The following is a 72,089-nucleotide window of genomic DNA, read 5'->3' on the forward strand; positions in this document are numbered from 1 at the left end:
ATGATATTTCATTTTCATTATTTAAAAGCTGCTCATTTATTATTATTATTTACAGTTAAAAACAGAGTTCAAATAGTTAATTCATTTTACAGTATATTCATTACATTGACATTTAATTAAGACTTATTTCTATTTTGTATTTGCCGAGCAAAGGATTGACTCCAGAAACTACATGTACCATAATGCTTTCGAAATGACCGTTAGTCAGTGTGTATTGTTTTTAGCAGTGGTGCAAAGTAACTAATTACATTTACTCAAGTACTGTACTTATTACTTAAGTACACTTTTGAGGTATTTGTACTTTACATGAGTGTTTCCAATTTCCAATACTTTTACTTCTACTCCACTACATCTCGGATCCAAATATTGTACTTTTACTCCATACTGTACTTTTATTTGAAAACTTTAGTTACTAGTTACTTTGGAGATTTAAATTATAATATTATAAAACATACATAAACCACAGAATCACAAATCACGAATCACAAAAAGGTTTGTAAACGTCTCTCACGTGTTGTCTCAGACTTTGCTTGTCTGAGTTGCCTCTCTAAGTCGATTATCTTCTGAGTCAGGTCGTCTTTCATGGTCTGGAGCTCCTGCAGGGCCTTGGATTGGAACCGCTCTCTCTCCAGGGTCAGGTTGTTATTGGCTGAATTATCTGCAAAGGACCAGAAGGTGATGATAATAAACCAAGCCGTTATACTGTTCACGATGAGGTCAAGCATCAGTGTGGAAAAGGAGCTTTGACGGGAAAGAAAACTCGTTTTTTCATGTGAATGAAATGATTGGTTGGTAAAATACTAGTGCAGTGGTTCTCAAAGTGGATTCCTTTAGGGAGGTCTAAATTGACCCATACAGGTATGTAACTCTGACAGTGTACAAATGGAACCAAATTTGGTTCCATTTGTAAACTGCCAACGTTAAGGGGACACCTTGAAATTGAGAGTTTGAGAAACACTGTACTAGTGAACCCACAAACATGGTAGGGTTCAGGGACGTGCTGGCCATTGGGAAAAGCGGGACAACTCCCGAACGGCCGGTTCATTCCCGGCCGGTCTAGGCTGGCCATTAGGAAAGAATAAAAAATAAAATGTCGGCCTTTGTTCCATTTTGGGGGCTTACAAAGTAAATCGTCACTGTCGGGCAGAAACCTTGTATCTCCAAGTTTCTAATTTATAATTTTTTTTCGCAAAGCAAAGCCCTGCTTCATCATACAAGGCCGTCGCACAAAAGTAGTGAAAACAGCCGATCTACAAGCACACAACGCCTCGTCGGATGTTTTCACTAGTTTAAATCATTTTTAAAATGAATGAATACAAAACAAACGGTTTTGGACATACAAGGTTTCCACCCGACACCGACAATGACGAAATATAACTCAGGTAAGTAATTGGCCACTGGCTTGTCACTTGTCATGATCTGAAATGGCAAATCTTTGAGTAGCAGCAGCGCTACAGAGAGAGATCTCTCTCTATAGCACGCAATGAGGGCCTCTCCAACTCTTTTTCCCGGGCTTAATCAGGGGCTCAGCACGTCCCTGGTAGGGTTCCTGTGTGAGAAACAGGGCCCGGAGGACTCAGCCCGGGTGGGTCAGCCCCGGGATCACTGCCCTGTGAACTGCATTTTGTAATGTACTGTATCTGTATTATGTATACCGGTATGTGTTCATTTATAATGAAGTTTTAATGTTTGCTTTGTTGTTTTCTAATGTATTTTATTGTTCACTGTGTCCATGTTAAATCTGGCTAGGCCTTCGTCATTATGCTCTGTTCATTAACATGCTCTGTCACAGCTAAATAAACAATAAAAGTCATATTTTTATCATTGGCGCATGAATTTGACGTTTGACCTTTGGCCATCGGATACTCACAGTCCACAACCTTTTCTGTGGTTCTCACTGCAAATATAGCAAACAGCAGCGTAAGAATCACTACACATAGTCTGACGATGTTTATCTGGATGCTGAGCTGTCTCTGGATGATGAGTTCTCTCTGGGTGATTTCTCTTTGGATGAGCAGGTCTCTCTGGACAACTGGAGGATATTAGTACAATAGAGTTCATCTTTAAATATGATCAGCTTTAATATTTCATTTCAAAGAACAGAGTGAATAGTATATAGTTAAGTAGTTATTTGGTAACTAGGTGCACTGTACTGTATATTATACTGTATAAGTGGAGTATAACTGCTAGTTTAGACTGACTCACTTGATTGCTTTGCTATTGTTTCCTTTTTTTCCCCTTTTTGTTACTGTCCTTGTTTTGTCTCTTTGTTCTTGTATTCTCTTCCACTTTGTTATTTTTTTTTTAACTTGATCTTTTCTGTTCTTCACATTGGTCACATAGATGTATAGAATGTATTCATCTTTAGTCGTATAAAAAACCTTGGACTGTTAGTTGCGACTGAATGTATAAAACAAATGCGACAAAATGTTCAATCGCCCTAAATGCCCACAGAAAAAGCTAATCAAAATAATGTACTGAAAAAAGTAGTGATTTGGTGCACTGAACTTAGCTTCATCTTCAATATCTTTGGAAAAGAGTTACTAGGGCCCAAGGTGGAGGGGCCTTAATTATTTTATACTTTAGCTATTGAAAAAATAGCAGATATACAAGCTCACAGCGCGGCACTGAGTGCCATGCTGCGAGCTTGTAGATCTGCTATTTTTGCTTCTGGGGGTCCCTGGAACTAAATATTTTGAGATGGGGGTCCGTGGCCAAATACATATCATTTTGGGGGTCCTTCACATGAAAAAGTTTGTGCACCACTGACATAGAAACATGGGTTTTTCAAAAAACCTTAATCTTAGAAGGATTTGAAATATTCAAAGACTTGCAAAGTTTTTCAAGATTTTTCAAAAATAGCAGATCTACAAGCTCGCAGCGCGGCACTCGGTGCTTGTATATCTTGCTTGTATATGTTGTATATCTGCTATTTTTCAATAGTTAAAGTAACCAGGGCCCAGAATTTGGTGCGACACCCCTGGATGTGAGAAGAGAGAGAGACACGCTGTAAGTGTGTCCCTGTGTACCTGGACCTCCTGTAACCCCCTGTGAGCGGGAGCCTCTGTCTCTGAGGTGGTCTGCTCCTTCTTCGGTGCGCTCCACGCTCTCCTCCTCTATCTTCTCCCTCTCCTCCCTGGCTCCTCCACCATGCCTCACACGCCTCGATGTGCCTGGCTGGTCAGAGACATCTGTAGACATCTTGACCCATTTACACCTGGAACGCATTATTACGCATTATTACTTTAACCATTATTTTATCCTTCAAACATGACAAAATAGCAGATCTACAAGCTTACATACATCTGCTAAAGTAGCTTGTAGATCTTATATTCTTTTAAAATCATGACAATTTGTGCAAGTCTTTGAATATACTGACCCGATTCTATAAATGTCTTCAATCCTTTTTTGAAAAACGTATGTTTCTATCATCAGTGGTTTTCAAAGGTTTGTCAAGGACCCCCAAAATGATATGTATTTGGCCGCGGACCCCCATCTCAAAGTATTTAGTTCCAGAGACCCCCAGAAGCAAAACTTGAGTTAGGAAATGCTCGCTTTAAATATATATATATATTCAAAGATTTGCATACATTTTCACGACTTTTCAGCAGATCTACAAGCTCTACAAGCTCTCAGCACGGCACTCGGTGCCGTGCTGTGAGTTTGTATACTGTATCTGCTATTTTCCAAAAGCTAAAGTATAAAATAATTCCAGGTCTTATTAAGAAAGGACAGAGAAGTTAATAAGTGAAAGAATATGTTAATAATGTACATATGAATATCATGATTACAATATAATGCACTATATTTCTCAATGTGTTTAAATGTTATCTTACTCACTGTCAGTTATCTATGTTGTCCTACTGTACGTTGGGATTCGTTGTTGCAGAATTGACTCTGAAGTCTGAACCAAAGCATATCGTTTTAAGCACACGAATGTGCATGCATGCGTGTGCAGAGACTACACACACAAACACAGTGCAGAATAACCAGCAGACTCTTGACCACAGAATGTACGAGAAAACTTGCTGTTGACGTAACAAACAGCGCTCTGGCTTTCAGATGGTTGAATTCTGTGAAATCCGGGGCGGGTAAAGTGAATGAAACCTCACCACCTCCCCCAACCACTGCTGTAGATGTACTGTACCCTCGTTCAATTGGCCAGTAAAGCCATTCTTACAGATTATAAGAGTAAATAAAACTAAAGACGCCTTTCATGTTCATAATAGTGGTGACACTGTGGTATTAGATAATAATAATAACAACTAGCAAATATGATGTCACAAATATTGACTCTGAACAGCCTCTGTATTTTGTGGCCTTTTGTGGCCTCTCAATGCAGGAAGCAGAGTGCAGAGTACAACTCCCCCCTTCCTGTCTGCTATTATATTTCCTGCGTCAAAAGAGCAGTGCTTTTAATTCTTAAATATACAAGTCATTTCCATACAGTGCGTGCTTTATGCTTTACCTGGGGGAGATGGGGGGTAAAGCAGCATCCAATCCCTTCCCTGTGGAAGTCACACGTTTTGAAGAGGCAAGCTGTCCTTAAAGGACCACTTCACCTCTGGGACAACCAACCAGATCTTATTTTATTGTTGTTTGGGACACGATCAACACAATCTTATTATTTTTTGTGTTCAATCTGTGTTATAGATATTTTAGTATTTCAGCATGCTACAAAGCATCATATGATGCTTTGTAGCTTGATATTGCATCATGCGATGCGTCATATGATGCAAAATGCATCATATGATGCTTTGTAGCATGCTGAAATACTAAAATATCTAAAAACACAGATTGAACACAAAAAAATAACTCAGGATTGTGTTGATTGTGTCCCAAACAACAATAAAATAACATCTGGTTGTGTCAGAGGTGAAGTGGTCCTTTAAGCCACAGCGCAAGCTTGCCTCTTCAATACACGTGACTTCCATAGGGAATGAATTGGAACATTGCCAGGTAAAGCACCCCAGGTAAAGCATGAAGCACATGCTTTAAATGTGTTTCTGGGGCCTATGAAGTGGTTAAGATCACCTTCAGTTTCTGGCCTAGAATCACACCTACACACCTCATCCCGTTATGGTCAGTGTAATGCTTTGAAGAAGAGCCAAACCACGGTGGAGTGTTTTGAATGGTGCTCTTCATGTTTAAGTATATGATTGTGTTGTTGATTGATGAAGAGTGACCCAGATCTCACACTCACACACCCACAGGCATTCTGTGAATTTTAGATTCAGTACATTATTAAGACAGTGTCTGGGTTAATGCTGTCGTGACCTTTTGTAGTTGCTACAGTTAAAAAGTGGCAACATAGTCCATGAATGAGTGATAAGGTCGTTTTGTGACATGGAATCCTCACAGTGCACACAGTGAGCACACAGTGAGCACACAGTGCCCAAAGCGTCGCAAAGAGCCTGTAAAGTATTCTATATATCAAAAACAAACGAAATAGTTATTCAAGTTTTCAAATAATTGTAGTGGAGTAAAAGTGCAATATTTGCTTCTATGTATACAGGTGTAGTGGTCTAGTGGAGTACAGAACATTTGAAATACTTGTACTTAAGCACAGTAATTGATTAGATGTACTTACTTACAGTACACCACTGCATAAGACACAGCAACTGAGAGTGAAAACGTTTAGGCCTAAACATCAAAAGAAATGACAGGATGTTCACAGGGTTATAGCTGCAGAGGAAGGTCTGAGAACAAACATTGTTCATGTTAAACATGTGATCACACATTGACCGCAGTGCACAGTGACTTTCATGACAGCAGAATGCAAAATGGACTTCATGCGTGAATACAGGACATTTGACTGAATGTTAGGCTATTGTACACTGTAAATAGCCTACTTATTGAATAAATATTCAGTACATAATAATACATTTAGAAATTCTTGAAAGCTACTTTGTGTGCAGGATTTTATCTTTAAAGTAGCCTATATCTTTGGATATAGATTCAATCATGCAGTAGGCCTATATTGGGCTAAAAATAGAGCAGCTTTAAACAATGTTTTTGTGCTCAAAATATTGCGTATAAACATGGTGACTGCACACCAAGAAGATGTACCCGAATCTGCCTCAACCTTCTGTAGGCTTAACTATAAATGTAAATATTAAGAGAATCACACCAACCACTCAACTGTAAGGAGGGGGGCAGGGCTGTAGCCTATCTGGGCAGAAGAAAACATGAAAATGAACACACACACACACGCACGCACGCGCGCGCACGCACGCACGCGCGCGCGCGCACACACACACACACACACACACACACACACACACACACACACACACACACACACACACACACACACACACACACACACACACACACACACACACACACACAACCTTAACTACCTCTTGTCTTTGTTCATTATTTAGAAAAGAAAGTATAGAGAAAGGAAACTGAGGGCAGAGACGTGCAACACAGGTCTGTGAGTGGAATCAAACCGGGCACGCTCACTGTTATTATGTGGTAGATTCAGCATCCTGTCAACCAGCGGTGCAGCACTGTCTATCTTCATTATGTAGGCCTACAAGTCTGACCACAAGAAGAACAACAGTTGCTGTGTGTGAGTCGATTTTAGCAGACTAAAACTACAACTTTTCAGATGACTAAAACGTGACTCAAACTAAAGGAAATTGTATTCAAAAGACTATGGCTAACACTGATCAGAATTTGAGTGAGTTGACTAGCTAATTACCTCCTAATCCAGGGGTCTTCAACAGGCGGTCTGGGACCCCTGGGGGGTCCTCAGAGTTTTTTTAACCACTTGAACTATAGCATCCTTATTATGAGGAGACCTTTAATAGTCAACAGCTTGTAGATCAGCTATTTTCGGCAAAGAGGAGACAGGGGGGGAAGCAGGCTAAGTAAGTACAAAGTGAAAGGTCTAGTTTACTTAGTATTGATGGTTTAAGTGGTTAAATGAACAACATCAATCTAACACACACTGATGATATTGCTGTCAAACAAGTCTATAGTTTAATCTGCAACAGCCGATTAGCTCTCTTATTACACACTTCTAAACTCTTGTCTTCTAATTTTAGGAACCAGAAACATAACATATTGTGAATGCCAACCAAGAGTTTCATTATTATGAAGTCAAACCATCCACAAATGAAATTAGGCTACCCCAGGCCCAGACGCCAAATGAATGTTCACAGGCGCACTATCCACTATCACCACTAGATGGTAGCGTTAGCACACAAAATCCATGTTCATTTCATTATGTCCAAAATGGCTTTTAGTTTGTGTTTATTTTAGCCATGCAGACTAGTGGCAGATCCAAAACGGCGTTATATTCAATTGGCAATTTGCCATATTTTAAATATTTTTTCAACATTTTAAATTAGCCTATTTTCGCTATGTATTATATTTTTTTTTCCAAAAAGGGAAATATCTTGAAAGCCAATTTGTAACTAATTAGTTCCTGCTCTGCTCTGCAGATTTCTGGTTAGTCCTGATTAATTGATTGAAGACTTAATTATTAGAAGTTTGCATAGGAAAAGGTACAGTTTCATGACGTACAGTTCACTGGTACAAGGTCTACTAGAAAAGACTAAGCTTATTTCCATAGGAAACCATTGAATGAAGTATATCATATAACATTGGATGACAGACGGATATAACACAATACTATGCAGTAGATATAGTCAGGAAAAAAACATACAGTTGTAGGCTATCACCACTGGCTGATAGGTCAGTCAGGCAGACCCAAAAGACTTAGATAAATGGGACTCTTCGCCTGGGACTCGTTGTGAACTTTTCACTTTTCACTACTTCTGAAGCAATTTTATGGAATTTCTTTGATGTTTCTGTGATTTCTTCATGAAATTACTGGGGGGAAAATAAGATCGAAATTTGTTTTTAATTCATGAAAAAAATATGCTTTTTTTGGGAATATTTTTTGAAAATACTTTTTGAAATAATAATTTTAAAAAAATGTAGGAAACAAAAAAATGAAGGGACTCACAAAAATGTGTCCGCGACACACAAATCCCTCTTGTCTACTCTAGAAATCGGTGAACAAGTTTTGCAGGCTTGAACAGTTGTCATGGGCGTGCTGCTGCTGAAGAATGGGCGTCCCCGCCTCGATCACTTCCAAGTTCCAACACAACAACAACAACCAGGCTCTTCTGTCTTCAGTCTCTGCTTCCAGAGTGCGCTCTTGACGCGCAGGACGCGCACCATGGGAACCCCGGCTGGCGCTGCGCTCAGGCCGCTGCTCACCGCAGCGCTCCTCCGCAGGACATCTCCGGAGCTACTGGAGGCTTCCGATCACCTTCTGCTGTCTCCATGCAGACACCTGAATGGACAGGCAGCGACTACCACCACCACCGCCGCCGCTGCTACTGCTGCGGCTGCAGCCACCACTACGAGCAGCAGCACCGCCCCGGGGAAATATAAAACCATCAACGACCTGCCAGGACCTAGTGTGGCCACCACTTTGTATGGGTTATTTGTGAAAGGATACGCCAGTAGGACCCACGACATGCAAGTGCGTTTTCTTATAGACTTCTTACTTAGGCTATAGCTTAGGGTGACCAGACGTCCCGTTTTACCCGGGACAGTCCCGTTTTCAAGCTGCGTGTCCCGGTGTCCCGACACATATCTCTAAAACACTAATATGTCCCGGTTTTCAACATTCACTGCAAAATTGTCCCGGTTTTCACCAGAATTAAAATAATAGTAGCTGTTTTCAGTGGTTGCAACCGTTGCATAGACATTTATCATGTTCTTTTCATGAAAACATGCTCACCTAACCAATCAGAAAAAGGAACAAATTCATTGCGTGTCTGAATTCAACGCTGAGGCTGTTTGTCAATCACTCACTGCCTGTTTGCAACCCTGCGGTGCGTGTGTGCGCGTGCACGAACGTTAGAGAATGGGCACGCGCGTGCGCGGTAACATGCGCATTGCTTTTAGGGTCCCAGTTTTAGGCAACAGTGTTTTGCGTCCCAGTTTGAGTGGCTGAAAATATGGTCACCCTACTATAGCTGTTGTTGTCCCCTTTGCATTGTTGGAAAAAGTAGTCTACTGAATTTTTGACTTAGGCCTAGCCATAAATCCTAACTCCTCTTGTAGAGGTAGTTTATATTGGAACGAGAGTAAACGTCCCAATGTAAACTACCTCTACAAGAGTTATGATATATGGCTAACTTAGGCCTAAATAAAAGTAGGCATATCAATAATGCAATATAGAAAAATGCTCTACAAGTAAAAGTCTGGAATTCCAAATGTACTACCCAAGTAAAAGTACAAAAGTATTGGCATCAAAATGTACTTAAAGTACCAAAAGTAAAAGTACTCACTATGCAGAATGTCCCATTTAAAAAATTCCTTTGATAATGTTCCAAAATGTATAATAATCCTTTGAAAATAGCAGATCTACAAGCTCACAATGCAGTTTTCTAATACATTAGATGTAGTGGAGTAGAAGTAAAAGTATTGAAAATTGGAAATAGCCTACTCAAGTACAAATACCTCAACATTGTACTTTATAAGTACATTACTTAATTATAAGTAGGCCTTGGTTACTTTACACCACTGCAATCTCTGTATCTCTTTCCAACTTAGCTCTTTCCAAGTCAACTAGGCCCTTGTTCATTGTTCCCATGAAAGCAGTATCTCAAAGATTTACATTGTTGTGTTAGATTTGCTTTGTTCTCCAATGTTTACTTTGTTCTCCTTACTTCCAACTACAGTGTTGTATCATAGAACCTAAATAAGTTAGGCTATAGCCTAAATTAGTCGTTTAGGGTTTCCAGTTTATTGGCTAATATGTGCAGCCATATTTAATTTGTTTAATTTGTACATATCTGAGGTATGATTGATTATTGTGAAACAGCCACTTGTTTGTTTAGAACAGCTCTAAAAGACAACACATAAACCTTTGGCCCAATTGTTTAGTGTTTACAAAATGACTATAATATCCAAATGCTCTAAACTTTATCATAGTGATTATCTCTGATGGCATTTCATTTAAAATGTCTCATACCATATCTAGCATCATACTATATGCTGTTGGATAGATACATTTGTTTAGTTTTTAAGGATTGTCCAAACCAATGCAATTCCTTGCAACATGCAACTACTTGCAACTATTATCCCCAATGGCAGTTGCACGGAGTTAAATTGGGGTGGATTCAGCTGGACTGACCATAAAACAGTTTTGTTGCAAGTTGCTGCATTGGTGTGGTTTGGCCTTTACATAAAGAAAACTGCAGGGCTACAATACTCCAAAAAGATGTCAAAATAGAAAAAGATGCAATGCAAGGCACCCTCTGACCTTATCTATAGGTCAGATTGACAGCTTCCGCACATAAAAGTCCTGTTATTTTTTGTTACTTAAGCAAGGGCGGACCAATTTACATTGTTATCATACTTTTGGACTCATAGGTTTTAGTCAGAGCAAAGAGAGTGGCAACTACATACTGTACATGCACTCAAATGGACCAATTGTTTTTACAGCAATTTCAAACACTAGCAGCACTGTAGAGCTGTAGTAGCAGAACAGCGCTGTAAGCAAAAACAAATTCGCTTGTTGGATTTATACCAATAAATGTTAGTTAACACTTTAAAGGTAAAACTCCAAAACTTGTTTCACTCCTCACGTTCCTTTGACAATTTTCCATGTGTTCTTCTCAGTTTACATTTATCTACTTTTCATTTATTGCAGGTCGAACACAAGCGCATATACGGGCCGATTTGGCGATCCAAGTTCGGACCACTGGTGGTGATCAACGTGGCCTCTCCGGAGCTCATAGCCCAGGTGATCAGACAGGAGGGCCGCTACCCCGTCCGCACTGACCTCCCTCACTGGAGGGAGTACCGAGACCTGAGAGGACAGGCCTATGGTCTCCATGTGGAGTGAGTGAGTGGGTTGGCCATTAAGGCCTAGAATTATTGAATACTTTAACTATTGAAATATACAGATATACAGGCTCACAGCATGGCACCAAGCTTGTAGATCTGCTATTTTTTTTAATCTTGAAAATGTTTGCAAATCTTTGAATATATATATTTTTCAAAGCAAACTTTTGTAACTCAAATCTATGCTTCTGGGGGGTCCCTGGAACAACCTATTTTGAGATGGGGGTCCGTGGCCAAATACAGTAATTTTGGGGATCCTTGACATGAAAAAGTTTGACAACCACCGATTGAGAAGATCCTATAGAACCGGTTCAAAATATTCAAAGACTTGCACAAATCTATAATAAATGGCAGATCGACAAGCTCGCAGTGAGCTTGTAAATCTGCTATTTTGTGATAGCTAAAGCGACACAGGTGCGTTCCAGGTCTTAAAGTGTAATTTCTTATTTAACCGTTCTGTTCCTCTTCTTTCCCCGACGTCCTAAATCCAACTGTACACCACCCCACCATCCCTCCATCCAGCACCGGTCCAGAGTGGTATCGTATCCGCAGCGCCCTCAACCCCAAGATGCTGAAACTGCGCGAGGTGTCGGGCTACGCGCCCGTCATCCACCAGGTGGTCACTGACCTGCTCCAGCGCATCGAGGTGCTCCGCCTGCGCAGCCCGGACCAGGCCACCATCTCGGATCTGCCTGCCGAGCTCTACAGGTTTGGCTTCGAAGGTGGGAATCAGGCCTAAAGGTCTTTGCACACTGCTGCGGTTTTTTTCGGCCGAATGTCGGAGCGATTTAGATTTTCTTTTCTCCATATTTTAGTCATCTGAAAGTTTAGTTTAGTTGACTAAATCTACAGTTGATTTTGTCGATTTTGTCGAAAAAATATTTAGGCAGGCCTTGATGGCATTTTAATGGATAATTCCGGACTAGTGTTTTTATTACTCTGATGTTATCATATCCCAGGAGGATTATTATTAATCCTAACAGTTTTCTCTTTTCACCTCCCCCAAAAAAAGATCTCTACCCCTCGTCCTGGGATATGATAACATCAGATAAATGATTTTACCCGTGGTTGTATACTGAAAATGGACAATCTACAAGCTTGTAGATCTGCTATTTTCAGAGTGCAACCAAACATAAAATATCTTGTCTTTTAGTGGATTTTACTGGATCTCCTCTCCGATTTTTTTTATTTTTTTGTCAAAACTGTCAACATATTTAGTCTTAATTTTAGTCACCATAGCCTAACTTTTATTTAAGTTTCATCAGTGAAGAAAGGTAGTGGACGAAGATTTTCTCGTCACAGTTTAGTCGACCAAGATTTTCTTGTCACAGTTTTAGTCTACGAGATTAACGCTGCTGCTTTGGAACCCATCACGGGTTTGCTCTCTGCGTCCTCCCCGCTCGCAGGGATCTCGTCCATCCTGTTCGAGACGCGGTTGGGCTGTCTCCTGGAGGAGATCCCAGAGGACACGCTGCGCTTCATCTCCGCCGTCAACTCCATGATGACGCTGTCCGAGACGGTCCTCTTCATGCCCCGCTGGACACGCGCCTTCCTGCCGTACTGGGACCGCTTCGTGCAGGCCTGGGACGACCTCTACGACGTAGGTAGGTGAGAGCATAGACCGGGGGTCTTCAACAGGGGGTCCGCCAAATCTTTGTGTGATGATAGGATCATGCAGGGTTCCCACGGTCAAAATATTTTGAAATTAGAAAAATGTTTTTCCAGTACTGGAAAAGTTTTGGAATTGATCAAGGGTCCTGGATGGTCCTGGATTTTGTTAATATACCTCTAAAATGACAAATTAAAATTGGCCAAATTGTCAAATATTAGAGGCAGAAATTGTGAAAATAGCAGATCTACATGCTCACAACGCCTCGCGTTGCGAGGCGTTGTGAGCATGTAATCGGCTATTTTCACAATAAAACCATGTTATACAAAATTCCTCGACTCTCTTCCAATATGATTATTTCGGGGAGGTCACAGCCTGGAAAGGTTGAGAACCACAGGTAGTGTATGCCCTACCTGTCTTTGGGCATTGCACATTGGAGTAAGTGACTTGTTATTGAGCTGAATTATTGTTATATAGTCCTGGAAATCGGGTTAAATATTCTGTAAAGGTTTTGGAATAGTTTGGGAAATTAATTGGTAAAGATGTGTGGGAACCCTGATCATGTTTTTTTTTACATTAACCATGGGAACCCTGGCATCCCTAGTGGAACATTAGCCAAAAATAGCAGATCTACACATTTACAACGCCTCGCGCTGCGATAAACTGTGAAGGCAGAAGTTTCTAAACATCGCACATCCTGCAAACTATTGGCTTTGGAGTGCGACAAAAACTAAATAAGATCCATTCAATAGATAATAAGTAATTTTTGGGGGGCGCCCGCTGGCCTAGTGGTCAAGGCGCATACCACATACTAGGCTATGATGCCTGCTGGCGTCGCCGGTTCGATTCTTGATCCGGACGACCTTTGCCACATGTCATTCCCCATCTCTTTCCTCATTTCCGGTCAGTCTACTATCCTATCAAATAAAGGCATAAAAAGCACAAAAACAAATCTTAAAAAAAAGAAGTAATTTTTGGGGTAGACTACTCCTTTTAAGTTATTTTGGTCAGAAATTAACTAGTGTAAGAAAGTTTTGATGGGAGATTTAAATGATGGTACTGAGTTAGAGATTCCTCGGGTAGTCTGTGCTGTGCTGGGATTTGATTACAGGCCAGCTGAGGACACTCTGTACTGCTCCAGAGTCAGACATGGTGGCCCGATTCCAGTGTACACAATCATGGACTTTGAGACGCAATTTGTGCTAAATACACGATGGCTTAGTTAGGGCTGTCCCAATGTCAAATCATCAAGTGCATGCTGGCTCTCTTGGCAGACTTTGAGACCTTACTTTCCGTTCAGTCTGCATTTCTGCAGACTTTGCCTAATGGAAATGCCGTTCATGGCATGATGACAATCTATTCCTATAGATTCGATCCAACGTTACGATTTTGCTTATTTTGCAACATTGTGGATGGTCTGTAGGGCCCTATTTTCGTCCATCCTTATCCTTAAACTTATGCAATTTTTGACTATTTTTAAAAAGATTTTTTGAATAGTTCAAATAGCTGATCTACAAGCTCACAACCTGTTGGTGTAGATCGCCTATTTGAAGTATTTTTAAATCTTTTTCAAAATAGAGACGTTTAGGGATAAGGGGAAAGGCATGGGCGACAATAGGGCCCTATATTGTTGATAGACTCATATATTCATTCATATAATTATGTTTTGGCGATAGATGGATATTAATTCATGAATTCACTGTACATTATATGTATTGATATACTGTACGTCTGCAGCGTAGATATCTAGGGTTTTTAGTTTGGTTACTCTTAGCTTTTACTGTAGCCCTTCTTTGTTTCATTCTCACTGCTGTTGCTGCTATGACACACCTGGATTTCCCTCTGGGGACCAGTAAAAGTTTTATCTTATCTCATAAACAAGCTGACACTACCAAGTACCAATTAATTAAATTACTTATGGAAACTGTCCCTCGCCTTTATCTCTTTGATAGCAATAACAACTCCCATTGTCAGGAAAAAACATGATGTCATAAAGTGCTGTCTCATTGTTCATGTTTAAGATGTGTAATAGAGCTACAGTGTCATTTGACATAAGATACAACATCTAGAGGGGAAAGGTTGAGAAAGGGTCATATTCAATCCCCTTATCTTGTTTCCTAAACCACTAAATAGAGACATTCACTAGATTGTATTGTTCCATCATAGGTTTACAGGTGTGAAGAAGAGGGTGAAATATGTCTTTCTGCGAGTTCCTCAGGTCTTAATGGGTTGAAAGAGCAAGTTTTGACGTGTGTGTGTGTGTGTGTGTGTGTGTGTGTGTGTGTGTGTGTGTGTGTGTGTGTGTGTGTGTGTGTGTGTGTGTGTGTGTGTGTGTGTGTGTGTGTGTGTGTGTGTGTGTGTGTGTGTGTGTGTGTGTGTGACTACAATGTTATGCTATTTCGGGGTGGGCTGCGTTGCAACGTGTTTTGGAATGGGAGGGTATAACGAGACGGATGCACTCCCATCTGGTCTCAATCAGTATTGTCCCCGTGTCGCGCTCGTGATAGTGGACTGTCGCACAATTGAGGCCAGGAAGTCCAGGAAAAGACACACTGTGATTGGCCAGAGGCACTTTGAGTGACGTTTGACCCCCAAACATTTACTGTTCTATCGGGACGTAACTCGAACGGCGCTGAGTCGGCTTAAGCGGACCTTGCAACACTCCACACGGCGACTTGCTCGCTTTAGCTCACTCTGCGGTGTCTTACGTGGATCAAGTCCGCTTCAGTCGGCGCGTCTCCGTTGTGGTTTGGTCAATAACTATCCTTGTTGTCTCCAAAAAGTAATGGCGGTGTCCATGTTTGCTCTCCGTGACCCCCACCGCCACTGCTGACCAGCGGGCTGGACACAATTGCTCAACCGTCCCTGGAATTTCCACCCGATGCACTCTCGGTTTAAAGGGCATGGGGTTGACATTGAGGCTAGGGCACAGTGACCTCAACCGCCACAATGTCATGTTTTTAACCAATTCCTTGGTCAAAGTTGCTCATGTTTTGTAGTTTAGTTTTTTGTAGCAATTTTGAAAGGTAACTTTAGGAATGTGGTTTGCTAAAGCAATAAGCCACAAGAGGCGAGTGGTTACTGGGGGAGTATACACCGGCTGAGAGGCGTTGGGAAACACGAGGCGCAGCCGAGTGTTTCCGACCCTCTCAGCCGGTGTATACTCCCCCGGTAACCACAAGCCTCGCGTGGCTTATTGCTTTTCTAAAACGGTCACAATATTGCAACATGAATATCATAGCATTGCATTATTTAAAGAAAAAAGTACACTTCTCCGCCACCAGGAAGAGACATGTCCTTGCGTTTACCAGCAGGAACGGGACTTACGGAAGCCAGTGTGTGTTTACAAAGTCACGTCATTCTTTTTGCAAAAAAAAAAATAGGGAAACAACACTTGTGTTAGATCAGTCTCATGTTAAGAAGGTAAGAACCATATTCGATCCATACACATGTTTATTTTCATCCAGATTTAGCTGCTATGTATCACATCAAAAACGCTAGCATAGCAACCTAAGCTAAACAGCCGAGTGGTGCCTGGAGAATAGAGGGCGCTTGTTGCCTTTACAAGCCCCGCCCGGAGCCATTCAGTCACTGTCCTATGCATGCGGGCGGTGCTTAGAAGCACCCGCACGGCAGGATTTGAGAGGAAATCAAACGCTCGCTTCTCTAGTTCAGCCTCACGGCACAGTGGAAAGAAATAACGCACCTGGCTTTGATACAAACTGATTCAAGGTATGGGTTACAGTCTCAGGTATACCATGGCACCCAGCCAATCAGAATCAAGGAATGGAACTAGCCGTTTTAGAAAGTGTGTTAAGTGTTTGCGCCAGGGATTATGTTATTCCCTCTGACTATGGGATTGTGGGTGGCATGTGATTGGGCATGAGAACATGTATATGTATGTACCGTCATTTCCTGCCCATTCATTCAGTAAACATGGTTGCACCGCTCATCCTCTCCTGTGTGTGATTTACAGTTCCTCCTATCTAAACTGGCGTGGTGGCAGCGGCGATTGGACTTACGTCTCAGGCCGAAAAAGGAGTTATTTAACAGTCTTATGATAGACGATCGCACGGTGGATTTCAGTCTGCCGTCAGAACGCGAGAGGATTTAGAGCGCAACATAGCCTAATATGGCAACGTCACTCAGAGTGCCAAAGCAATGGTGCTTAACCAAGATAGAGAACGTGAACTCTTTTGAGAACTGGCGACAGAATCTACTGTATACGCTGTTACTGGACAATGAATTCGCTCCTTTCCTTGTGGACGGCGCAGCGTGGGAAAAGAAGACGAGAGCCTCTCCGCACCGAGGCTTCACTGACGACGGGGACGGGGTGCCCCGCCCCCAGCGGCGGACAAAGGAACAGAAAGTAAGCATGCTGGAATTGATGCTGGGGCAAATAGCCAATTATTGCCTTGTGATCTCACGTCAAAGTATAGTTAAAAACTCTACTTCCATTGACAGTATATGGCAAGCTATACGCCAGCATTATGGATTTCAGTGCACAGGAGCACATTTCATTGACTTTGCTGCTATTAAATTGGAACCTAATGAAAGACCAGAAGACTTATTTCAGCGCTTAATGGCTTTTGTGGAGGATAATATGCTGCACAAAGACTCTGGAATCAGTCACATGGGAGAAGTTGTGACAGAAGATGAGGAGCTCTCGCCATCACTGGAGAACTTTATTGTGCTTACATGGCTCCGCTTGCTGCATGAGGAGCTGCCCAGACTTGTGAAGCAACGGTATGGCACAGAGCTACGTTCACGCACACTTGCATCCATTAAGCCAGAGATTTCGCAGGCTCTTGATTCCCTGTTAAATGAACTACAGGCGTCAGAGGACGCAAGGGCTATGCGCACAGCTGTCTCTGAATTTTCTAGGTCTGGTTCTAGATTTTCTAGCTCTAGATTTTCCAAGCCAAGACAGATGAGTCAGGGTCCGAGGAGGAGGGTGTGCCCTCTCTGTAAGGAGGCCAGAAGAGCTGATGAACACTTCTTGAGCACGTGCCCTTTTCTGCCCCCGGAGGACAAAAAGTTCATGGCAAGGACACGGCAGGTTACGGGGGAGCTGAGTGAGTCTGAGGGCGAGTCAGACAACTTTGCTGGTGAAGAGATGACTGCAGCCAGTGTTGTCCAGCGTGTGGTCATCAAGGCATCCCCGTATCTGGACACCTTTCACGGTCATCTAGCTGTAAGGCTCACTATTGACAGTGGCGCTACAGGGAATATGATGAAGGCATCATGCGCTACGAGACTGGGCGTCACCGTTACAAAGACCACACAGTTGGCCCATCAGGCTGATGGCTCCTCTCCACTGAAAGTAGTGGGGGAGGTAAGAACATGCTTTCAAAGAGGCGGGCAGAACTTGTACTTTGAAGGCCTCGTCGTGGAGAACCTTGATTCTGACATCTTGGCTGGGATCCCGTTTATGGTGAAGAATGACGTTTCGATCAGGCCAGCCAAATATCAGGTGTGTGTGGGTGAAAACACCTACTATTATGGCAACCAGCACAAAGGCGACAGACATGCGGTGCGGCGTGCACACGTACTCAGTGCACCTGACAAGTCTACAGTATGGCCGGGGGAGTACATCGAGCTTGACCTGCCGGCCGACCTATGTGACGTGGAGGGCGAGTTGGCAGTCGAGCCGCATGTAGACGAAAGACACACACACCAGTGGCTTGCCCCAGCGCTGCTTCAAGGCGTGGCAGGGAAGATCCGAGTCCCTAACCTCACCAGGGAGCCACAGTTTATCCAGAGACATGACCACATATGCCGCGTCAGAGCTACATTCGCACCAGCATGTGAGGATGTTTCACTACCAGCCGAAACTCCTAAGAATAGCCTTAAGCCTAAATCTGCACCCTTTGCTGAGCTTGTAGCTTTGGACCCAGACAACATTATGTCCCCTGCAATCAGAGACAAGTTTCTGGCATTGCACAGGGAGTTTGACTCTGTGTTTGACCCACAGTTCAAAGGGTACAATGGTGCTGTGGGCCCCTTTCAAGCCAATGTGAATATGGGGCCTGTGCAACCCCCGCAGCGTAAAGGCAGGGTCCCGCAGTATTCCAGGGGTCAGTTGCAGGAGCTTCAGGCCCAGTTTGACAATCTGGAGCAGATGGGCGTCTTCAGAAAGCCTGAGGATGTCGGCGCTGCAGTGGAGTATGTCAACCCATCCTTTCTGGTTAAGAAGGCAGGAGGCGGCTCTCGCCTTGTCACAGCATTCGCAGATGTTGGCCGGTACAGTAAACCTCAACCATCACTTATGCCTGACGTTGACTCCACCTTACGGTTGATTGCGCAGTGGAAGTACATTATTGCTACGGATCTCACAAAGGCCTTCTATCAAATTCCATTATCCAGAGACTCTTGGAAGTACTGTGGAGTGGTTACACCGTTTAAGGGTGTTCGTGTGTATGTGCGCTGTGCCATGGGCATGCCGGGGTCGGAGACAGCGTTGGAGGAGCTGACATGCAGGGTGTTCGGGGATCTTCTGGAGCAAGGCCACATAGCCAAAGTTGCAGATGACATGTACTGTGGCGCAAACTCTCTTGATGACCTGTTGGCCGTCTGGAGGAGGGTGCTGTCAGCCCTGCAGCATTGTGGGCTGAAACTTGCCACCACCAAGACCACCGTAGCACCCGTACAGACTTCCATCTTAGGCTGGGTGTGGCGTCAGGGTACCATCCGTGCCACCCCTCACCGTGTGTCTGCCCTGGCCGCGTGCCCGCCCCCAAAGACTGTGACTGAGATGCGTTCATTCATTGGGGCGTACAAGGTGTTGGCTCGTGTACTCAAAAACTGTGCTACCACACTGGCACCACTTGATGATGTGGTTGCTGGCAGAGACTCAAAAGATGTGATCCAGTGGTCTGACGAGCTGCTATGTGCTTTTAGTAACTCCCAGAAGGCCTTGTCCTCAGCTCATGCCGTTACATTGCCGCGACCTGCTGACCAGCTATGGATTGTTACTGATGGTGCTGTCAGGGACCCAGGTTTGGCAGCTACGCTGTATATCACCTGTAAGGACACTGTGAAAGTCGCTGGATACTTTAGTGCTAAGCTGCGTAAAAATCAGGCCTCCTGGCTGCCCTGTGAGGTTGAGGCCTTGTCAATAGCAGCAGCAGTGAAGCACTTTGCTCCCTACATTATTCAGTCATCTCAGAGGACATGTGTTCTGACAGACAGCAAGCCATGTGTCCAGGCCTTTGAGAAACTGTGTAGGGGTGAGTTCTCAGCAAGCCCTCGTGTCACATCGTTTCTGTCAACAGCCAGCCGGTACCAGGTGCACATGCGGCATGTGGCGGGGGCATCGATTTTACCGTCTGACTTTGCCAGCCGCAATGCAGCAGAGTGTGACAATCCAACGTGCCAGATTTGTACATTTGTGCAGGTGGCTGCAGAGTCTGTTGTGCGCCAGGTGAGCACTGAGGACATTATGCGAGGAGCGCAGAAGCTGCCGTTCACCTCTAGGTCAGCGTGGCTGGCTATACAGTCTGAGTGCTCAGATCTCAGACGCACGGGCGCTCATCTCCGTCAGGGCACACGACCGTCAAAGAAGCTGACGAACGTGCGGGATGTGAAGCGTTACTTGAATGTGGCCACGTTGTCCAGGGACGGCCTCTTGGTTGTCCGCCGCCACACTCCTCTTGCAGCATCAACAGAATGCATTGTAGTGCCGAGGGCTGCTCTAGATGGTTTACTCACTTCTCTCCATATTAAGCTTGACCATCCGTCCACCCACCAGTTGAAAACCATCGTGCAGCGTTACTTCTATGCCTTGGACATGGATGCTTCTGTTCAACGTGTCGCTGATGGGTGCCATCGATGTGCATCCCTGAAAAAGGCCCCGGCGTTCATGCTTGACCAGTCTACGTGTCACCCACCCGAGGTCGTTGGGGCCGCCTTCGCAGCAGATGTGTTTAGACGTGAACGCCAATTCATTCTTGTCGTTCGAGAATGCGTGACATCCTTCACACTAACCTCCATTATTGAGAATGAACGCTCAGAGACACTCAGAGATGCTCTACTTCGCCTGTGTGTAGGCGTGTGTCCACTTGATGGGCCCTTTGCAGTAATCAGAACTGACCCAGCTCCAGGGTTTGCTGCGTTGGAAGGAGATGAGGTTCTCGCCACGCACAGGCTGGTCGTGGAAGTGGGCAGGGTTAAGAACATCAACAAGAATCCGGTGGCTGAGAGAGCTATTCAAGAACTGCAGGGTGAGATCTTACGCATTGAGCCTAATTGTAAAGCTGTCACACCCCTGCTGCTCTCCGTCTCCACGGCCCGCTTGAACAGCCGGGTCAGGTCACGTGGGCTGGCTGCCCGTGAGATGATGTTCCAGCGGGATCAGTTCTCTCATCAGCAGTTACCAGTGGATGACCAGGCTCTCATCAGAGAACAGCAGTCGCAGCGTGTGGCCAACCACCCTTACAGCATGAGAGCGAAAGCACCATCCGGCCGTGCAGGTGCGCCAGTATCCCTCCAACCAGGAGACCTGGTGTACCTATATGGGGATCGGAACAAGTCAAGAGCCCGTGACAGATACCTGGTCGTCAGTGTTGATGGAGCATGGTGTAACATCCAGAAGTTTACGGGTAATCAACTGCGCCGTACCTCCTACAGAGTCAGAGTGAGTGATTGCTACAAGGTGAGGGACCAGTCTCCTGTCACGGAACCAGTGGACGCTGGCCTGTCGTCCGATGAGGATCCTGTGGAGTCTCTACGTGGCCCTGATATTCCACCGGCCATAGCAGAGCCGCCCCTGTCACCCCAGTATCATGGTGGCACGTCAGCAGACGTGCCTGAGACATGTGAAATGGACCAGTCAGTGGAGAGTGTGCCTCCTCCTGAGGCTGAGAGAGAGGTGACAGTGCCTCGCAGGTCGGGGCGTCAGACCAGAGAGCCAGATAGGCTGAGATATTATTGGTGAATGGACAATGCACAAGTTGGGGTGTTATTTAAAAAAAAAAAAAAAAGAGAAAAAGGGTGGCGCCAGGGATTATGTTATTCCCTCTGACTATGGGATTGTGGGTGGCATGTGATTGGGCATGAGAACATGTATATGTATGTACCGTCATTTCCTGCCCATTCATTCAGTAAACATGGTTGCACCGCTCATCCTCTCCTGTGTGTGATTTACAGTTCCTCCTATCTAAACTGGCGTTGTGCCAGTGAACTATCCATTCATATCTGACTGTGCACACATGGATATGTGTGTGTAAATGTTTGTGTACACGTGCGTATTATCTCTGTTGGGTGGAAACCTCATACTGTATGTCCAACACCAACCTTTCAGGATTCAAATTCAAAAGTATCAAAAATGGCAGATTTACAAGCTCAGTTTCGAGTTCGCAGATGTGCTACTTTTGCTACTTTTGTGTGACACTGTAATATGATCAAGTAGGGCATTCATTCATGAAAAAAAACACAAACTTAATATGGAGATAAGTTTCTGCCCGACTGCGACGATCTACGTGTGTGCGTGTGTGTGCTCGAGCATGTCTACAAATGTTTACATGCACCAGGCTGTGCATGAATCTATACTCATGCACATTTGTGTGTGTGTGTGTGTGTGTGTGTGTGTGTGTGTGTGTGTGTGGCAGCCAACCGCCTCATCAACAGGAAGATGGCAGAGATGGAGGCCCAGGTGCGGCAGGGCCAGCCGGCAGAGGGCATGTACCTCACCTACCTGCTGTCCTCCGACAAGATCTCCCTGCCCGAGATCTACATCAGCATCACTGAACTCCTGCTGGGAGGAGTCGACACGGTGAGAGAGGCTTAGACTTAGTTTAGTCATTTATAGTCTTTTGAATGAAATCGCATTTAGTTTTAGTCATATTTTAGTCATCTGAAAAGTTTTAGTTTTAGTCTAGTTTTAGTCGACTATACACTTAATTTTGTCGACACAAATGTATTTTGGCGGGCCTTGATGGCGTTGTAAAGACTGATTTTACACTTGGTTGCATGCTGAAAATAGCCATGCAACCAGCTCACAGCGTGCTGCAACGCATTGTGAGCTTGTTGATCGGCAACCAAACATGATCTGCTGTAGATCTGCTATTTTCAGAGCTTACCAAACATGAAATGCATTGTCTTTTAGTTCTTCTGGATCTCTTCTCCATTAGTTTCTCCCTAACATTTTAGTCTGTTTTTCATTTGTTGACGTCTTTATGAAATTGACAGTGTATTTAATCTTAGCTTTAGTCATCATAGCTTAGTTTTTATTTAGTTTTAGTCAGTGAAAAAAGGTAGTCAACGAATGCTTTCCCCCATAGTTTTAGTCGACAAAATGAACACTGCTTGAACAGTGGCGGCTCCAGAGAATTGTGACTGGGGGGGCTATGGGGGAGCTGTTTTTTTTTTTAGAGCGGAGGCAAATTCATTTTGGCAACAAACAATAATGAATAGTTGGGGAGAGCGGGGTAAACTGAGACACCGGGTAAACTGAAACACCCCCTGGATCTAGGCATTGAAACACATTTGTGGTCATGTGACCATTATATTTTCAAGACCCTTGAATTTTCCCCTTGCCATGAAGGAGAGGACCTGATCAGTGCTGTTGAAAACATGCTTTTTTCACAAATTAAATTTTCTTGCTGTCAACATAATCAGCTGTTGTGTCACAGCAAATTGAATCGGGGAGAACATTTTATATCATACATGATAAGCGATGTCCTTTTTCCCAAAATGTGGCTATAGGGTAAAGTGAGACAATTGCTTCAGGGTAAAGTGAGACACTATCTCACATCATTCCCCCAACAGACCAGGAGAAAGCTGTACAAACTTGTTTAAGGGTTTAGCAAACTTCTCTCAATTGATTCCTATGTATTTTTCCCTGTAGAATCTGCAAAGTATATTGTTGTATTGTGCATAATTAATGAGATAATTAGCATATTTGACTAATTCAGAGCCTCTGTTCACCTCTTCATCCAGGACTTTGTGTCAGGTGAGTGGGTTTTACTGTAAACCCCTCAGGTGGAGGCTGGTAGCATTCTAGACACTGAAGTGGCTTCTGAGACTTCCCAGCACAACACACATGCACGCACACACAAATGCACACAGGCAGGCGCACACACACACACACACACACACACACACACACACACACACACACACACACACACACACACACACACACGCACATGCACAACTGTTCCAGAAATGGAACTGGGAGTACCGATAGGGGAGGTCTTTGCCTGGGTGACACCAGACTTTTTTTTAATTGTATTTATTTATTTATATTTTAATGGCAAGTACACCATTTGTCTCTATAGATGGGTTTCTGGTCCACGTTACACTGATAAAACTAGATGCGTGCAGCGTGCGCAGGGTCCGTACCAAAATTAGCCAATGAAACCCAAAACAACAGGTTTGGGGATTGGACGGAATTGATTACATGATACAGTCAGCTGTGCATTTAGTCTCAATGTTTGTAAACAAGAAACCCGTCTATACTGCTGACAGCTGTAACTTTGAAAATGAAAAATAAAATCTATATCAAATAAAGAAGGAAGCTGCTTATTCTCCCTTCAAAGAACCACCACACACAATCAATGTTTTTTTTTCTAGCGTTGTGTTGTGTTATTTGAAATAAGAAAAACACAGCCTTTGGTGTTATAGTGACATTTAGCCCAATTCTTTTCAGAGTGACAGTATAGACTAGAGAGTGCTGGCTTTGAAGAGAGTGTTACTTGAGGACAGGAGGAGATCAGATTCTACCAGTACAGCTAAACTAGTTTTCTTTTTGGCAAGGAAGCTAATAGTTGTGGTTTTCATTAAGGACAGGTATTCTGTTGATGAGAAAGGCTTGGAACATTATTGTGATTCCATATAGTTAAGTAATGGAACATCAGAGGAAGAAACTTAACTCTTCTCAATTGATTCCTATGTATTTTTCCCTGCTTATTCTCCCTTCAAAGACCCACCACACACAATCTTTTTTTTTTTCTAGCGTTGTGTTGTGTTATTTGAAATAAGATGAATAAAACACAATAACCTTTAGCGTTAGTGACATTTAGCACAATTCTTTTCAGAGTGACAGTATAGACTAGAGCTGGGGTGGGCAACTTTGATGATGGAGAGGGCCACTATATTTCCAACTTCACTCCAGAGGGCCACATCGCAGATCGCTACGTCCTACTTTGTCAATCTAGTATCTCATACAAAAGAAGCAAAAATAGCAGATCTACAAGCTCAAAACGCACCGCGCTGTGATGCGTTTTGAATTGGAGTCCTGAATTATTGTGGGCTCGCCTATAAGGCGAGCACACTTTAGATGTTGTCATTGTGGGCTCGCCAGTAACTGGCGAGCACACTTTAGATATTGTCATTATTTATTTATTTATCTAGTATACTGTAGACGGGATCTTCGGTTCCGTTCTACTCCTACATACTTAGTGAGAAAATGAAAATAAAAACATCAATGTGTTCAGTTTACAGTGGCGAAGTGTGCTATTATTTTCTATAGCAATCGGCCAAATGGTGGCGCTGTAGGAAGCCTTCGAAAGTGCGATCTTTGAACAGGTATAGCTCATGCTGTGTTATACATACAGCCATGAAACCTGTATACACTTATGCGTCTCCTCATGCCGAACAACTTTTACCCTCTAACTTTTGACCTCTGACCTTTAGGTCTCCCACAATTCGGAATTATATGAAAAACAGTAAAAATCTATCTCCTCCTGGGATTTTCGCGTCAAGTGCACACAACTTTTTTCACATGAACTTTGGACCAATACGGTCAAACTGTCTGGTCGGATTTCTTTTAAAGTGAAATATAATTTTTTAATAATTCAATCAATATTGCGGTTTTATGCAAATTATTCTTCGGCCTCTAAATCATACATGCAAAGTTACACGTTCATGGCATTTGGCAAAGATGTGGAGGGTTAGTCAAAGTATCACTGAAACCAATTTTATTCCAATCGGCCAAAGGGGGGTGCTATACGAAGCGTTTGAAAATTCAAACTTCAAACGGGCATAAGTCATGACTCGTTTTGTTTGAAGACATGCAACTTGTTACACGCGTGCTTTGACTCGAGCGGAAGACATCTGTGTCGTTGTTAAGTAAGCTCCGCCCTTCGATTTTCCGCCATATTGAGCAGTTTGTAAAACGCGTAAACCCGCTTTTATTCTGGAATTTTCGCTCCACGTGCACAAAACTTTTTTTACGTGAACTTTGGACCGATATCTAAAGATCTGTCAGATCGGATTTCTTTAAAATTGAAACATGCTTTTTTAAATAAATTCAATGAATATTGCAGTTTTATGCAAATTATTCTTCTGCCTCTAAATCATACATGCAAAGTAACATGTTCATGGCATTTCTCAAAGATGTAGAGTGTTAGTCCAAATATCACTAAAACCAATCTTACCCCAATTGGCCAAAGGGGGGCGTTATATCATTTTGAGCAGTTTGTGAAACGCTTAAACCCGTTAGGATTTTTTTTTTGCAATTTGCATGAAACATTCTACACACAATCTAAGGACCTTTATCTAATATGCCTATGAAGTGCACACACACAAAAAAATTATAATAATGAATATAGCTGCAAGCAGCGATAAAGTGTCCAAAGCCAAAAACACCTCAAATCATGAACACAGCCTGCAATGTGCGTGAAATCTTGCAAGCACATTCCCAATAGGTCAAGGAACAGATACCACCCTTCTTACATTGGCCTGTTATAGCGCCACCAGCGGGTCAACTTTTGCACAACACATTTTTGGAACAAAATGGACCAATCGTTGACGTCAGTAACGTCAAAGAGAGCACTGCCTGCGATCTTGACATTTTGTGCTTTTATAGCCATTGTTTTCTGGCTTGAAGCGAGCCCACAATTGTTTCGAAGGAACAATATTTTTCTAGTTATTTATCTATCAGTCATATCATACTGTAGACGGGAACTTCGGTTCCTTTCTACTCCTACATACTTAGTGAGAAAATGAAAATAAAAACATCAATGTGTTCAGTTTACAGTGGCGAAGTGTGCTATTATTTATTATAGCAATCGGCCAAATGGTGGCGCTGTAGGAAGCCTTCGAAAGTGCGATCTTTGAACAGGTATAGCTCATGCTGTGTTATACGTACAGCCATGAAACCTGTATACACTTATGCGTCTCCTCATGCCGAACAACTTTTACCCTCTAACTTTTGACCTCTGACCTTTAGGTCTCCCACAATTCGGAATTATATGAAAAACAGTAAAAATCTATCTCCTCCTGGGATTTTCGCGTCAAGTGCACAAAACTTTTTTCACATGAACTTTGGACCAATACGGTTAAACTAATCTCGGCGGATTTCTTTTAAAGTGAAATATAATTTTTTAATGATTCAATCAATATTGCGGTTTTATGCAAATTATTCTTCGGCCTCTAAATCATACATGCAAAGTTACACGTTCATGGCATTTGGCAAAGATGTGGAGGGTTAGTCAAAGTATCACTGAAACCAATTTTATTCCAATCGGCCAAAGGGGGGCGCTATACGAAGCGTCTGAAAATTCAAACTTCAAACGGGCATAAGTCATGACTCGTTTCGTTTGAAGACATGCAACTTGTTACACGCGTGCTTTGACTCAAGCGGAAGACATCTGTGTCGTTGTTAAGTAAGCTCCGCCCTTTGATTTTCCGCCATTTTGAGCAGTTTGTAAAACGCGTAAACCCGCTTTTATTCTGGAATTTTCGCGTCACGTGCACAAAACTTGTTTTACGTGAACTTTGGACCGATATCTAAAGATCTGTCAGATCGGATTTCTTTAACATTGAAACATGCTTTTTTAAATAATTCAAACAATATTGCATTTTTATGCAAATTATTCTTCTGCCTCTAAAACATACATGCAAAGTCACATTTTCATGACAAAATAGTGTAGAGGGTTAGTTCAAATATCACTGAAACCAATCTTACCCCAAATGGCCAAAGGGGGGCGCTATATAAATTTGAGCAGTTTGTAAAACGCTTAAACCCGTTTTTATTCTAGGATTTTTTTTGCAATTTGCATGAAACATTCTACACGCAATCTAAGGACCTTTATCTAACATGCCTATGAAGTGCACACAAAAAATATAAAATAATAATAATAAATATAGCTGCAAGCAGCGATAAAGTGTCCAAAGCCAAAAACACCTCAAATCATGAACACAGCCTGCAATGTGCGTGAAATCTTGCAAGCACATTCCCAATAGGTCAAGGAACAGATACCACCCTTCTTACATTGGCCTGTTATAGCGCCACCAGCGGGTCAACTTTTGCACAACACATTTTTGGAACAAAATGGACCAATCGTTGACGTCAGTAACGTCAAAGAGAGCACTGCCTGCGATCTTGACATTTTGTGCTTTTATAGCCATTGTTTTCTGGCTTGAAGCGAGCCCACAATTGTTTCGAAGGAACAATATTTTTCTAGTTGTGGGCTCGCCTATAAGGCGAGCACACTTTAGATATTGTCATTATTTCTATACTAGGCAGGCAATCAGTGCAAGTATCAAAAAACTTCGGTTCCTTTCTACTCTTACATACTTAGTGAGAAAATGAAAATAAAAACATCAATGTGTTCAGTTTACAGTGGCGAAGTGTGCTATTATTTTCTATAGCAATCGGCCAAATGGTGGCGCTGTAGGAAGCCTTCGAAAGTGCGAACTTTGAACAGGTAGAGCTCATGCTGTGTTTTAGGTACAGCCATGAAACCTGTATACACTTATGTGTCTCCTCATGCCGAACAACTTTTACCCTCTAACTTTTGACCTCTGACCTTTAGGTCTCCCACAATTCGGAATTATATGAAAAACAGTAAAAATCTATCTCCTCCTGGTTTTTTTTCGATACGCGCACAAAACTTTTTTCACATGAACTTTGGACCAATACGGTCAAACTAATCTCGGCGGATTTCTTTTAAAGTGAAATATAATTTTTTAATAATTCAATAAATATTGCAGTTTTATGCAAATTATTCTTCGGCCTCTAAATCATACATGCAAAGTTACACGTTCATGGCATTTGGCAAAGATGTAGAGGGTTAGTCAAGGTATCACTGAAACCAATTTTATTCCAATCGGCCAAAGGGGGGCGCTATACGAAGCGTCTGAAAATTCAAACTTCAAACGGGCATAAGTCATGACTCGTTTCGTTTGAAGACATGCAACTTGTTACACGCGTGCTTTGACTCAAGCGGAAGACATCTGTGTCGTTGTTAAGTAAGCTCCGCCCTTCGATTTTCCGCCACTTTGAGCAGTTTGTAAAACGCGTAAACCCGCTTTTATTCTGGAATTTTCGCGTCACGTGCACAAAACTTTTTTTACGTGAACTTTGGACCGATATCTAAAGATCTGTCAGATCGGATTTCTTTAACATTGAAACATGCTTTTTTAAATAATTCAAACAATATTGCATTTTTATGCAAATTATTCTTCTGCCTCTAAAACATACAAGCAAAGTCACATTTTCATGACAAAATAGTGTAGAGGGTTAGTTCAAATATCACTGAAACCAATCTTACCCCAAATGGCCAAAGGGGGGCGCTATATAATTTTGAGCAGTTTGTAAAACGCTTAAACCCGTTTTTATTCTAGGATTTTTTTTGCAATTTGCATGAAACATTCTACACGCAATCTAAGGACCTTTATCTAACATGCCTATGAAGTGCACACAAAAAAATTATAAAATAATAATAATAAATATAGCTGCAAGCAGCGATAAAGTGTCCAAAGCCAAAAACACCTCAAATCATGAACACAGCCTGGGATGTGCGTGAAATCTTGCAAGCACATTCCCAATAGGTCAAGGAACAGATACCAACCTTCTCACATTGGCCTGTTATAGCGCCACCAGCGGGTCAACTTTTGCACAACACATTTTTGGAACAAAACGGACCAATCTTTGACGTCAGTAACGTCAAAGAGAGCACTGCCTGCGATCTTGACATTTTGTGCTTTTATAGCCATTGTTTTCTGGCTTGAAGCGAGCCCACAATTGTTTCGAAGGAACAATATTTTTCTAGTGACAATATCTAACCGTCATATCAAGTTCTCCTCAAAACTTCGGTTCCTTTCTACTCCTACATACTTAGTGAGAAAATGAAAATAAAAACATCAATGTGTTCAGCTTACAGTGGCGAAGTGTGCTATTATTTTTTACAGCAATCGGCCAAATGGTGGCGCTGTAGGAAGCCTTCGAAAGTGCGATCTTTGAACAGGTATAGCTCATGCTGTGTTATACGTACAGCCATGAAACCTGTATACACTTATGCGTCTCCTCATGCCGAACAACTTTTACCCTCTAACTTTTGACCTCTGACCTTTAGGTCTCCCACAATTTGGAATTATATGAAAAACAGTAAAGATCTATCTCCTCCTGGGATTTTTGCATAACGCGCACAAAACTTTTTTCACATGAACTTTGGACCAATACGGTCAAACTAGTCTCGGCGGATTTCTTTTGAAGTGAAATATAATTTTTTAATAATTCAATCAATATTGCGGTTTTATGCAAATTATTCTTCGGCCTCTAAATCATACATGCAAAGTTACACGTTCATGGCATTTGGCAAAGATGTGGAGGGTTAGTCAAAGTATCACTGAAACCAATTTTATTCCAATCGGCCAAAGGGGGGCGCTATACGAAGCGTTTGAAAATTCAAACTTCAAACGGGCATAAGTCATGACTCGTTTCGTTTGAAGACATGCAACTTGTTACACGCGTGCTTTGACTCGAGCGGAAGACATCTGTGTCGTTGTTAAGTAAGCTCCGCCCTTCAATTTTCCGCCATTTTGAGCAGTTTGTAAAACGCTTAAACCCGCTTTTATTCTGGAATTTTCGCTCCAGGTGCACAAAACTTTTTTTACGTGAACTTTGGACCGATATCTAAAGATCTGTCAGATCGGATTTCTTTAAAATTGAAACATGCTTTTTTAAATAAATTCAATGAATATTGCAGTTTTATGCAAATTATTCTTCTGCCTCTAAATCATACATGCAAAGTAACATGTTCATGGCATTTGGCAAAGATGTAGAGTGTTAGTCCAAATATCACTAAAACCAATCTTACCCCAATTGGCCAAAGGGGGGCGCTATATCATTTTGAGCAGTTTGTGAAACGCTTAAACCCGTTAGGATTTTTTTTTGCAATTTGCATGAAACATTCTACACACAATCTAAGGACCTTTATCTAATATGCCTATGAAGTGCACACACACACAAAAAAAATAAATAATAATGAATATAGCTGCAAGCAGCGATAAAGTGGCCAAAGCCAAAAACACCTCAAATCATGAACATGTTAGTCCAAATATCACTAAAACCAATCTTACCCCAATTGGCCAAAGGGGGGCGCTATATCATTTTGAGCAGTTTGTGAAACGCTTAAACCCGTTAGGATTTTTTTTTGCAATTTGCATGAAACATTCTACACACAATCTAAGGACCTTTATCTAATATGCCTATGAAGTGCACACACACACAAAAAAAAATAATAATAATGAATATAGCTGCAAGCAGCGATAAAGTGGCCAAAGCCAAAAACACCTCAAATCATGAACACAGCCTGCAATGTGCGTGAAATCTTGCAAGCACATTCCCAATAGGTCAAGGAACAGATACCACCCTTCTTACATTGGCCTGTTATAGCGCCACCAGCGGGTCAACTTTTGCACAACACATTTTTGGAACAAAATGGACCAATCTTTGACGTCAGTAACGTCAAAGAGAGCACTGCCTGCGATCTTGACATTTTGTACTTTTATAGCCATTGTTTTCTGTCTTGAAGCGAGCCCACAATTGTTTCGAAGGAACAATATTTTTCTAGTTATTTATCTATCAGTCATATCATACTGTAGACGGGAACTTCGGTTCCTTTCTACTCCTACATACTTAGTGAGAAAATGAAAATAAAAACATCAATGTGTTCAGTTTACAGTGGCGAAGTGTGCTATTATTTATTATAGCAATCGGCCAAATGGTGGCGCTGTAGGAAGCCTTCAAAAGTGCGATCTTTGAACAGGTATAGCTCATGCTGTGTTATACGTACAGCCATGAAACCTGTATACACTTATGCGTCTCCTCATGCCGAACAACTTTTACCCTCTAACTTTTGACCTCTGACCTTTAGGTCTCCCACAATTCGGAATTATATGAAAAACAGTAAAAATCTATCTCCTCCTGGGATTTTCGCGTCAAGTGCACAAAACTTTTTTCACATGAACTTTGGACCAATACGGTTAAACTAATCTCGGCGGATTTCTTTTAAAGTGAAATATAATTTTTTAATGATTCAATCAATATTGCGGTTTTATGCAAATTATTCTTCGGCCTCTAAATCATACATGCAAAGTTACACGTTCATGGCATTTGGCAAAGATGTGGAGGGTTAGTCAAAGTATCACTGAAACCAATTTTATTCCAATCGGCCAAAGGGGGGCGCTATACGAAGCGTCTGAAAATTCAAACTTCAAACGGGCATAAGTCATGACTCGTTTCGTTTGAAGACATGCAACTTGTTACACGCGTGCTTTGACTCAAGCGGAAGACATCTGTGTCGTTGTTAAGTAAGCTCCGCCCTTTGATTTTCCGCCATTTTGAGCAGTTTGTAAAACGCGTAAACCCGCTTTTATTCTGGAATTTTCGCGTCACGTGCACAAAACTTGTTTTACGTGAACTTTGGACCGATATCTAAAGATCTGTCAGATCGGATTTCTTTAACATTGAAACATGCTTTTTTAAATAATTCAAACAATATTGCATTTTTATGCAAATTATTCTTCTGCCTCTAAAACATACATGCAAAGTCACATTTTCATGACAAAATAGTGTAGAGGGTTAGTTCAAATATCACTGAAACCAATCTTACCCCAAATGGCCAAAGGGGGGCGCTATATAAATTTGAGCAGTTTGTAAAACGCTTAAACCCGTTTTTATTCTAGGATTTTTTTTGCAATTTGCATGAAACATTCTACACGCAATCTAAGGACCTTTATCTAACATGCCTATGAAGTGCACACAAAAAATATAAAATAATAATAATAAATATAGCTGCAAGCAGCGATAAAGTGTCCAAAGCCAAAAACACCTCAAATCATGAACACAGCCTGGGATGTGCGTGAAATCTTGCAAGCACATTCCCAATAGGTCAAGGAACAGATACCAACCTTCTCACATTGGCCTGTTATAGCGCCACCAGCGGGTCAACTTTTGCACAACACATTTTTGGAACAAAATGGACCAATCTTTGAGGTCAGTAACGTCAAAGAGAGCACTGCCTGCGATCTTGACATTTTGTGCTTTTATAGCCATTGTTTTCTGGCTTGAAGCGAGCCCACAATTGTTTCGAAGGAACAATATTTTTCTAGTTATTTTTTATTATTTCTGAATTGGAATCCTGAAATGTAACATTTTGAATTCATTTCAAACACATTTAGTTATATACTCATGTTAACTTTATGAACTTAAATACAAACTAGAAAAATATTGTTCCTTCGAAACAATTGTGGGCTCGCTTCAAGCCAGAAAACAATGGCTATTAAAGTACAAAATGTCAAGATCGCAGGCAGTGCTCTCTTTGACGTTACTGACGTCAAAGATTGGTCCATTTTGTTCCAAAAATGTGTTGTGCAAAAGTTGACCCGCTGGTGGCGCTATAACAGGCCAATGTAAGAAGGGTGGTATCTGTTCCTTGACCTATTGGGAATGTGCTTGCAAGATTTCACGCACATTGCAGGCTGTGTTCATGATTTGAGGTGTTTTTGGCTTTGGCCACTTTATCGCTGCTTGCAGCTATATTCATTATTATAATTTTTTTTGTGTGTGTGCACTTCATAGGCATATTAGATAAAGGTCCTTAGATTGTGTGTAGAATGTTTCATGCAAATTGCAAAAAAAAAATCCAAACGGGTTTAAGCGTTTCACAAACTGCTCAAAATGATATAGCGCCCCCCTTTGGCCAATTGGGGTAAGATTGGTTTTAGTGATATTTGGACTAACACTCTACATCTTTGCCAAATGCCATGAACATGTTACTTTGCATGTATGATTTAGAGGCAGAAGAATAATTTGCATAAAACTGCAATATTCATGGAATTTATTTAAAAAAGCATGTTTCAATTTTAAAGAAATCCGATCTGACAGATCTTTAGATATCGGTCCAAAGTTCACGTAAAAAAAGTTTTGTGCACGTGGAGCGAAAATTCCAGAATAAAAGCGGGTTTACGCGTTTTACAAAGTGCTCAAAATGGTGGAAAATCGAAGGGCGGAGCTTACTTAACAACGACACAGATGTCTTCCGCTCGAGTCAAAGCACGCGTGTAACAAGTTGCATGTCTTCAAACGAAACGAGTCATGACTTATGCCCGTTTGAAGTTTGAATTTTCAAACGCTTCGTATAGCGCCACCCTTTGGCCAATTGGAATAAGATTGGTTTCAGTGATATTTTGACTAACCCTCTACATCTTTGCCAAATGCCATGAACGCGTAACTTTGCATGTATGATTTAGAGGCAAAAGAATAATTTGCATAAAACCGCAATATTGATTGAATTATTAAAAAATTATATTTCACTTTAAAAGAAATCCGACCAGACAGTTTGACCGTATTGGTCCAAAGTTCATGTGAAAAAAGTTTTGTGCACTTGACGCGAAAATCCCAGGAGGAGATAGATTTTTACTGTTTTTCATATAATTCCGAATTGTGGGAGACCTAAAGGTCAGAGGTCAAAAGTTAGAGGGTAAAAGTTGTTCGGCATGAGGAGACGCATAAGTGTATACAGGTTTCATGGCTGTATTTATAACACAGCATGAGCTATACCTGTTCAAAGATCGCACTTTCGAAGGCTTCCTACAGCGCCACCATTTGGCCGATTGCTGTAAAAAGTAATAGCATACTTCGCCACAGTAAGCTGAACACATTGATGTTTTTATTTTCATTTTCTCACTAAGTATGTAGGAGTAGAAAGGAACCGAAGTTTTTTGATACTTGATATGCCTGCCTAGTATAGAAATAATGACAATATCTAAAGTGTGCTCGCCTTATAGGCGAGCCCACAATAAATACATTGGACATAAAAAAACACATTTTAATACTAGTCATTAAGCTACTAATATAGACTGAAGGAATTAAAGCAGGTCATGTTTGGAATTGTAACAGCTGAAATCAATAATATATCGTTATTCCAGTATTAACCTGCAGCCGCATTAAGTGAAGGTGGGGGCCGCATGTGGCCCCCGGGCCGCCAGTTGAGTGCTGGCTATGAGGACAGGAGGAGATCAGATTCTACCAGCTAAACTAGTTTTCTTTTTGGCAAGGAAGCTAATAGTTGTGGTTTTCATTAAGGACAGGTATTCTGTTGATGAGAAAGGCTTGGAACATTATTGTGATTCCATTCTAGTTAAGTAATGGAACATCGGAGGAAGAAACTTGAACGCTGATTAAAATGACTGTCATGGTGTAGCCCCCACAGTTAGTACCAGCCATGAACCAGCGACAACAGCCCTGCTTGTCGGGCTCAGCCCTATTAGCACGACTGGTTGTGCGTTGGACTGGCGAGTGGGAGTCCCGGGTTCAATCCCCGCTTCCGCGCATCACTACAATGGCATGGAATGCAATGTCACAACTACTTTCATGTTTATCCTGATGCAACACAACAGTATCATGCTACAAAGAAAATCATTCAAAAAAGAAAAGAATAAAGAAAGATAACGCATTACCCCAACATGATAGACAGGGAGAAAGCTGTAAAAACCTGATTAAAGGGTGTACCAAACTTTTCTCAATTGATTCCTATTTATTCTTCCCTGTAGAATCCATTTCTTTTTTTACATTTTTGAACTCAGACAAACACAGAAGATTACAGTAGAATCCATTTCTGCAAAGTGTATTGTTATATTGCATAATGAATTAGATAATTAGCATATTTGACTAAATCAGAGCCTCTGGGGTCCTGGGTAAGTGTGGGAGACGTTCACCTCTTCATCTAGGACTTTGTGTCAGGTGAGTGGGTTTTACTGTGGGCAGTAGAACCCCTCAGGTGGAGGCTGGTAGCATTCTGGACACTTAGTGGCTTCTGAGACTTCCCAGCACAACACATATGCACGTACAAACGCACGCAGGCAGGCAGGCAGGAAGGCAGGCAGGCAGGCAGGCAGGCAGACAGACAGACAGACAGACAGACAGACAGACAGACAGACAGACAGACAGGCATGCAATATACTTTGCAGAAATGGATTCTACTGGAAAAATTACATAAGGAACAACTGAGAAAAGTTTGGTAAACCCTTTTATAATATATCATATCAAACATATAATTTTGCAAATGTCTGAGTGAGTGAGTGAGTGAGTGAGTGAGTGTCTGTCTGTCACAGCGTTTCTCCTCAGTGGCTGGAGCAATTGATCTGAAATCGCATCACCATAAGCATATGAACACACCTGACATAACTGTGAAGCCCGTTTGTCACTTTCACAAATCGTATGCTGTATATTAGCATTTTTATGGTGTATCTACTATCTATTCTGCATCTAGCATGAGGCACATCTATTCTGCATCTAGCTTGAGGCAAAATGTTTAACCAGCTGTGTGTGTGTGTGTGTGTGTGTGTGTGTGTGTGTGTGTGTGTGTGTGTGTGTGTGTGTGTGTGTGTGTGTGTGTGTGTGTGTGTGTGTGTGTGTGGGCGGGCGGGCGGGCGGGCGGGCGGGCGGGCGGGCGGGTGTGCAGGCGGGTGGGCTGGGGGGGGGGGACAGTATCTCTGTAGCCATTAAACGAAACGGGTTTCTTACATTGATGCTCCTACATCATGCAAGCACCAGTTAAAGTTACTTTCCATCCCTCATATACTGTGTGCACAGTGCACATCCCATAACCCACACACTGCACATCATTTTGGAGCTCATATCTTTGAACGGGTAAGGGCTAGTTATTTGACACATGGGTGGAAATGACAGGACAAACACTTAAAATAATTTCTGCTATGTACATTTTTGTATTGTGCATATTTAACCTGTTTAACCAGGTTTTTGTGTTTTTATGGTAGTTTTAAAGAAAAAAAGTAAGTGGATCACTTTACCACCTTGATTTATCTGGTCTGTCTCAGTTAACCCCGATGCTGGGGTAAAGTGAGACACAAGACCAAACAATCGTATTTTCACTGCCCTTTGTCTTGAATACATTCTGATAACTTCTATTGTTAGGAAACATCCCAAATTACTGGGAAATTTGTACATTTTTTCTGATTTATCTTTTAGTTCACCTAGAGGGGAGCAAATGTAAAAAGTGTCTCAGTTTATCCCACTCTCCCCTACTAATATGACAAACGTGATTCACTCACACCTAGGTTATGGATAACTGAACAGACCAGATCATTGGCAGTTTCCAGCTCCAAATCTGAGGACTGTAGGTGATCGGATAGGGTTTTTTGTGTGGCTGAAGATGCTTTCCAGCATAAAAAGTATGATTTTATAGGGTTTACATAGAAGTCAGTCAATTGTCTTTCACATATTCATATGCATTTTATTTATTTATTCCTTCAATATTTTTCATCAGTATTGGGTTTGTGGGGTGGGGGGGCTTAGGGGGTGCTAAGCCTTCATCAGGGGGGCTAAAGCCCCCTCTAGCCCCCCCCTGGAGCCGCCAATGGCTTGAAATCAGTGGACGCTCTCCAAGAAATGTGTGTCAAGACTTGGCTTGTATTGCACCTTCTTTTCATTTTTTATAATAAATGAGATATCGGATGCTAAAACATTTAGTTAAATTCCGCTGAAGGGCTGGTTGTGGTTCTTGGCAGGGCAGGAGAGACACACTTGGCAGATAGATGTTAGCAGCTCTCTGGTTTTCCTATGACACTTCAAAATATCTATGCTTGCTTTTAACCTTTTTAATAGTCTGCCTGCACGTGTCTCAACGCTGTCCTGTCTATAAAACGGATGGCCGGATTTTCATGAAACTTTGCAGGAATCAACACCAGTAGCCTAGGGTGGCCCAAAGAGATGGTTGACTTTTGGGATCAAAGGTTAGGAATTGCATATTTGGTCAACTTGAGATGCTTGTGTGGGAGTGTTCTGTAACCCCCCCCCCCCCCCCCCCCATTGTTATTATTATTATTTTTTAATTTTTATCCCACGATTTTTGTAACCCATTTTTTCACCCGGTGCCAATTGCCTAAGCTGTAATCCTGTCTCTACTCTCCCTCTGCCAACCTGGGGAGGGCCCCGAACTGAGCTCATGCTTCCTTCAATGCATGAGGAGTGAGCAGGCCGCTTCTTATCACCTTACAGGGGGAGCTTCCCCGGTTGGACGTAGCGCGTGGAAGGAACACGTTATTCCAACCAGTTCCATTCCCCTCCATCAGGCGCCCCGGCTGGCCAGGGGGAGGCATTATAGAGACCAGGATTACTGCATGTTTTTGTGAGGGTATCTACCCTAGGAGACACGGGGAGAACATGCAAACTCCACACAGAAAGGCCCTTTTGCCAACCCCACCTAGGGTGTGGGCACTGATGACGCGGAGGAGGGAACACGCCCCCAGCACCCACAGTGTCCCCCGGCGGGAATCGACCCATTGTTATTTTTAAGAGAAGAACCCGCATGTCTTTAAATAGCATTACACATTTCTAGCTGATAAAAGAGACGATTTAAAGAAAGGAAAATATATATATTATCCGGCCTACAACAGCCTGTCCTGTCCAACTGTCCAACTGCACAAACTGCTCACTAATGTATGTCATAACTCTAGATGGGAGTGAGAATACAAGACTCGGTGCTCAGCTAAATGACTTGTGGAAGTGTAGACATGTCTTTACAGTGTATTCCCCAATGGTTTTACAGATTACAACCGTTGCAGAGCACAAAGGGACTTCTCTTCTGCGTTGTGTAGTTGATTTGTTGCTTCTTGAGGGTATATGTTGCTACGCTGTGTAGCCTACAATATGTTCTCTGTCTCTCTCTCTCTCTTTCAAACACACGCACGCATGCACTCTTGCACACATGCATGTGCACAGACTTATAATGACATACTTGGCCAGTCAGGCTGCATTCCCTGGCTGGTGTGGTCTACGTAGGTTTGTTTTGGTGCATGTTGTCATGTATTCTCCCTTGGAGATTCAGTGACAGCTTTATGTCTAGATGAACTAACAAGCCCCAAAGCTATTGAGTTTAAAAGAGAAAATTACACATATAACTCATAAATTCAGCCGCATTTGAAATTCAACATCCACATGCAGGGACTTGCAACTTTCCCGAGATAGGTAATCCAACATGCTAAATGTAGACCGTGCAGAAAATACTTATTTGCAAACTAAATTCAAACTTCCATGACTTATTTACAGCACAATGATCTATACATAAAAAAAATTCTGAAACTGAAACGGACTGTCTTTTAGCATCCATGTTGGAAATAACATGTTCTTGTTCAATCAAGTTCAGTAACATTTTAATGACTGTGGAGAACATGTAAACATACACCAAACTAGATATGATAGGCTTATATGGCTGAAGCTGTGAATAGACAATGACATGTATTGATGATGGTTTGGTCCTTGAACCACCGTGTCCCCATTTTGGCCCCTGAACATTTGGCAAAAAAATTGCAGATCTACAAGCTCACAAGCTTGTGAGATCGTACTGTAGAAGTATAGAATCCTGGGGTACCCCGGTCAATTAAGTATACTGTATAAGTTTTTTGTGTTGAAAAGGCTGAATGCCTTATATGAAGTAACACTTTTTCAACCCCTTTTCTCTCTTTGTCTCTCTCCATCTCCCTCCTCCCTGCCTCATCTCTCTCCTTCACCCTTCTCTTCCCCCCCCTTGTCCTCCTCTCTCCTTTCCACCTCCTTGTCCTTGCCGCTATCCTTTCCTGCCTGTTTGCATTTCTCTGCATCATTCTCTGCTTCCGACCGTCTTCCCCCTCTCTCCCTCCGTCGTCCCAACCCTCTCTCCCCTGTCCAACCCTTCGCCCTCCCCTCCAGACGTCTAACACGCTGTCTTGGACGTTATACCACGTGTCCAGGGACACACGGGTCCAGGCGGCCCTCCACAGGGAGATCCAGGCTGTGTGTCCCGGCAGGCGGGAGCCCACGTCAGAAGACCTGGCCAGGATGCCCTACATGAAGGCCGTGATAAAGGAGACGCTACGGTGAGACCACCACCATTATCTAAGCCAGGGGTCTCAGCGTTTTCAGGCCAAGGACCCCTTAGTTGAGAGAGAGATGAAGCAGGTACCCCCACAACCTGTTCATAGATTCCATATACAGTAGTTTAATTGTTTGACAGCACAATCATCAGTGTATTTTGGATTCATGTCAATTTGTGTTTTCAGATATTTAACCACTTGAACTGTCAATACTTAATAAACCTGACCTTTCACTCTGTACTTAGTCTGCTCTTTTTCCGCTCTACACCAAAGCTCTTTGCCAAAAATAGCCGAGCTTGTAGATCTGCTATTTTTAGCTAAAGTTCTCAGAATATGGACGCTATATAGTGTTCAAGTGGTTAATAGAAAAAGATTTTTAAAAAGGTTTCTATCACTCAAAGATTTGGAGGACCCCCTGTAGTAACTCTGGGGAGTGGGGACCCCCTGTTGAAGACCCCTGATCTAAGCCTCATGCACCTAATGTCAAATGCATTCCACACCTAGAAACATGCCTGTTCTGTATGCTTGTCATTTTAAACACACCGTATGTGTCATCACAGTGTATCTCTCTCTCTTTTATGCAAATGCATTCAATGCAGGATAAGTGTACAGTACACAAGGAGGTGTGATTTAAATGGACATTCTGAATTGACTAAAAAGCATGTGCCAATTAGCACTGGTAGGGTATTCTAAAAGAAGCTTGTGCTGGAGATGACGGTAAATGCAGCAAGGAGTCACAGATTGCACATAGGTCTCAAAGGACACACCCCGAGAATCACTAACCGTAGATTAAAGCAGTGACGCAAGAAATTGTAGACAACTTATTTGACCCTACCTCTCCACACGCCCACACAATGAATGTTCAAGTCATCTGTAATACAAGGAAGGCACTAAATCTTTGTCTTGTCCTCTCTTTTCATCTTTTTATTTTTTAATAAGGAGTGTTATTTAATAAATCAGTGTCAGCATCACTGACATGCTATCTTTTTATTCTTGAGCAAGCTGGTTGATGACTCGACAGTCTCTTAACAGTCCACTGCATCTCTGCGGCAAGAAGGAAGTTCCTAGAACTGATTGTGTAATTAGCTCCTGCCTATGTAAATCAGATTGCAGTGCACAGATTGCACTTAGGGTACAGTCACAAATGCACAGCTGCTTCCAGCTCACTTCCATTCTATGCAAGCAAAGCGGTGGAGCATCCATGTGATGCATTGTGTCTGTCGCATGGAGCTGTTTAACACCGGTGATCTTTGGCACATTTCACTCCTCGGCATGCGTTGGTCACTCCCATGGGTAACCGGAACGCTCTCCCCCAAAACACACTGGCCCCCGTTTTTTCGCAGACCACTCTCCCCCCAGTTTAGGAATAAGGTTAGGTTTTGGCACTGTTTTACTGAGGTTACGTTTAGGAATAAGGTTAGGTTTGGTGACCTGGTGGCGACCGTTCCGAGGGTTGTCGGATTTGAACCGGGGCGAGTGTGTTTTAGTGTGTTTGGGGGCGGCATAGCTCAGGGGTAGAGAAACCGTTATTAGAGCACGAAGGGTTCCCGAAGGGTTCCCAGTTCGAATCCGGGCTCCCACTGAGTGAATATCGAAGGGTCCTTGCCTTGGGCAAGACTCTGAACCCCTAGTTGCTCCCGGTGAGCAGGTTGGTGCCTTGCATGGTTTCCTCCGCCACCGGTGTATGAATGTGTGCGTGAATGGGTGAATGTAATGCACAATCTCTGTAAAGCGCTTTGGATAAAAGCGCTATATAAATGCACCATTTATTTACCATTTACCATTTTAGGGCCAGCGTTCTTGTATTCCTCCGATACCTTTTGAGGTGCAGCTACACCTTTCATGTATGTAAGTCTGGGGGCTGGATTTTGCTGTGCGTCTGTCTGTGTGAAGTTCAGCAACTCAAAGATAAAAAAGATCCAGACTATACTGTATACTAGAAGCTTTGATTCAATGTAAACTTTAGTGGCCTTAGCTGTCGTTTCTGGTCAAAGTGTATTTGTGTGCCAGGATTATCTCACTGCCGCCCCGTTTACAACCGTTTCTGTCATCATGCTATTTGAGCTGTTATCTACCCTGTTAGCTTTGGCCTTCTGTATTCGCACATGAGCTATGTTGTCACAGCTTAGATGACTTGAATTTTTTGCTTCCTCTCTTGCTCTGCCAAGTCATAATTGGAAACAAACAATCGTGGTCCGTTTCCTTCTTCATGATAGAATAGTAATTGTTTGGACTCAATGGCTACTTGCAGGGATGGGAAGATTACGTTTAAAATGTAGCCAGTTGCAGATGACTAATTACCTGTAATTAGGAATACTGCTACTTGCTCTGTGTCTATCTGTCTACACTTTGAGATTATCAGTCATTGTGCCAGTTTCAAAATAATGTTAGTGGTCTGTGGTTATGTCTGCAGTGCAACCACCTGATGTAATGTTACTCAAAGTCCTGACATCTACAGTATGTACTGTCAGTCAATTGCTTGTAAATTGTATTCTACGGTATGTTTGGTTAGAGGCAATAGAGGCAAATGCTGTACCCCAAAACTATATATTTTAACCATATATATATATTTAGTGTGGTTTCCCTAACAGGGCAACAACACTCGCAATTTCCCAAAGTTGCATCTTTCTCATTTTAAATATACTATATGTTTCATGACTTCTCTTGTTTATCCTGTATCTCTAGGTATCTGGAGTCTGAAATGTATCTTATGTTTACTAAAGAGAATAAGAGATGTGAGACCCCTATTATTGAACAAACACTCTATAGCAATGATTACTACCCCAGCTATTTAACACTTTTAACAAAAAAAAAAAAAACATTACACTGATGTACTGAACCTTTTTATGACTGAATGTTCTCTTTTATTCATTTGAGAGCACCTATCACTTTAAATAAGTGATGTCATAATTTGGTGGGACCGATGGGTCAGGCGCAGGTCAGTCAGCCTTGGTTCAAATGTTCAAGCAAAAATTAAATAGACAACCTACAGTATTAGCTCACAGCATGTCGCATTCCGAAGCTTTCTAAGCTTGGCTTTTATCACTATGAATACATGTGTAACTTGAGATTTCTTTACTTGCCCCTTGGTGTGCCTTGGGCACCATAAACGTATCTTACAGTATGTTTGGTTGGGACTTTCTGAGGAAGTCTCCCCAGAAAGCATGATAAAGATGAATTGTGAGTGTGACTGATAGATAAGGTTCAAGCAGGATGGGAGGGGGAACAGTTTCAGGGCTGTGTGCAGGGTTATGTAAGGACAAGGATAGTCAGGAAATGCACACATTCCTTTTCGCACAGGAAGGCTTAGTTTCCAAAACAGAGGAATCATGTGGGCTGTTTTTGGCTTTATGCCTCTGCACAATGTTTGTACAACACAAACACTGAGCGTAGTGCACAGTGACTTTCGTGACTGCAGAACTTAAAATGTAGTTTCTGTGAACACACACACACACACGCATGCACGCACGCACACACTCACCAACTCCTTTTCCCAGGCATAGAGTGAAGTGTAATGCAAGATCCTGCAGGAATGTTCTGTTCTCCAAATCAGATTTAACAGTTGTTGTTCTTTTTGCATACCGGGCGACATGATGTGGAACAAGCATTGTGCTTAGATTTTGAATAGGTTTGTTCAAGCATAAAAACACACATTCTACGTATGCACGTGCCTGTGCACTCAAACACATATTCACACATTCATGCAAATACATTTTCTTCTTGTAGCTTACCTTGTACGAACTCATTTTCAGTTGCGAAATGTAATATTTGCACACCAGGTACAGTAACGTCTTGAGCATGGATGCTGCTAGGAGAAAAGTCCATCATTTATAGAGGGGAAACTTGCACACATTGCCAACTTTTTTGCTACAGCTGTGCGGGGGTTTGACTCGGAACATAGCATCATGTCCATACGATAGAACTTAAACTTTATTACTTTATGTCCATATGACAGAAAATAATCTCTGATGTTGAGCTTTTGCTGTCTGGTAAACTGTCATATATTCCACCAGCCTGTATCCTGTGGTTCCCGGAAATGGCCGTCTGACAGTGGAAGATGAAGTGGTTGTGGACAACTACTGGTTCCCAAAGAAGGTTGGTACTTTCACTGATGATCATGTGACCTGATGGTCCGAGTCAATGCATGGTTTCAGTCCAAACAATGTGTGTGTGTGTGTGTGGGTGTGGGTGTGGGTGTGTGTGCGTGCATGTTAAGAACACGTCGTTTCTTAAGTGATTATCAGATGTGAGGTTTAATTAAGTAATATTACACAAGAGGGTGTGCATTATCCTGGTTATTGGCACGCTAGCCTTGCTGAAGGAACGAGGCGACAGTTTTCATGGTGGGAATGATCAGTAGGCTTCCCTAAAGAGATCATTAACTTATGGCTTTAAACAAATAAAACGATCAAAGGCCACAAATAAGGTCAAACTCAAGAACAGATGGGGCGATTGTCATTGAGACTTGTGGGAATTGCTTGATAGGCTGTCCCAAACACATAATTAACCTCTTTGAACTTGGTATCCCTATTTTGGGCATGTCATTAGAGGTGAAAATGTCCTAAAGGCCCATTCCCACTGGGCCAGATAACAGATAAAATAAACTTTCTCCGGATATTTTTCCATTCAAGTGGATGGTAGATACAGATAAAGAAATATCTATCACCGATAAAAGAATATCTGTGATTTTTTATCTGTATCTACCATCCACTTGAATGGAAAAATATCTGGAGAAAGAGATTTTTGTATCTGTTATCTGGCCCAGTGGGAATGGGCCTTTACACTTACAAAATATGAAAGATATTTTCACTCCTCATTCAATAAAGTGCATAGAGCATATGTGGTTAAAGGAGTAGTTCACCCCAAAATGACTTTTTTTCTATTGATTACTCATGCCACGGAGACTTGAGTTCAAATATTTTTGATTTTTTTGTCGCATTCCTAAGACAATAATTTGATAACAGTAAATGTACCCGCATTGATTCCGGATGGGGGCTCTCATCAAACATTTACTACTACTACTACAAAAAAAAAAAAAAAAAACATTATTGAATTCAAGTCTCCATGGCATGAGTAATCAATTGAAAAAGTCATTTTGTGGGTGACCTACTCCTTTAAAAGAATGTGAACACTTTTTCCATCACTGCCTCGTCTCCTATGACCACTCAGACCCAGTTCCATCTGTGCCACTACGCGGCCAGTCACGACAAGGAAGAGTTCCCCAACGCGGAGAGCTTCATCCCAGAGCGCTGGCTCCGCGACGGAGGGGCCGGTGGCTTCCAGCACCACCCCTACAGCTTCATTCCCTTCGGGGTCGGAGTGCGCGCTTGTGTGGGCAAGAGGGTGGCCGAGATGGAGATGTACTTTGCTCTCTCCAGGGTGAGTGGGTGACAGAAATGGAGAAAATAACCACACACACACACACACACACACACACACACACACACACATAACACATAGGCCTGTCACAATTTATGTAAAAATCGTCATAACCGTTTCCATGTTGAAAAATGTTCATATATTTTCAAACATTTTCAAAAATTGTGGAAATAGCAGATCTACAAGCTCACAAAGCATCGCAGAGCGACAATTTGTGAGTTTGTAGATCGGCTATTTCCACTATTTTTTAAATCAGGGATTCCCAAAGTGGGTGCCGTGATGCCAGTCCGGTGCCATGGCATTCGTCCGACAATCTCATTGTTCCTACATCCCATTAGTCCGAATCTAGTGAATGTTAACCTGGTGAAAAATACTATGCCTAAACCTAAACCTAACCTCAGTAAAACTATGCCTAAACCTAACCCAAACCCTAACCTCAGTAAAACTATGCCTAAACCTATAACCCTAAAACCTAACCCTAACCAAAGTAGGACTAATGAGATGTAGTCCAGGGGTGCCTCAGAATAATTTGATAATATTTGGAATTCATCAATATCACTTCACTATGGTTAGTAAAACAGACCTGATTTGCAGCCAACTCTCTTCACCAAAAATAGCCGATCTACAAGCTCACAACTTGTCACAACGTAGCACGTTATGAGCTTGTAGATCGGCTATTTTTGGTGAACCTTACCCGCAGATTAGCCTGCTGGGGTTCAAGTGGTTAAACGTCAAGTATAACGTTATTCTCAGACATACAGTACCTTATCTCAGGTGGAAAGATGTGCATATTTACGTAGCGTAATATGATGTACGATTCTAAAAATTAACAGTGTAATTCAGGGGTGCCGTGGATGAAAAAGTCATTTACGGGGGTGCTCGGAGTCAAAAAAAGTTAGAAAACCCCTGTTGTAAACCAGCTTTGCTTCAGGTGCTCCACACAAGTAGCAATGTGACACCATTCTTCTTCTCCTTCTTCAGCTGATGCAGCACTATGAGGTTCATCCAGAGGAGGGGGCCCCTAGTGTACAGGCCAAGACCAGGACCCTGCTCATCCCAGCACAACCCATCAACCTGCGCTTTATTCCCAGAGGATGAACCAGTCAACCAGGCACGTGCACACAATAGACATCAAAGGGGGCTTGAGCCCCTTCCCTTTTACCCGTCTGTAAAAAGTGCCCTCTCCAGACCATGAATGCAGTTTTCACTTTGGTGAAATAAATGCAAATGCCCTCTTTCTATGTCATACCTGAAGGTGGCATTCAAGAGAATTGCCTTGTCCAAAGTCTCCTGAACTTGGATGCAGCATCTTATGTTGAAAGAATTGCCCTCTCTGTAGAAATCCATGCCATACGCCACATCTTTGGGTTCCACAGAAGCCAGCATGTCTTCTATTGTGCAGCATAAAATAGCCTATCTTCAGTCTGCGACGCATGGAGAGCTTGCAGATAGGCTATTTTCGGTTACTAACTTGGTCATAAAAACATGACAGATTTAATTTTCCTTTTATCCATGCGTTATCCATCTCTAACTTTAGGATTTCAATTCATTAATCAGCATAATATTATGCTGCAATCTGGAACTTATTTTAATGAATAAAACAATCTGTGTGGCAAGAGTATGTTAATTCAATATACTATACTGTAACTAGCATGTCTGCAGTGGTTGGAGGTGGTCCCGGCTACTCTTCCTTTGAGAAATGGAGACCCTGGTGTTGGGTAGGACACATACTGCCTGAAGCTCATAAGTGCAATATCCCCTCAGGCCAAGTGGTGATTCTGTCTTGGCCGAAAAGTAGATGTTTGCTCTCTCCGGTTTGAATATTTGCAGGTTAAAATCATTTTGCACATCTCTTGGTAATTGCACACATAGGACATTAATTATATAACATGACCAAATTATTAAAAATGTTATTCTCTTTTATGTAAAAGGATGATCAAAAGTGTTATGTGTACCAGGAATGATCTTTGCCAAAACACAATTTGTTTTCTGAAATTGTTCTGTCATGAGAGTAATCAATTTAATTTCACAATTCTATACTCTTGCAGGCTCTGCCCCAATGGCTGTCAAAACCTGTAGAACAAGATGACATGAAGGGTATTTGTTTTAGAAATGAAATTTTATCAGCTGGTTGTTGCCAATGCCAACACCACAGTGGAATGGTACACGAGAAACCATACTCTTGCACTGTAAAATCCTGTATGAACACTCAATATTTTAGTGTATAGGCCTACATGACTTTGTCAGGTAGCCAGCTGAACTACACAGTAAAATCCTTAAGTGCTAATTTATCAATTTCTAACTCATGAACATGTGTTCATAAGTTAAATGAGCATTCTGGTTGAGCCTGACCAATACATTCCACCTGTTATCAACATCAAACAACCATCATGAAACCATAGGCTGATCTTGTAGTCGGGTAAAAAACTTCAGAAGGGTAAAAACATGGCAGGCTGCAGCATGACTGACTGACATTATAGTTCACTGTGATGGAAGCAACACATCTGCAGCTAATACAATTAATGACTATTTTAGATTGAAGTTGACTACTGTCTAGGGCTGTCACAATTATTACATAATCGTCTAATCGTGATTTTTTTTGAAATAATCGTGATTATTTTTCATAAGTCATAATCGTTTCCATGTTGAAAAATGTTCATATACTTAAAAAAAAAAAGTCAAACTAGTGGAAATAGCAGATCTACAAGCTCCTTTTCACAGGTGTTCAAGGTGTCAAGTTTGTTCAGATCAAGACATTAATGCACTTCAGAGACTTGTTGACCTCAGACACGCATCACATCAGCTCCACCTGGGCTAGAAGATGACCTGGGAAATAACGCACCTTTTCATCTCTTAATTAAAGGTCTGGATTAAAGGTCTGGGTGAAAAGGTGATGTGGAACCTCCCAACCCCAAGAAGTAGAAGTGCTCTGGTAGATAACAGATAGGTGAGCACCAAAACATTATGGACACCTTGGACGAGTGGGCACTAGGGACATGTGGGCACCTGAAATAGTGGACACTGTGCCCACCTATCCTGTAACCATGGGAGTGTCTATGTGAGTGTTTACATACAGTAAATGTGGAAAAAGATACAGCCAACATTGCAACAGTCACAAGTTTGTGGTAGAATTGTTGGTGAGCCATCCATCACCATCACAGAGGTTCTTTGTGAAATGGCAAGGCCCTCTGCGGCTTCCTTTTGCTTTTTGTTGATCTACAGACTGTACAGTGAAAGAATGCTAATACCATGCTTCATTTTTTATTTGTGTCTGTTGGACAGATTTTGTGGATGACTTACTAATAAATAATGAAACTAGTAAGTTGTATGGGATTATTTTTATTGAGTCGAGTGAAAAATGAGAATGAAAAAATGTGACATCCAAATAGCATGTCATCGCTTTTGGGTGGAAACCTTGTAAAGCATGTACGAAACTGTTACTGTTAGAAATGGAATGTTCCAATGGATCCACTGTAGTTATTTAGTCACAAGATCCTGTTAAAACCTTTTATTGGTTCAATATTTATAAAACCCACAGACTACCAGACTACTTTCACTAAAAAGACATCTAAAAGTCAATCGATACAAGGTACAAAAAGCAGCGATGTAACATTTCACATGCAATAATAAGCTGTCAACATAAATGGACCCAACTAACCAAATTTACAAATTTAAATGAAACAAAAACTGGACCATAGTAATTAAACTGGCACTGTGTCAAATACTGCTATAATAAAATATATTCAGTGACTGAAACATTTTGGTCAGAAGTACAATCTAATATACAGCAGCAGGAACATCAACAGAACAGAGATGTGGTCAGCATATGTACAGTATGTTCAATACGTATACGGGTATACGTTTCCTTTTTGAGCGACCAGACACACACACACACACACACACACACACACACACACACACACACACACACACACACACACACACACACACACACACACACACACACACACACACACACACACACACACACACACACACACACACACACACACACACACACACACGGGGGGGGGGGGGTTATGCACGACCACCGCTCAGTTCACACAGGTGTGATTTTCTTGCATCTCTCAGGTGACACTCATTTCTTCCTCTCATCAGGGCCTGCCAGAATCATCGCCAGATTCTTGAATATTTCCAACGTGTCCGTGTAAATATTCAAGCAGCTGTATGGAAAGACAAGATACAAATAAATGAAAGATCCATCCCCCCCTCCCATGTGTCAGAGATCAGATTAGATAGTTACTAGTACTCTATTAAAGGAAAATGTAATCTCACGTCTTAAAATATTTGTATGACCAAGTCCTAATGTGCGCGATTTGTGTATGAAAGGATCCCCCACTTCCACAATCCACACACACAAAAATATGTTTTACTCTTTGTACACAAGATGTACAGTAACAATAAATTGAGCCTTTGTTTCTATATGAAATATACCAGACCATTAAGATTTTATGGAGGATGCTTCTGAATGATATTGCTAGTTTGACCACTTCAAATGCCCTAATCTTAAAATAGTGACCAAAAATGCTTGTAGATCTGCAATTTTCGCTGTGCAACATGCTTCCATAGAAGACATGCTGGCTTCTATGGAATCCGAATTACTGAAATCAGTTGTGGCAACTGAGAACTTTAATTCATGCGTATATAGTAATAAAAAAAATCACGTACGCATCGATGGGGTCATAGTTCTGGTCTCTGGTCTCTGCTCTCTTGATCATTAACTGTGTGTCAAACAGGAGGAAACCAGCAAACAGCACCAGACCACCAAAGATGGCAATCCGGTAGATGCCTCCACGGTGGGGGGGCAGGAACGTCGATCCTGGATGGGACATGAAATACAAGGGGATGAAAATAACAATAACAGACACTGAAAACTGACAGTCAAATGTTTCATCCACAAATAAATGATCCATGTGTAACACTTAGGAACCATGAGGATTTCACGGTGTACTAGGGCTGTAATCTAGCCCTGTTTTAGGGATTCGAACTTCGGGGGGATTTTCCGAACGGACTATCGAACCTTAGATGGTTCGTTCAAATGAATAAAAACCGAACGTTCGAACCATCGAACGTACTGCACCTTTAACCAGCTAAAACAGTGTAGGAAATGTTTTAAATGCGCTGTTTTATCCATTGAAAACGCGTGGATGCGTGGCCGCATTAACACCTAGGCTAACACTTGGAAAAGCCAACCCAATCGGAGAAAATGTTGCACAGTTTGTTGACGGACAGGCTCAATGTATAGCGGAGTTGCACGGATGATGATTAGACTTGGTGACTGCGTCGGAGCGCGTCTCGTTCGGGCTAAACTGGTCTCGATGTTACAACCCCAGAACTCGCATTATAGATCCTTTAGGGGGTTGCAATGAAATCCATCTTTGCTCATGCTTAGGAGAAAGGCTGTTTAATCTTTGGGTGCGTGGATGGCTGGGTGTTCGCTCGCTGTTCAGAGCACACACCAACACACACACACACACACACACAGCTGCTCTCACTCTACTGTCAACAAGTGTGTGTCAGCGAGGCGCTGTAATGGTTCGCGGCCCCAAACAGGAGCGGAGGACGGTCGTTGATCGCTCCAAGCTGTTCTGGTGCATTTTATAACTACTATAACGGTCACCATTAACTGTTTATTGTTTACCGGTAGGCCTAACTTATTTCGTATTTGGCTATCTCTACTACTGTGATATTATGATTTCTGAATAGGCCTATCACATTCTGATAATTATTTTTCGTGTAAAAAAAAGAAGAAAAAAAAAAAGAAAACAACCTGAACCCATTAATTTCGAACTTCGATTGCCAACGTAACAAACGAACGTTCGAATCCCCGAAGGTTCGCTTGCAGCCCTACGGTGTACATTATGGTTTCATGCTGTAAAAAAGGAACTAAGATAAACAGAGTTCAGATTCAATTCAAAGGGCAGTGTTGGAAATGAATTATGAAATTTGATAACACTAACCCAGTGGTTCCATTTTTGCCCATGACCCAAAAGAGAAATTAGACATTTGCCCCAGTACACCCAAACTAGGGAATACAGCAGATCTACAAGCTCAGAGTGCGAGGGCCACCACGCTGTGAGCTTGTAGATCGGCTATTTTCACTATTTCTTAAACATATGTTTTCAAATTCATGGAATTTCTTATTAGATCTTTTATTAACAAAATCTTAGCTTTTTGGGGAATGTACAGTATTTTTAAAATGTTTTGAAATAATAATAAAAAAAAAAAAAAAAAATAATAATAAGGGACCCATAAAAATGTGTCCGTGACCCACAAATGGGTCCCGAGCCACTATTTGGGAAACGGTGCACTAACCAATGTTGTAGACGATTTTCAGTCCGAGTCCCATACCCACTGGCCCAGCACCCTCAAGGAGGAACTCCTCACTCTGGGCACACATGGCCACCGCAGACAGGCCACCCACAATGCCCGCCGTGTACCACGCAGCCCACAACATTGTGGGTCCTCCCAGAATAGTGATGGGGGCGATGACGGCACCCATCACACCTTTTATCAAAGCAGTGGAAAAACAAACAAATGGGTCATAAAAATCAACACTCAGAGTGCATCTCTCATCTGTTGTGGCCTTCAGTAACAGTAGGCAGCCACTGCCATCTAGTGTTCAATTGAAGTAAAACCAAGGAGAATGTAACATGGTCAAAATCACATGTTATTTTGACCAATTATCTCTATGAGAGCTTCCACAAAATATTTACACAATGGGACTTTTGATAAAAATGAATAATAGTTAATGTAGCCTTTAAAAGTAGTAACAAGTATATCCAAAATCTCAGTCTAGATAAAGTACTATGTTCTATCCGTCTGTCTTTCAATGTTATATGAGATACTTAAAGTGAGGTTCCTGTGGAAATAAGCCTCGGCTTTCTAGGATCTCCTTTTAGTTGACCTTGTACCAGTGATTTGTACTGTCATGAAACTGTACTTTTTTCTATTGCAAACTTCTAATAAATTCTTCAATCAATCAATCAATCTCATATCACAATATCAATATATTATACAGGACTGATTAATAAATGTAGTAAAATATCTAAATTACCTGCATGCAAGATCCAGGCCAGATGCTTAGGTATGCTCTGCTCGTAGGATATGGACCCGACCAATATGTCAGCTCCATACAAGGCGGGAAACGTAGTTGCAAGAAACTGAGTTATAAAAAAGGATTAGATAAAGATTATTGTAATCAAACACTATGTATAAAATACAGCAATTCAGAAATGAATAATCCATATATCAAGTCAGGTTATTTACACCTGTCACCACTGTTATAGCACAGTTGATTGCATACATTGTTATTCAGTAGCTTCTTCTATGTCAAGTCCAAAATTAAAAAACAACTAACCACAGAATGTTGTTAAAACAATCTTAGCTTTAAAATGAAAATTTAATGTTTCTTTCTTTTGGTGTGTGGAAAAAAAGGGGAGTGGAAGTGAGTGAGGCGTTTCTATGGAGATTGATATTTTGAGCTGCGCATAAAAGATCTGGTGTATCCCAGTATGGGGAAAGTGACAGATAACAGACAATATGCTTGGGTGAGTGAAATTTCACACATTTTCCTTCATTATTAAACATCTATCACTTCAGAATGGATCAAATGAAATAGAGCCACAGCAATGTTCTCCTCGCTTTGTAGCAACTCTCACTCTGGTCAACAACTACCAGCAGAAATGCAGGACAACCAGCTGAGTCTGAGACTACTCGGAATGTTTAAAATATTTAACCAACAAGCTTGTAGATCTGCTATTCACTGAAGACATTTGTTGAAGAGAGAAAAAGTGGACCAAGTATAGAGCCCTGAGGGACCCTGGTTAACTACAGTTAGTTAACAAGTGGCTAACCAATAAGTCATTAAAAGCATATTTCAGTGATGCGAGGCGTTGTGTGCTTGTAGATCTGCTGTTTTCACTAGTTTAGTACATTTTATAGATGATAAATACAACGGTTTTGGACATACAAGGTTTCCACCCGACAACAACGATATGCTATAAATATAAGGTGCTGGGAATGAAAATTATAATGTAGGGGTGCCTCGGATTAAAAAAATATATATTTATGGGGTGCCCTGAGACAAAAATGTTTGGGAACCCCTGCTCTAAAGGGACTCATACATTAACCCTGTGAACCCCAGCATCCTTATGTATTCAGTGAGTGAAGGATTTACCAGCCAAGGGCCCCTCGTCATCAGACCCATCAATGCTGGGGTCCTCCTCACGGCAACGGCTGACAAGGCCGCCATGCCAATGCTGCAGGCGAAATAGGCGTAGGTGTGATGGATTCTTTCATTCACGTATGGGGGCCAGATCCTGTACAGAGAAGACAAAACATGTGTCCTTGAAATGAACAGGAGATCAAACACTTACAACACAGTCAAATCCAGAGTTTGTTGTGTTAATATATCCTTTTTTTTTTACTCTGAGAGTGTAAACGTGGAACCAAACGGGCGGTTCCATTTAGCTCACTCTCAAAATAAAAAGAATACCGTTAAATTAACATTGTCACATTAAAAGTGTACAGGCGTAAAAGAGTGAGTGAAATTATTTTTCATACAAGCTCCCAGTGTTTTGCAGTTACAGAATATTGAATATTATAGAAAGAAACTAAAAGCAAAGAAAGTCAGATAACAGGACAACAATATCGAATTATACACGAGGTGCGTGCTCTGTATGATATATTTTATCCATTTGTACCAATCCAAGCCTGAAAACTGGGCTTGGAGGGATTGGTTAACCCATTTAGGCCTAGAATTATTGAATGCTTTAACCAGTGAAAAATAGCAGATATACAAGCTCACAGCGCGGCACCGAGTGCTGCGCTGCGAGCTTGTAGATCTGCTATTTTTGAAAAAGTCGTGAAAATGTGTGCAAATCTTTGAATATATGTATTTTCAAAGCGAACGTTTGTAACAAAGATTTTGCATCTGGGTGGTCCCCTGGAACTAGATATTTTGAAATGGGGGTCCGTGGCCAAATAAATATAATTTTGGGGGTCCTTAACATGAAAATGTTTGAGAACCACTGACATAGTAGTCTCTCAAGAACAGACTAACTGGGGGCGCTGTGGGAGCTGGCGGCGTGTTCCTCCCTCCGCGTCATCAGTGCCCACACCCTAGGTGGGGTTGGCGATAGGGCCTTTCTGTGTGGAGTTTGCATGTTCTCCCCGTGTCTCCTAGGGTTGATGCCCTCACAAAAACATGCACGTAAACCTGGTCTCAATAATGCCTCCCCCTGGCCAGCCGGGGCGCCTGATGGAGGGGAAAGGAACTGGTTGGAATAACGTGTTCCTTCCACGCGCTACGTCCAAACCAGGGAAATCTCCACTGTCAAGTGAAAAGAAGCAACTTGGACTCCTCATGCATAGAAGGAAGCATGAGGTCAGTCCGTTGTCTCCCCAGGCGCGGCAGAAGGAGCAGACCCCAGGTTTACATAGGCAATTAGCACTGGGTGAAAAAATGGGTTACAAAATTGTGGGATAAAAATTTAGAAAAAAAAAAAAAAAGAACAGACTAACTGAGCTCCAGTTAAGTGAAAAGGACCTTTTCTTTGACGATGGCTGGCCAGATTGCTGACATTCCAAAAACCTTAGAAGGATTCAAAAGACACTCGGTGCCACGCTGTGAGCTTGTATATCTGCTATTTTTTTTATATTTAAAGCATAAAATATTGCGTCATATTGTGTTCAGGCCTAAATGGGTTAAACACTTACATTGCTTTTCTCTGTCCATGGTAACAAACGGCACCAAGCCCTACGGCTGCAACACCAGCCAGGATCATTCTGGTGGTCCTCCCCAGACGGAAGCCATTTGTTGAATAGCCCTGGAGAAGGAACAAGTCAGATCTATTACATTACATTATGTCATATGAGAACACGATCGCCATGATTATCAACCCCTTCTATCCAGGAGGATTAACCCATTAAGACAGGGGTTATTCAACGTTTTCAGGCCAAGGACCCCTTAGTTGAGAGAGAGATGAAGCAGGGACCCCCACAACCTTTTCATAGATTCAATATAGTTTCACTTTTTGACAGCACAATCATCAGTGTATGTTGGATTCATGTCGATATGTGTTTTCAGATATTTAACCACTTGAACGGTCAATACTTAATAAACTTGACCTTTCACTCAGTATACTTAGTCTGCTCTTTTTCCCCCTTCTACACCAAAGCTCTTTGCCGAAAATAGACAATCTACTGTACAAGCTTAGCGTGAGGCGTTGTGAGCTTGTAGATCTGCTAGGTTTGAAGTGGTTAATATAAAAAAGGAGAAAAAAGGTTTCTATCACAAAGATTTGGAGGACCCCCTGTAGTAACTCTGAGGAGCCCCTAGGGGTCCCAGACCCCCTGTTGAAGACCCCTGCATTAGACAAAGACCTGAGGCAGATTCTACAAAATGCCTTTTGAATCAGTAGTTTAGTTCTCAAACTATGTATTTAGCCCCATTTGGAAATGTTTTGTGCCGTGAACTCACTCCCAGAAGGGAAAATGGATCTAATCATAAAAAGCTATGAAGAATAGCCAACGCTATAGTCGAAAATGACACAGACGCTTTCCCGGTTTAACGGATTAAAGCAACACATTTGAGCACCAGATTACACTGAAATCCACAGGAAACATTGTGTGTGCCTGTGAATTAACAACTTCAGTTGAGTTGATTCACAGGCACACACCATGTTTTGCATGCATAATTCAACTTTGTTTATGACAGTGAATGCCTGCTGTTTTTTCCAAGAAAGGTGTTACTAGGTGCTGCATGTGATGATTAGCAGACATTTGTATTATATTTTGACACTTGGTTTAGCATTGCAAACGTTATGTTTTCTCATGCCAATAAAGCTCCTTTGAAATAAAAAAAAAAGAAAGCAAACTCAATTAAAATCATATCATCTGTAGATCACGGTCAGCCTTTTCAGCTCCATGTTAGTGTTTATGGGTTATATAATGAGGCATCTATACTGTAGGTCCACGACCACTCCATTAGGGATGGGACGATAAGCGATATTATCGTTTATCGTGATAAAATTATCGTCCTCCGTCATGCACTAGGATCAATTCACCTTTTATTTGCCGAGCTGCATATCCGGTACCACTTAAACGCTCTATAATTGGTAAAAGGTACTTATAATATACGTACTTAATACAGCCTTTTTTCACTCTCTGTCAAATGTCTTTGCCAAAAAATAGCCGATCTACAAAGCTCTGTAGATCTGCATTTTTTGGGCAAATATTCCACCACAGGAAAATGGATTTTGATTATCGCGATAATATCGTGAATTGCTATTTCTTTTGTTACAATAATCGTGATATGAAATGTTCATAACATGGCACATTCCTAGGCTTTGTTATTCCTATTTTGAGTTAAATAATCACAGGGAAAAGCAAGGTCTTATGCACACCTCAGAGACAGGTGCGTACTGCGTAGACAGCGAGTTCAATAATCAGCAATTGCTTATCAAAGTCCTTAACTAATAAATGAATAATCTGAAAAATCTAATCATGAAGACAAAGAGCTCACCACCCACCTCCTCATAGATGAAAACAGAGCCGGAAACCTCTCAACTGACTATTAAGTGGTTTCCCTACCCCATTTGGCTCGATTCTCATCGACAAATGTAGACAAAAGTGCCCTGTGTTTACATCTTTGAAAAATCTTGAAAGAGTGACAACTACTGATTTGAAATGGCATTTGTAGAATTGGCTTGAGGTCTTCATTTTAAGCCAAAGGGGTGCAGGCCACCTTGGACAGTTCTGGAAGCACCACCGATGAAGTGGGTGTATTCTCTGAGCAGCTTATATGATGACTCAGATAACATGTGTGCTCACAAAATACGTTTAAACTTTAAACATGTCTTTTTTAATGCATAGCAGCAGTCAAACACATTGTTGTTTGTTTGACTTCTGCTATGTATTAAAAGTTTAAATGCAATACATTTAAAACGTGTTGTTTGTGAGGATGTTCTCTTTATTTGATTCTGCATGTTCGAGAATCTGTCCCGTCATTATAATCCAGTTGAGCGCATGCCAATCCTATTGTGTGTGAACCATGACTCAGATGTTAGGGATGGGACGATACGCGATATTATTGTTTATCATGATAGAAAACTCTCACAATAATCGTATCGTGGAGATTTAATTTATTAAGTCTCAGGGACCAATCAGAAGGCTGACAAACGGTGAATTGGTAAAAGGTACTTATAATATACATACTTGATAGTCTTTTTTTCCACTCTCTATCAAATGTCTTTGCCCAAGCTCACAAATGTCTTTGCCCAAGCTCACAACGCGTCACGTTGCGACGCGTTGTGAGCTTGTAGATCAGCTATTTTTGGGGGCAAATGTTCCACCCCAGGATAATGGATTTTGATTATTACGATAATATCGTAAATCGCGATTTATTTTGTCACAATAATCGTGATATGACATTTTCATATCGTCCCATCCCTACTGTGTATTACCCGATGAGGCTTTAGCAGGGGTGGACAACGCCTCAGGGCAGGGGACAGGGTGCCACCGTGTCTCAGCATGGGCAGGAATGTCAGCCTCGCCACCAACATGATCGATCAGTGTGTTCTATCTATATCACTCTGTCAATAAAGAAATAAGCACAATGAATGCGTCAAAAGATTTTTTGAGGTGTTCGTTTTACTTTACTGGAGTATTTTCCAATTTATCCAGTAGACCCACTTTTACTTCTACTTCAAGTCCACTACATCCCAGAGACAAATATTGATATTTTTACACCACTACAATTATTAGAAGACTTTAGTTATTTTGTAGATTTGGATTATTATTACAAAATATACATTAATCACCCTATTTAAACTTTGGCTATGAGTATTTCTACATACATTGCAGTACTTTTATCTAAGTAAAACAATGTGTGGGGTACTTTTACCACCACTGGTCAAAACTATACATAACAATGATAACATCATACAATTGCGTAATAATAAATACATGATTCCATCTCTATTAGATAAATAATTTAGCTGGTTAAACAGTAATAATAAACCAGGTTTTTCAATGTAGCCTTTACACATGTATTGGATTGATTTGATTGAAGACTTTATTAGAAGTTTGCATAGGAAAAGGTACAGTTTCATGACGGTACAGTTCACTGGTACAAGGTCTACTAAAAGGAGATCCATGAAAAGACTAAGCTTATTTCCACTGGAAACCATTGAAGTATCTCATATAACATTGAATGACAGACAAATAGAACACAGTAGGCTACTATGCAGTAGATATGTAAAGAAAAACAAAAAAGAAGACAGTAAGTCTAGGAGAACACTGTAACGCCTAACAAGCTAGCTAGCTGGCTGTTATGAAAATACAACACAATACTGTATATTGCACATTTGCTCGTTTCAACACGATAAAAATGCTAAAATAAGAGCCCGTTGATGAAACCTGCGCGCTACCGCTAGACCACGGAACAGCTGGTAGTTTACATGTGTTCCAGCAGCTAGCGCCGGGCGACTTTTAGATCAACTATCTCACTATATTCTTCCCTGCCAAGCAACTTTTGGCGACTTTTATATAAAAGCATTGTTTAAGCTTTTAATTTGGGTTAATAGACGGAGCGAAATGCTTAGCTTACCTTTGGCTAGTATACAGACGTAAACCGTGAAAAAAAAGGATCTTCTTCTTCTTCTTTTTAGTTTTTAACGGCGGTTGGCATCCAGTATATCCGGTGCATTACCGCCCCCTTCTGGTCCATTTTCATGAACCAGACTTAAACTCAATCACACTCATTCATACGTCCTTTTTCCTCTATATTCTATCAAATAATCCTGTTTCTTTTAAAAACTCAATTAACACTCTCACATGTTTTCTATTCTCCATTTTTAACAAACTCTTTAAGGTAACTTCCTGTACTTCTAATTCCCTCATTTTATCCCTTAATGTCTCCCTCTCTGTCTCATAGCTTCTGCACACCATTAACACATGCTCTATTGTCTTGTCTTCTTGACATCCCTCACATAGACCATTCTGATGTTTTCCTATTATCTTCAATGTTTTATTTAGAGCACTATGCCCCAACCTTAATCTTGTCAATACCATTTCTTCTTTTCTTTTCCCACTCCCCAACCTTTTGACTCGAATACTCTCTTGAATATTATAGAAATGTCTTCCTTTGACCTCATTGTCCCATTTTCCTTGCCACATTATATTAACCCTTTCCCAAATCACACTTTTAACTTCTGCTTTACTAATATTTACATTCATTTCAACTTCCTGTAACCAGGTGGAGGCGCTAAGCACTCCTGTACATGTATATGACAACGCCACTCTCAATTACAGGGTGACTGGGTGAGAGACCCGGACATAAAGGTAAGTATTCAGTTTGAGTGAATAATAACAAAAGGTTGGCAAAAAAGTTATATTTATTAACAGTTTAGGAGAATTGTGCAACGTTCACAAACACCAATGTTTACGACATCCAGCAATAGGTGAACTGAAGGGTTGGATCAGATAATATAGTTGGAAGTTCAACACCAATAGTCACATCCAATAGCAAGTGAACTAGTTAAACAGTGCCACTAAATGGCCAGAATCATATGGCTGTGAGCTACTTTGAAGTAGGCCTACTCTGAAAGGGGAGATCTGTAAGCCCCAACTCTTATTTCTGCCTTAACTGTAGGCTACTAGTTTCAGTTCCCTTGTTTCTTGGATGTGTGACAATAATGGTGACCGAATACAATAATCCACTGCACTAGTTTCAGTTTCTTTGCTTCTTGGATGTGTAACAATAAAGGTGACTATATGCAATATACCATTAACTCAAGTAGCAGCATAGATAATAAAAACCATACAAAAACAAAGGTTAAAAGAACAGCGGTCTGACATAAAGGCACTCTGTAATGAAACAAGCAAATACTGAATTAGTCTCAAGAGTGAGCTGTGAGTTAGATTCTGCATGCAACTTGACATCAAACAATACAATTACCAGCAAACTGAAGTCAGTGTACTTTACAAAGTTTAGTCCCAAACATTGAAACATACCCAGACAGACGGTCAGGGAATCCCAGACTGAATGTTCAACGTTTGCGTCGCTGCACGCACTGCACCGTCTGCGGGATACAGAGGCATTGTGAGAACTAATTCATTTCATTCATTAAACAGTTGTGCTATGTCGCAATATTAACAGACATGCGTACCTCCCGGCGTGTGTAACCACGCACACCCCGACCCGGAATGGCTCTAGTCTGCTCGTCACACGTCTAACAAAACATACATATAAATAACTTTGAGGATAATCATGTCTACATAAATCAAACTAACCAGAAAGTTCTACATTAACAAAAGCTTACCATTAAGCCTATGCCACGAGCACAAACAGGGCAACACGCCGCCAGCAGCGTGAAGCAGGAATCATGCAGGCAACCTGGACAAACGCAGTTCCACTTTTTCTAATGCCTTCTTGGCCATCTTATCCGCCATCTCATTACCCTTCACTCCTACATGAGCTGGGACCCATAAAAACTTTATTTCACAGCCTTTTAACATTATTCTAGTGGCTGATTGCAGGACCTCATACAGTAACCCTTGTCGACTATTTGAATGACATGATCTCATGCTAGCTAGGACTGCTGTCGAATCTGTGCATATCACAACCTTTTTAACTTGAACCAGTTCCACCCATTTCAGGGCAACAAGTACTCCCAACATCTCTACTGTGTATACTGCTAAGTGGTCAGAAGTTCTTCTGCTCAATTTTATTCCCTTTACAGGAACTACTACTCCAAACCCGGTCACTCCGGTTTCAGGTTTCTTAGCACCATCTGTGTATACTTCCATAAACTCACTGTACTCTCTTACCAAATACTATATCTGCAAAGTAACTAGTAACTATGGTTTTCAAATAATTGTAGTGGAGTAAAAGTACAATATTAGGATCCGAGATGTAGTGGAGTAGAAGTAAAAGTCAAAATACTTCAAAACTGTACTTAAGTACAGTACTTGAATAAATGTACTTAGTTCTGTCTGAGGGTGTGTGGCCACAATAAGAGTAAGGGAAGGAAGATATTGCTAAGATAGAGCATGCACATGTGTTAAAAAAACATAAAATCAACATAAAAACAGTCTGTCCACTGTTTGCACTTATCACAAACACCAGATCAATGTTTCATGAAGATCCACACAGTATTGGAACGGTTGTGATGATTAGGTGAATGATAGACAGCTATTTGAAGCTTCTCAAAGCTTCCATAACCCTCCATTATTTACACCGTTATAGGCTAGTACAGGGGTTTTCAAAGTGGGTGACAGGGCACCCTGGGGTGCCGCAAGATCATTTGATAATATTTAGAATTTATTTGGACACTTGAAAAAAGTATCATTTTAAACTTGAAGTACAAAGTTATTTTCAGTCAGTTCTAACCAAAATGGCTATTATCTCAGCGTTTTCCTCGCAACATAATCACTAAAATATCATTACTGTCAGGCAGAAACCTCTGTAGCACAAAACTAGTGAAAACAGCCGATCTACAAGGTTGTGTGCTTGTAGATCTGCTGTTTTCACTAGTTTAATACATTTTATAGATGACAAATACAAAACGAAAGGTTTTGGACATACAAGGTTTCCACCCGACAATGATGATATGCTATAAATATAAGGTGCTGGGAGTGAAAATTATAATGTAGGGGTGCCTCGGATTAAAAAAAAATATTTATGGGGTGCCCTGAGACAAAAAAGTTTGGGAACCCCTGGGCTAGTAGTAGTTGTCTTGTTACTGAGTTTTGAAGGTTGAGAGTTTGTTCGATTGTATCGTGTCATGCAACATTGTTTTGAAAAGTGCTATACAAATTGAATCTAACGACGCATAGTGAGAACAAGGCCATGACTGTGTGGTGCGGCATCACAACTAAAGACCACAAATTGCTTGGATATGGAGGCCATTTATTTTTTGATGAAGTGTGCGGGTGTTTCAAATAAAGGGAATTGCGCGCAGCAACAAATAAATCATACAAAATAATCTTGAAAAAAATCTTTGAGATGAAGAGTGTTACATGTATTGTACATCTTCAGTAATTGGTCGACACGTTTAATAACACTTTATGTACTGCATGTACGGATGCTTCTAATGAAATGCATTCGTACAAGTCAGGCGATCATCAGATGTCCCCCTGAACATGCAATCAGATCAGATCAGAGCTGTGTGTGTGTGTGTGTGTGTGTGTGTGTGTGTGTGTGTGTGTGTGTGTGTGTGTGTGTGTGTGTGTGTGTGTGTGTGTGTGTGTGTGTGTGCGTGTGCGTGTGCGTGTGCATACATGCTTGTTTGTGTGTGTGTGTGTGTGTGTGTGTGTGTACGCGAGAGCACGCTCTGATATTGGGTGAGTGCCTTTATGGTTTGTGTGTGTGTGTGTGTGTGTGTGTGTGTGTGTGTGTGTGTGTGTGTGTGTGTGTGTGTGTGTGTGTGTGTGATAGAGTGCAGTCATTAAAGCTACTGTTCGCTGGTGTTCCATGCCTTACAGCTCTCTTAATGCATACAGTGACCGCGAGGGTAACAGAATGTTGTAATCTCTATCTACCCCATCTCTATCCATCTGCCTGTCTGTCTCTCCCTTTAATCAGTCGCTCTGTCTTTCTCTCAGTCCTTCAGGGTGTCACACCAAATTCTGGGCCCCTGGGCACAAGGATTCACTCACATTTTGTGCTTTAACTATTGAAAATAGCATATATACAAGCTCACAGCGTGGCACCGAGTGCCGCGCTGTGAGCTTGTAGATCTGCAATAAAAAATAAAATAAAAAAAAAACATGAAAATTCGTCTGAATATTTCAAACCCTTCTAAGGTTTTTTGAAAAACTCATGTTTCTGTGTCAGTGGTGCTCACATATTGTCATTTGAAGGACCCCCAAAATGATATGTATTTGGCCACAGACCCTCATCTCAAAATATTTAGTTCCAGGGAGGGACCCAGAAGCAAAATTTGAGTCACAAATATTCGTTAAAGAAATACATATATTCAAAGATTTGCACACATTTTCACGACTTTTCAAAAATAGCAGATTTACAAGCTCGCAGCGCGGCACTCTGCTATTTTTCAATGGCTAAAGTATAAAATAATGAAGGCCCCTCCACCTTGGGCCCTAGTAACTCAGTCCCACTTTCCCCCCCTTGTGACGCCCATGGTCCTTTATCTGGATTCTGCTCTCTCGATCGTTCTCTCTCTCCGCCATGTCACCGGTATTACACCTGTACTTCATCGCTATCGCTTCCCCTCTGCTCCCATCCTCTCTCACCCCTGCCTTCCGGACATCTCTCCTCGCCGCGAAAATACGACTGAATGCCCTTGCCATTTCCTGCATTCTTTTCTCTCGTTGACTATTGGGCCATAAGTGAGTGGTCCTCGTTCCGGTTGGGTCCCCAGCGAAATGACTGATAGTTAAGAACCAAATGATGTACCCTTACAGGTCTATAACTTGGATGTATGGGTGCCCGTGGCCGCCTAATGCATACCGAACTGGGGGTCCTTGAAATAAAGTTTGAGAACCGCCGCCGTAAGCCTGTGAGTGAGTGAGTCCTTGAAAAGATGTGCCAGAGAAATAGTACTGTACTTTTTTCTTCTTAATAAAGCCGTAAATCAGAGGCATAAAACAGACGTGCCAGAGATTTAGTTTTTTGGCGTGTTTGAGCTCTGCGAGGTGCAAAGACACAAAACTGCGTATTGTTTGTCTAAAAGCAGCCATTCCCAAGCTGTGGGCTGCGAGTTCCGACAATGCACGCTGCCCACCTATCTGACCATTTAACACGGCAGCCGTTCGGGTTAAGTGGTCAGATGAGTGGGCCGCAAACACTTGTTTGGCCCTTCGTGATCAAGACAAGCTTTTGCACGGATCGATTAAAAAAAAACGGTGAGCACGGCAGGTTATGGGGTTGCTGCCCGCAATACATTCACAACAACTTCTCCAACTCTTTCGTCCCAAAATATGCCCTAGAACCTCAATTTGTCAGTGAAATGCTTTGCTGTTGTGGGCGATTGCTGTTCGTGAACTACGTACAGCTCAGCATTCAACACAAGAAGGTCCTCGGTGCACACATCTCTGAGAGCCGCACACCACCAGCACATGTGAAAGGGGCCCAACTATCTTTACAGCCTCGGGCAGCTGAAGAAGCGCTGCATGAGACGCCATTCAGGACATTCTGATGAGCTGCGTCACCGCCTGGTATGGAACCTACACCGCCCTTTGATCACAGAGCCCTGCTGACAGTGGCATGGATGCAGGGGTGTGGGCCCTGGGTACAAGGATTCACTCACATTTTGTGCTTTAACTATTGAAAAATAGCAGATATACAAACTCACAGCGTGCCGCGCTGTGAGCTTGTAGATCTGCTATTTTTGAAATATCATGAAAGGAAATGAATATTTTAAATGCTTCTAAGGTTTTTTTTTAAAAACCTGTTTCTATGTTAGTGGTGCTCAACATTTTTCATGTGAAGGACCCCCAAAATGATATGTATATGGCCACGGACCACCCATCTCAAAATATTTAGTTCCAGGGACCCCCCAGAAGTAAAATGTTACAAGTGTTCGCTTACTTACAATACATATAAGATTTGCACACATTCTCACGACTTTTCAAAAGTGCCGCGCTGTGAGCTTGTAGATCTGCTATTTTTCAATAGCTAAAGTATAAAATAATTAAGCCCCCCCACCACCTTGGGCCCTAGTAACTCAGTCCCACTTTTCCCCCCCTTGTGACGCCCCTGCATGGATGGCTCAGCATGTCATCAGAGGTGAGCTTCTCTCCCTCCAGGACACATACACCACGCGGCTCGTAGCGAAGACTTAAGCGGATCACCAAAGACGCTTACCACCCCGGCCACGATCTGTTCACGCTGCTATCGTCAATTTAGTCAGGAACACTCACGTCAAAGTAGATTTAACCATGTATTGCAAGTTGCAACAAATAGAATACAGTTAAACTTGGTGTTAAAGGGCTCCGCGTTCGGAGATGTTCCCTGACTTACTTGTGACTTTTGTACATGCATGCCTGCTAAGCAAAATCAGGGAAGCAAAACCCCCATAGGGATACACTAGTAGCACAATAGCAATACATTGACTTACTAGCTTGAATCAGCACACATAAAATATGATAAATGGACCACTGGGCCCTGTTTTTGCCATCCCATCCCATGCATGCTCATTTGCATACATTGTATGTGTAATTGATAGGCCTACACTACTGTATATATGCTGCAATTTGATGTATTTTATTTGCACAAGAGACTGAGTAACTCACTGTACATTTGATAGTTGTTTTGACATTTGATATGATTTCAAATGTGACTGCTATCCGTAGGTAGCTTGAGCCAAAATAATTCCACCCACTCTGTGTACTGTGTGACGTGACAAAGTCGAAGTTCTGCATGAGCACCATGAGCACAGCAGTGTGCAGACGAGTACAAGCACTACCTTGAACCTTTCATTAATTGCTCTACATTTGACGGACCTATGAGAGCCGACAACTCGGCTTTCTGTCAAGCAACGAGCGTAATCTTGCATCTGTGCCTCTCGCAATGACAACTTAACCTTTATGCCTATTTATTTAATATGTTCTGGGTTTGGGTTGAGAGGTTGGTGTAAAATGGAATGTGGCCTGGCTGGAACAAGTATAAAGGTCCTCGCCCACTGGGAGTGTTTTTACGGTGTGGTCCCTCAGATAAGAGGCGGGCCATGTAGAAGTGGGTCTCTCCGTCTGTGTGTCCAGAGATAATCTTCCAATCCGCTGGACCAGTCAGGGCTGCATTGATTTTGCACTGTGTCATGTCAATTTAGCTCTGATCGGGGCAGAAACATTGGCCACATTGATGTCGTACATCATAGATATAGGCCAGTCAAACTAAGCCAAAAAAAATCCCAACCCAAAAGAAATTCCAATCATTCAGGGTCTTTTTTATGATCCTTTGGATCATCCAAATAACATATTAAAAGTTGTGAATTATATATTTAGTGGATCAAGGTAAATTCAGGGGATTCGAGTTTGGGTCCATTCACTTACTATACAGGAAAAAAAGACCACCCCAAAATAATAATAATAATAATAATCTCACCCGTGCGAAGTGAGCGGTGCAAACATCACAACGCACGTGCCAAGACGAAGCTTTCGATTTTTTAACACTTCCAGATTTCCTTATCCCGAGCTACTTCCTCCACTCCCTCAGGGAGTATACCGAGGCGTTCCCAAGCCAGTGTGGTCTTTGGTCTGCCACGGGGTCTCCTCCACAGTGGGATGTGCATCGAGGACCTTCCTAGGAAGACACTCGGGAGGCATCCGTACTAGATGCCCCAACCACCTAAAGCTGACTCCTTTCCAAGTGTAGGAGCAGCGGTTCTACTCCAAGTCTCTCTCGGGTGACTGAACTTCTGATCCTATCTCTAAGGGAGATACCAGCCACCTGTCTGAGGAAACCCGCTTGCACCCGTGACCTTATACTTTCAGTCATGACCCACAATTCATGGGAGAACGGAGCGCCGCCAGGTAGCACCTAAACCAAACCTTAACCCTAACCTCAGTAAAACTAACGCTGGTGAAATGCTAACCTGCCGACGCTGGTGAAATACTAACCTGCGTCCCCTATGTGCCCGGACGGACTCAGACACGAACACAGATCGCCCTTGCTGCAACTTGAAGGGAACAGGACTCTAACCCGCAATGAGCTCATTCGGGCTACATTAGAGCCTGGAAGTTCCCGGACGCTAGGCCAGTGGTCCGGGCACCTGATGCCCATGTCCTAAAGGGTGATTTCCTGAGCGACACCCTGGAGAGGGCGCCGCAATAGCTGCAGGTTCAACCCTACGCACACCCAGTTGAAACCAAGACACAACAAGCATGGCTTCCCCAGGATGCATGCTAACATCAGGAGTGAGGATACTAACCTGGCGGGACCTGATGTCATACTGTGTTCACTCACTCATTCCTTCCCCAGTATAACGTCTGGCCTTCGGCCTATTGGCAGCTTGAAAAGTGGGCGGGAGTACTTGCCTTGACAGACAGACTCCTCTAACCAATGAGCGTAGCAAAACTTCTCTCAGCCAGTCGGAAGAACGGAAAACAAACACGTATTTTAGGCCGATGAACTCCACTAGCACATCCCCCGTGTTCCTTTTTAATTGTTGTCATTGATTCCAACTCTGAAATAACTGCACTTATTGCTTGTTTTATCGTTAGAGCGTTAACCGTTACACTTGTTGCATCGCGAGGGCAGCCATTGTTGTTTTGAAAATGCTGCAGCATGCATCTACGTCACCGTCTACACATGGACCAATCAGGGAAAGCTTTTCCGTTTTTCACTTGTTGTCAGGAAGACTAAGTTTGTTGTGCGAACAGCAGTCACTGATTGGCCCCGATCAGAAAATAATCAGGATACTCGCTGCCTCTACACGGAAGGCCATGAGTGAGCGAACGCAGTATGACGTCAGGCCCCGCCAGGCTAACTGGGAGTTTCCATAACCTTCTGGCAAACATCTTTGTAACTCCGCGTCCAGCATAGCAACAGACTAGAGTGACACCACAGCCGTCTGCAGCAGGGGTCTTCAACGTTTTCAGGCCAAGGACCCCTTAGTTGAGAGAGAGAGATGAAGCAGGGACCCCCACAACCTGTTCATAGATTCCATGTAGTTTCATTGTTTGACAGCACAATCATCAGTGTATTTTGGATTCATGTCAATTTGTGTTTTCAGATATTTAACAACTTGAACCGTCAATACTTAATAAACCTGACCTTTCACTCTGTACTTAGTCTGCTCTTTTTCCCCTCTACACACCAAACCTCTTTGCCGAAAATAGCCGATGTACAAGCGCGAGCCGTTGTGAGCTTGTAGATCTGCTATAAATATGGATGCTAGGGTTCAAGTGGTTAATCTATCTATAAATGCGAGAAGTCTCTGTCTGTCTGTCTGTGTGTCTGTGTGTCTGTAATCCGCGTATCTCGAGAACCGTTCGTCCCACCGGCTTCAGATTCGGCACGCGCGTTCCCCGCCGCGGCACGGAGTGCAGTGCCGGGTCTTGACCCGACCCGACGCGCGGTTTTCCCGAACCGGCGCGAAACGTTCGGAATCTCCTTATGCGGGGTTGATTGTTGACATCAGGCTGTTCCGGAGGAAATCGGCGAAAGCTCTGACTCATTGTGACATCACTTCATAAAAGGCTCTGACATCACGTACGCCACATGAGTCAACAAAAAATCTCTGTGAGTGTGTATGTATGTATGTAATCCGCGTATCTCGAGAACCGTTCGTCCCACGGGCACGCGTGTTCTCCATATATGGGCATAAAATGAATGCCCCCATATATGGGCACCGTTCGTCCCACGGGCACGCGTGTTCTCCATATATGGGCATAAAATGGATTGCAGACAGACAGATACAGATATCTCCATATATGGACATAAATGGACAGAGGCAAACAGATGGTCAAAGATCTCCAAATATGGGCATAAAATGGACGCAGACAGACAGATACAGATATCTCCATATATGGGCATAAATGGACACAGGCAAACAGATGTTCAAAACGGGTCCTATGACAACAGGTATAATGAGGTTTGCATTAAAGGGGGAACCGGCACTGTGTCTGCAACACAGTTGGAGGCACAGACAGATACTCCATATATGGGCATAAAATGGACGCAGATAGACAGATATCTCCATATATGGGCATAAAATGGACCCAGAACTATAACTGCAGTGATCTCCATATATGGACATAAAATGGACGCCGACAGACAGACAGACAGATACAGATATCTCCATATATGGGCATAAATGGACACAGGCAGACAGATGGTCAAAACGGGTCCTATGAAAACAGGTATAATGGGGTTTGCATTAAAGGGCGGGGCATTCATTCCCTATTTACATTGTTCCGAGTTGGCCAGGTCGCCGACTAGACGCTGGGCCGCCCGACAGCTTCTAGTATAAAAAAAAAGAGAAAAAAGAAATCATAACCGTGCGATCGAGCGGTTTGCACCGCTCAAAGGTTTCTATCACACAAAGATTTGGAGGACCCCCCTTAGGGCTAGAGGTCCCGGACCCCCTGGTCTATACGAAGGCTGCCGCAAAGGGGAAGCCATTATCATCGGTGCCGCCACCGTGGTTGGGTTTACACAGGAGAAACCTTTTCACCAGCTTGCAGTACATCTCGGAGGTCTCCTGCCGGACCGCTGGATCTGTCGCTGCCTTCCAGACGGCCAGCATGTCCTGATAGTCCAGTCATTTTAGGCCAAAATTTGTCCAAACCTAGAACAAATTGCAATAGTAGCAAACTCAACTGATTTTGTATCCTCAATATGTCCTTAGTGAGGGAAAAAAAGTCCCAAGGAATCCCACCGGGGCAAATGTGTTTTTTTCATTGTTTTGTTACCCCTATGACACCTACTCGATTGCTGGCAGGATCACTGACGACACTGTATTTCAGAGATTGTGGCGCGCTCAGATTTTGAGGTAGCTCAAAAGTAAAGATAGCATTTGATTCAAGACAATCTCAGGTTTCCAATGGGCCCAACCATGTCATGTTAGCTCATTGGGAAGAGGGCTAAATACCTAATGATTCAAAGTTAGATGATTTTTTTGGCGAGAGAAATATGGACATCATCATTTTTCAAATGGTCCCGTGACCTTCCACCTCAATATATGTTACTGGAAATGGGTTCCATGGGTGCCTACAAGCCTCCCCTATACAGACATACCAGATTTATGCTAATCCCATGCAGTTTTTGGCAAGATTCATATAGTGTTTTGCAGGCTGTACAAATTAGTCCAGTCATTTTAGGCCAAAATTAGGCCAAACCTAGAACAAATTGCAATAGTAGAAAACTCAACTGATTTTGTATCCTCAATATGTCCTTAGTGAGGGAAAAAAAGTCCCAAGGAATCCCACCGGGGCAAAGTTTTGAAAACGACCTATCTACCTTCACTTACTATACACTACAATATAAAGGAAAAAATGACTGAAAAAAAAATCTGCTTTAAGTGGGATGTGAGGGGTCAAACTAGGGGTTTGTCATCATGCTGAATCCATTGCAGGTATTTGTTTTGCACAAAAAACATTCTGTGGGCTAGAAATGGCCTTAGAAAACAATACACATATGGGTGCGTTTTCATGTTAGTCGGAGGCCTTAGGGTTTTTTTTTTCTCGTGCTAATCAGTCTAAAAGTTCAAAATTTTGCACAGATGTAGCTCAGGGCATGCTCTAATGATTTAGCTAGGGCGCCCGAGTCTGCGACCTTCGGGGTCACCACAGCACCAACAAAACTCTGAAAAGTCACTTTTCATCACTAAAGTCGATGGGAGCCCAACTTGGCCGCTGTAGCGACCCCGAATGTTGCAGACTCGCGCGCCCTAGCTAAATCATTAGAGCATGCCCTGAGCTACATCTGTGCAAAATTTTGAACTTTTAGACTGATTAGCACGAGAAAAAAAAACCCTAAGGCCTCCGACTAACATGAAAACGCACCCATACGTGTATTGTTTTCTAAGGCCATTTCTAGCCCACAGAATGTTTTTTGTGCAAAACAAATGCCTGCAATGGATTCAGCATGATGACAAACCCCTAGTTAGACCCCTCACATCCCACTTAAAGCAGGTTTTTTTTCAGTCATTTTTTCCTTTATATTGTAGTGTATAGTAAGTGAAGAGATAGGTCGTTTTCAAAACTTTGCCCCGGTGGGATTCCTTGGGACTTTTTTTCCCTCACTAAGGACATAATGAGGATACAAAATCAGTTGAGTTTGCTACTATTGCAATTTGTTCTAGGTCTAACCCTAAAATGACTGGACTATGAGCGTCATGGCCGTGTGAGTTGATCATCTGGCGGTAGATGCACGGGTGCTCGGGCGCCTTGGCCCCCCCGGCGAAGAATAGCGTCGTTTTCTTTGCCCTGGCCGACATCGCCTTTGCCCTGGGCGACAGCGCCTTTGTCCTGGCCTCCAGAGTCTCTTAGGTGCCTGGTGAGACCCCCCACATAGGTGGCCAGCAACATTAGATTGAAATACCTAAACATCCTCCAAATAGCGTATCTGTCAACTCTTCTACTTAAATTGCGGACATCGTTTTCTTTGCCCTGGCCGACATCGCCTTTGCCCTGGGCGACAGCGCCTTTGTCCAGCAACAGTCGATAGAAATACTTAAACATCCTGAAAATAGCATCTCTCTCAACTCTTCTACTTGTCTGGGTTTGGCTACGGCGGCGTTGCACGCACACTGTTATATGTACAGTCTGTGATGTCACTCACTCATCTATGATGTCAGTAGACAACGTAGAATGCCAAATTTGGGCAAGGTGACACACACACACACACACACACGCACGCACGCACGCACGCGCGCGTGCGTGCGTGCGTGTGTGTGTGTGTTGCATATTATCATCCATATCTAATCTAATGAAAACGTCCGCCTCATGTCTGTCTGTCTGTCCGTCCGTCCATTTGTCCGTCCGTCAGTCAGTGAGTGAGTCACGATATAATATACAACATTCCGTGACCTACTGACTACAGCTCCTCCCTCCCATTCCATCCATAATAATAACAATAATGATGGTAATAATAATAATAGGGGTAATAATAATAAAATAAAAATCAAACCTCGATTCGAAGTGAGGCGGTGAACTTTTATTCTATGTGTTCTAGAGTTATGAACTCTGAATGAATTAATGATTTTATCTGGAGGGCCGAATTGTCATGTGAAGCTTGACCAATCCTCAAAGTATCCAATCATCAGACCGGGACGGACACTACACACATACGGGACAGATAAAACCTGTTCATTCTGAACTGAAATGGCCATACTGTATATGGACATGGGACACACATTTTGCTTTTTGAAAAAGGCTATTCATTCTGGACTGATATTCTGGACGTACGGGACAGAAAAAACCTGTTCATTCTGGACTGGAGTGACCATATATGGACATGAGGTGACATACATTGTGTTTTTGAAAAAAACTGTTCATTCTGGACTGAGATGACCATATATGGACATTAAACACACATTTTGTTTTTGAAAAAACCTGTTCATTCTGGACTGAAATGACCATATATGGGCGTGGGACACACAAAGCCACTCATTGGAAGCGG

General features: G+C 42.2%; 3 protein-coding genes across 3 annotated transcripts in view; 1 reads left to right on the forward strand and 2 right to left on the reverse strand.

Annotated features, from left to right (window-relative positions):
- Nucleotides 1–5,661, reverse strand: part of LOC308280051 (low affinity immunoglobulin epsilon Fc receptor-like) — a 9,344-nt gene extending 3,683 nt beyond the window's left edge. Inside the window, exons 1-4 of the mRNA XM_080720310.1 lie at nucleotides 5,591–5,661; nucleotides 3,030–3,217; nucleotides 1,871–2,032; nucleotides 512–658 (exon numbers count right to left, since the gene is read on the reverse strand). Of these exons, the coding sequence (XP_080576436.1) occupies nucleotides 512–658; nucleotides 1,871–2,032; nucleotides 3,030–3,201 (481 nt within the window). The 5' untranslated portion in view covers nucleotides 3,202–3,217; nucleotides 5,591–5,661. The remainder of the gene's footprint in view (nucleotides 1–511; nucleotides 659–1,870; nucleotides 2,033–3,029; nucleotides 3,218–5,590) is intronic.
- Nucleotides 5,662–7,922: 2,261 nt separating this feature from the next.
- Nucleotides 7,923–48,811, forward strand: cyp27a2 (cytochrome P450 family 27 subfamily A member 2). The gene is made up of 9 exons (XM_080720304.1): nucleotides 7,923–8,506; nucleotides 10,688–10,878; nucleotides 11,404–11,603; nucleotides 12,288–12,485; nucleotides 22,099–22,262; nucleotides 39,432–39,598; nucleotides 43,609–43,690; nucleotides 44,765–44,974; nucleotides 45,956–48,811. Exons 1-9 carry the CDS (start codon nucleotides 8,063–8,065, stop codon nucleotides 46,070–46,072), a joined length of 1,773 nt encoding a protein of 590 aa, XP_080576430.1. The 5' UTR covers nucleotides 7,923–8,062; the 3' UTR covers nucleotides 46,073–48,811.
- Nucleotides 48,812–49,025: 214 nt separating this feature from the next.
- On the reverse strand, nucleotides 49,026–51,497 carry LOC308280219 (growth hormone-inducible transmembrane protein-like; the record flags this gene model as incomplete). The annotated part of the gene is made up of 3 exons (XM_080720481.1): nucleotides 49,026–49,158; nucleotides 49,664–49,814; nucleotides 51,311–51,497. The coding sequence occupies 3 exons, from the start codon at nucleotides 51,495–51,497 to the stop codon at nucleotides 49,074–49,076; spliced, it is 423 nt and encodes a 140-aa protein (XP_080576607.1). The 3' UTR covers nucleotides 49,026–49,073.
- Nucleotides 51,498–72,089: the final 20,592 nt, after the last annotated feature.

This window comes from Nannobrachium achirus, assembly GCF_963921795.1.
Source record: "Nannobrachium achirus genome assembly, chromosome: 24".
Classification (NCBI taxonomy): domain Eukaryota; kingdom Metazoa; phylum Chordata; class Actinopteri; order Myctophiformes; family Myctophidae; genus Nannobrachium; species Nannobrachium achirus.

What these genes read in the sequence shown, in the direction of transcription:
- cyp27a2 (XM_080720304.1), top strand. Translation starts at nt 8,063, where the DNA reads ATGGGCGTGCTGCTGCTGAAGAATGGGCGTCCCCGCCTCGATCACTTC. An exon ending in GTAGGACCCACGACATGCAA is followed by an intron (nt 8,507 to 10,687) that starts GTGCGTTTTCTT and finishes CATTTATTGCAG; the next exon opens with GTCGAACACAAGCGCATATA. An exon ending in CTACAGGTTTGGCTTCGAAG is followed by an intron (nt 11,604 to 12,287) that starts GTGGGAATCAGG and finishes CCCCGCTCGCAG; the next exon opens with GGATCTCGTCCATCCTGTTC.